Source organism: Varroa destructor, unplaced genomic scaffold (assembly GCF_002443255.2).
Source record: "Varroa destructor unplaced genomic scaffold, Vdes_3.0 BEIS01000005.1, whole genome shotgun sequence".
Lineage (NCBI taxonomy): Eukaryota > Metazoa > Arthropoda > Arachnida > Mesostigmata > Varroidae > Varroa > Varroa destructor.
In genome coordinates this window covers 318,297-390,385 of record NW_019211458.1, presented here as the reverse complement: position 1 = coordinate 390,385, position 72,089 = coordinate 318,297, and the positions used below count along the sequence as shown (strand labels likewise).

General features: G+C 39.1%; 5 protein-coding genes and 1 long non-coding RNA gene across 20 annotated transcripts in view; 5 read left to right on the top strand and 1 right to left on the bottom strand.

Moving 5' to 3' along the window:
• LOC111252078 (heterogeneous nuclear ribonucleoprotein A1-like 3) overlaps positions 1 to 6,181 on the top strand; it is a 7,453-nt gene extending 1,272 nt beyond the window's left edge. For all 5 annotated transcript variants that reach the window (XM_086990780.1, XM_086990782.1, XM_022809474.2 and 2 more), the window contains exons 3-8: positions 3,575 to 3,661; positions 3,941 to 4,122; positions 4,417 to 4,635; positions 4,927 to 5,091; positions 5,237 to 5,364; positions 5,717 to 6,181. In XM_086990780.1, coding sequence (XP_086846906.1) covers positions 3,575 to 3,661; positions 3,941 to 4,122; positions 4,417 to 4,635; positions 4,927 to 5,091; positions 5,237 to 5,364; positions 5,717 to 5,928 — 993 coding nt within the window. In that variant the 3' untranslated portion in view covers positions 5,929 to 6,181. The remainder of the gene's footprint in view (positions 1 to 3,574; positions 3,662 to 3,940; positions 4,123 to 4,416; positions 4,636 to 4,926; positions 5,092 to 5,236; positions 5,365 to 5,716) is intronic.
• Positions 6,182 to 11,793: 5,612 nt separating this feature from the next.
• CalpA (calpain A) lies at positions 11,794 to 41,975 on the top strand. Of its 9 annotated transcripts, none has more exons than XM_022806155.2 (17): positions 11,915 to 11,958; positions 30,114 to 30,213; positions 31,345 to 31,524; positions 31,670 to 31,739; positions 33,611 to 33,712; positions 34,046 to 34,261; positions 35,521 to 35,724; positions 35,875 to 36,022; positions 36,465 to 36,640; positions 37,053 to 37,219; positions 37,344 to 37,550; positions 37,751 to 37,940; positions 39,275 to 39,310; positions 40,288 to 40,415; positions 40,520 to 40,712; positions 41,479 to 41,537; positions 41,816 to 41,975. In XM_022806155.2, exons 1-17 carry the CDS (start codon positions 11,930 to 11,932, stop codon positions 41,840 to 41,842), a joined length of 2,232 nt encoding a protein of 743 aa, XP_022661890.1. In that variant the 5' UTR covers positions 11,915 to 11,929; the 3' UTR covers positions 41,843 to 41,975. The 9 variants fall into 9 exon arrangements, with proteins under 9 accessions (XP_022661893.1, XP_022661890.1, XP_022661887.1 ...); XM_022806152.2 differs by lacking the exon at positions 11,915 to 11,958 and adding an exon at positions 20,424 to 21,402; XM_022806154.2 differs by lacking the exon at positions 11,915 to 11,958 and adding an exon at positions 27,725 to 27,768.
• LOC147755146 (uncharacterized) lies at positions 11,968 to 18,818 on the top strand. Its single transcript, XM_086990786.1, has 2 exons — positions 11,968 to 18,173; positions 18,577 to 18,818. Exon 1 carries the CDS (start codon positions 15,946 to 15,948, stop codon positions 16,315 to 16,317), a length of 372 nt encoding a protein of 123 aa, XP_086846912.1. The 5' UTR covers positions 11,968 to 15,945; the 3' UTR covers positions 16,318 to 18,173; positions 18,577 to 18,818.
• Positions 41,976 to 45,946: 3,971 nt separating the features above from the next.
• LOC111251744 (astakine-like) lies at positions 45,947 to 63,596 on the top strand. Of its 2 annotated transcripts, none has more exons than XM_022808675.2 (4): positions 45,947 to 46,276; positions 57,611 to 57,760; positions 61,970 to 62,125; positions 62,467 to 63,596. In XM_022808675.2, the coding sequence occupies exons 2-4, from the start codon at positions 57,625 to 57,627 to the stop codon at positions 62,610 to 62,612; spliced, it is 438 nt and encodes a 145-aa protein (XP_022664410.1). In that variant the 5' UTR covers positions 45,947 to 46,276; positions 57,611 to 57,624; the 3' UTR covers positions 62,613 to 63,596. The 2 variants fall into 2 exon arrangements, with proteins under 2 accessions (XP_022664410.1, XP_086846911.1); XM_086990785.1 differs by lacking the exon at positions 45,947 to 46,276 and adding an exon at positions 53,318 to 53,436.
• Positions 63,597 to 65,465: 1,869 nt separating this feature from the next.
• Positions 65,466 to 71,513, top strand: LOC147755145 (uncharacterized). The gene is made up of 2 exons (XR_015328908.1): positions 65,466 to 66,055; positions 70,293 to 71,513. It is a non-coding gene; the product is annotated as an uncharacterized LOC147755145 (long non-coding RNA).
• Positions 66,769 to 72,089, bottom strand: part of LOC111252048 (ubiquitin domain-containing protein 2) — an 11,233-nt gene continuing 5,912 nt past the window's right edge. For both annotated transcript variants that reach the window (XM_086990784.1, XM_022809392.2), the window contains 4 exons: positions 70,289 to 70,558; positions 69,290 to 69,423; positions 68,955 to 69,038; positions 66,769 to 68,325 (listed from right to left, as the gene is read on the bottom strand). In XM_086990784.1, the coding sequence (XP_086846910.1) occupies positions 68,173 to 68,325; positions 68,955 to 69,038; positions 69,290 to 69,423; positions 70,289 to 70,558 (641 nt within the window). In that variant the 3' untranslated portion in view covers positions 66,769 to 68,172. The remainder of the gene's footprint in view (positions 68,326 to 68,954; positions 69,039 to 69,289; positions 69,424 to 70,288; positions 70,559 to 72,089) is intronic.

Below are 72,089 nucleotides of genomic sequence, written 5' to 3'. Positions count from 1 at the left end.
GCGCCTCGACATGTGCGTGAAAATGGAACTTCTAAGTAGACATAAGTACAAAGGTAAAAAAATCACAGTACGTAAGTGTTTATTACGTGAGAAGCATGTTATTATTGGATGAAGTCAAAACCTCAAAACAGCACGCATCTCCAAACAAAAATAAGGCGCCCTCTATCTCTTAACATTTTAATATAGCCAGTGCTAAAAGCGCAAACTTACATATCACGTAAGCGTTATTTCAGTCTTCACGCGCAGTGTAGAGGCTGCGACATTTAAAGGCGGGAACAGAATCGCCTTTGACGCAGCAGAGTACTACAAAAGAAATGTAAATTCTCAATACCGCTCAGCGTAGCGGCCTTGTTTTTAGGCCTGTATATAGCGTTGTTATTTTTTTTATTAAGGTTATGAAACGCGGGATGTTGTTGAATGTGCAAAATAGAACAGCATAATAAGTACGTATTAATGGAAAAGGCGCTGAGCGTTGGTAGAAACTGCCACGATCTCTATCTGCAACGGGCAAAGCGTACACAATAATTCTGTCTCTCGCTGAGAGAGAGGGGATGCAAGGTAACTGGGGGACTGATTTTCGATCAGTCACTCAAGGTCCTCCAGCAACAACAGGACTGCAGCAATCGATTCATTGATTTCAACTGTAGCTAGAGATCAAATTCCTGGGAGGGGCAAGCAATGGTACGAAAAAAGCCGTTAATGCTTTACTGGATACCGCACAGCTAAGGTTTTTTATTGAATCTTTGTGCTGAATAATTGTATTTTCCTTTCCTATACTGCCAGCAGCCAACGCAATTAATGCAGGGGTCAGTTAACTCTATCAGTAATTTTTTCTTTGGCGATGAAATTAGTGAAAGTCTTTAGTAAGTTTGAACTTTACGGATCCAAAATATCCTCTGTTGCAAAATACTGTGAAATCATTATGCATAGCCAACAGAAATGAGTGTCTCAATGATACAGACAAATGCATTGAGACACTCATTTCTGTTGGCTATTGGTCTGCTATATATATATATATATATATATATATATATATATATATATATATATATATATATATAACAGACTAGCTTCTATACCTGTTGATTGAATCTTAGAAAGTCTATTACAGAGTTGATTGTGAGTCATTTCTAGAGAAATTAGCAAATTTTTAGTTGCAATTGTAAAGGAACTTTAACCTCTGCCGACATGAAAGGATGCATGCGCCAGCATATCGCGGCACCATATCAGAGATAGCTTTGCTTGATCATTCGAAAATTGAGTATATACACCATATGGCCTTGCATTTGATTCAGCGCTAAAGATTTCGTACTATGAAACTTTTATTAGTTGGTTTGTTGTTTAGGGTAGTCTACGTAGCTTGATTGCGTGAGGATCTTAAGCATTATCGAATCAGTTGACCACTGCAAGGTGTGGGTATAAAAGCTGTTATTAGTTAACAGCCTACGCCTACCAGCCACTCTTTTTCACTGAGTTGAGTGTTTGTGCATATTGAAGGTTATAAATTCGTTTATGGTTGCCGCATCGGCCGCGTAAACAATAAGTTTAGACTATTTGTTTGCTGTGTGCTAAACTGTTCTTAAGCGTTATAATAGCTTTTAATATTGTCCCAAAAGCTGGGGCGTCTCCTTGCAGTTGTTGTTAGTGAACAGGTAGCACTGGTCATGTCGTTACGGTAGCACCAAAAAAAAATTTAGTAACGTGGTAGCGTCTTTCCGGTGTCTATATAGTAGAGGCAGCAGATCCTGAACGGAATAAAGCTAATGGTAGCTGGGAAAATAAATTGCCGTATAATATCCCTGCACGTGTTTTGATTGGCATCGTTGTATAGGCAAAGAGACACAGGTGTCTCTTTTTTAGGAATTCAGGTTTTAGGATTGTCCAAATCCAAGCCGGCACATGCAATAGCTGAGAGATAAAGACACAAAGTCGGGGGTTGACAACCATTCTTAGTATTCGCATGCAATTCTTAGCCTGCGGAAGGAACACGCTCCGTTGTAAAATACAAACGACGGCATACGGTAGTGTTCACTCAATGGTTGTGGCAAAAGAAGCCAACCTGCCTCGCCTGTATACATTGCGTGAGCGTATACCTATAAGTAATACTTTTGATGGACTCTGGCAACAATGGTCAGAGTACTGCCGCCAGCTGTTAGTCTCAGATAAATCCAGCTTTGTGACGAAGGATGAAAACCGAATAGGCTTTGGTCCTCCATAGCCGCCGTCCTCATCTTCTATAGCGCACCGCCATCATCACGATGATCGTTATAGGCATGCTCACGCACTTTTGTGTGACGAGAGCTTCTCCTGTTGCTGCCGCATTGCAATCCATGGGTTCTATCCGACCGACTTTCCGTGTCATTGGTAACTGTGTGATGATTGGGCACCATGACAATAGTAATAGAATTCGCGGCCGCCACCATTGTATTGCTTGAGCGGGCTCAGCCGCAGTAGTGAAAGTGAATGGTTATGTGTTACGTAGCTGGGTCAGTAGCTCACTGAGCTGAGATAAATTGGTCGTAATAACACTGAAATATAGTTATACCGCTAACGAAATTAATCCAGAAGATAATCCTTGAAACTGATATCTGTTAGAAGCCCGTAAAATGATTGTTGTAATCATTGCGATATATACATATATGAGGCGAGTTTTCTGTGTTTTCATTTCATAGCCGGAAAACGGAACAAGATATGCTCTGAAAAGAATTATTACTCTAAAAAGCGAAAAGTGCAACATACCTGGGACAAGAACACCACATATATATTCTATAATACTATCTTATAATGCTATATGCTTAATATATGTGTGAGATACAATGGCAACAACAATAAATACTGTAGTTATTTAGATCGTTTCAGTATCAGAGTACCCTGTTGTGTGCTTATAATATAGCATTATAAAAATTGTTTTAGAGTGGCCTTATTAGTCAAATGCGCATTTAATTGCATTAATCTCCATATCTGCTGCTATATTGATAAATGTATGATGAGGCTTCTTGTCTTGCCTATATATATGTATATATTAGTATAAAACCTTGTATGATTAGTACGTTCCTCTTATTAATCGAAACGAACAAGCTCATTGGTTTCCATGAACTTCTTACAGCAATCCAACATTGATTTGCCGACTAAGTACTTCAAACTACATATTTAAGCAGTACGATAGACATATGGCTGGGTTTTACTAAACACTATGCACCTATGAGGAAAGTTGAGCTGTCTTTGAGTACTGCACGTTGAAAATACCGTTGGTCTTGAGAGTTCTTCTAATTGTTAGGATTTCCGCTATCAATTGCCAACTATTGATGTCCAGCAGTTAACACTCGGCCCTGCATTAATGTTGTATTTGCTATAGCATTATGACCCCTGAGTAGCGGAAACGCCACAGAAGCTACTAATTGTATGACACGACTGGTCCCTATCGCATTGCAAGCTATGGCTAAAGAACGTTGGTAAAAAAATATGCTCTTACTGTTATGTCCTATTTACTAACATGTACTAAAAAGGTTTCATTAAAATTCTATCCAGATATGACCTTACGCGGCATTGCGATTTCTCCCTTCTTTTGTTTCAGAATGGAACCTCCTCCACGGAACCGGAGTATATGCGGAAGTTATTTATCGGCGGCCTAGACTATAAGACCACCGAGAAGACATTAAAGGTAGGGAACATTAACGGAGGGCTCTTGAATTATTATTCGTATTACTTTCATTTTTAAGCATGTCTTCCGGTATTCTAATATGTTGCGCTTTTATTCAAATGAGATTCATCATTCGAGAACGCATGTTGTAACTACTTTTAATAAAGTAGCCACAGCATGCGTTTTTTGTACAGTAATATGCATCTCTAGTGGAACGGATTACATACATTTACAAGTTTCCGCTTCTAGGGTTCATGTAGTTACAGCTAACTCTTCCTTTTTCCTCACTTTTTTTTTCAGGAATACTATGCTCGTTGGGGCGAAATCTTGGACTGTGTCGTGATGACGGACCCATATTCGAAGCGATCGAGAGGTTTTGGGTTCGTAACGTATGCGGACTCACACATGGTGGATGATGCTATGGCAGAGAGGCCTCATAATATCGATGAGCGCACCGTTGAACCAAAGAGGGCCATTCCTAGGTAAAAACAGTCTGCGAAAACTACTCTGCCTTCGATTGTTGCGTTAATAAAGCCAAGACCGATGGATATAAGCTAACGACTACAAAAATTAATTTGTTTCTCAGTGAAACAGAAGATAAGAACTATTGCGGTTTTTGCCATTTTAAACAAATCGATACTTTATCCAGTTGTCAAATGTCTCGTGTTGTCTGACGACAACAAGTTTTATAATACTAGCAGCTGGCGTTGGCACCGTTTAATCGGAATAAGTTACTTTCCGGGATCGTCCCGCTAACAATCTTTTGTTCGTGGCAGGGAACAATCGGCGGGAGATACGAATATGTCTGTGAAAAAACTGTTCGTTGGAGGACTTTCGACAGAAACAGAGACAGATGACCTTCGCGCCTATTTTAGCAAATATGGGGCCATCGAAGAGGTGATCATCGCAACAGAACGTGATACGGGTCGTAAAAGAGGCTTTGGTTTCGTGACGTTCGATGACTACGATGCTGTCGACAAGGTCGTTCTGCAAAGGTAAGAAAATCTATTTATGCATACCAACTTAACATTTCTTACACCGTTTGTACGCATGTGGTAAGTTAGATAACCCTCTGTTCGTTGATGTTTTGCGGCAGATACATGCTATACTCTCTTATTGTAAACTGATGGGCAATGCTATCTTTACAGTAGGGTTCTGAACAAACGTTAATGTACGATTTATGTTTGTTCGTCATTAGTTATTAATCTGCATTATGTGCTTGTTAGTTATATATCTAAAACTGCCTGCTACTATATTTGATGGTTTACGTTGAATCATTCCAATAGGCATCATATGATTAAGGGTAAACGGACGGAGGTGAAGAAGGCTTTGAGTAAAGTTGAAATGGAGAAGGCCAAGAGAAAGGATGCCTTTATGGGACCGCCTTCCCACTCCCATCATGGAGGTCATGGGATGGGGCCTCATCGCGGAGGCCCTGGTGGTCCTCGAGGGTAAGCTTCTTCTTTACAGAGATAAAGTCGCAGTTTGCGCAAACTGAAATATTACATACGCATGCCTGCTTTACTCTACATAGTCTCTACATAACTGTAAAACTAATTGATACCAACGTTGCAACGCATTAACGTTTATTTTTAGAGGTTACGGTTCCCGCGGATACGGTGGAGGTTCCTCGGAGTGGTCTGGCTATGGCGGTTGGCAGCAACCTCAAGGGGGGCATGGAGGTGCCAGTGCGTATCCTGGCTATTCCACTGATGCCTATTCAGGTAAAACTGCCACTAGAAATGCTAACTCACGGCATTCTTTAGTAAAAGTATGTAAAAAAAAAAAACGGGTGAAAGACGTTACCAAAAAAAGTGTGCCCGCTGTAAGATCACGAGTACAGGCATCACATTGACGTTTATGACGTTGACCTTTGTGAACACTTGTGAACCTGTTATGTGAACACTTGGTATAAGTGTTCACATAACAAGTAGCATTGGGCAATCTTTATAGTTACTATAGCAGAAATGGCTAATATCTGAAGTACATATTCGCTTTGTATGAATAATAGATTTTTGTCAATGTACGTATGCACTGGTGGTGACTTCGGCCTTTGATGTGGCTAAATATCTTCAGGTTGGGGCAGCAGCGGAGTCGGCGGCTCATATTCCGGTGGGGGTTACAGTACCGGCTACCATCCAGGCTACGGGTATCCGGACGCTCAGGGTGGTTCCGGTGCTCCGGGACCTTACCGCGGTGGAGGCTATGGTGCCAGTGCCCGTTCAGGTGCCCAGCCCTACGGCGGTGAGTACGCAACGCGCTCCGTTTCAGCTAGAAGTCAGTATTAGATGCCGAACAACGTTGCCGTCAATAGTAACAGCAAAAACAACCGCAGCCGCATTGAAAGCAGCAGCAGCAGGAAGCCACACATCGGCACCAAAATCGACCGATCCACCAGTTAGCACTGTCGACCGATCTATAGTACCATACCTGTCGTGATGCTGACTTTCTATAGATACGACACACAGACCAACAGAAACACACGGGCACACACATATATATGTATACTGATATATATATATATATAAAGCAATTCACGGACATACACGTTACTTTCGTTTCACTACTTTATTGAAGTAGATTTTGTCAAAGATGTTGACGAGTGGTCTGCTCAAGCGGAGGCGATCCGTCTAATATAAAACTTGACATAAAGAAAAAGAAAAACAGCCGACCAAGATCGAACGGCCTGTTTTAGTTTACGGAGTTATTACCGACACGATATATAATACGGAGAAACGTAACCTCTAGCAGGTGGTAGCGCTCTGCGCTGCATAAGAATGAAAATTCCAAACTCAAGAAGATGAAGCAGAAAGATATGAGAAACTTCAGGTATTGGACTCGGTAGACCCTGCAAAGGTGAATGGAACTATGAAACAGGAGCTGGGCGATCGGGTTGGAGGAAGGATTAGGAAGTGGGTCGTGGGAAGACCGTGAACGCCGCCGGGAACTCTCGATATATATATACATATATATACACGCATAGATATGATGAAAAAATATATATAAGCTAAGTCAGTGGCAACACTTAAACTATCAATACCATCATTAGAATGAATATTGTGTGGAAGTAAACTAATATGAAAAATGGCAAAACTGGTAGACATGTTGTCGATGCAGGACTGAGTTTCTAATGAGGGAGTTGCACCTCCATTTATCCGAAAAGGATATCAAGAGGGCTGAACTATGTTCAGGGGAAAAAGGGGGAACGCATACTTGCTCTGCTCAAGAGGCGTTAGCGAAGAGAACTAATTATGAGCAGATTGAAAGGAGGCAGCACATACGGAAACTAGCTATGATCAATGTAACAATAATACAATACGACAATAACATAGGCAACGCAAAAGTAACAACACACGAGAAAGGCAGGAAAAAAGTATATGAAGCTTGTTGCAGATAGAAGAGTTCTATCTGAGTGAGAGGGAGCAAGAGATATTCTATTGTATAATAATAATAAAGAGAGATTATCCCTTAGATTGAGGTAGTTTTAGTTATGGTCGGGGCAAAGGATAGGGTGTGGGAGGTACGGGTGGTCAGAGTAGTATCGAGAGTAGGCTCTCGCTGTGTTTTTTCCTTTGTTCTAATTCTGGCAGGCTATCTATACGATATTTCGTTCTCGACAGCAGCTCTTCGTAGGTGGCGAGGAATAGGAAGGCGAGCAAAATCAGGTAGGAAACTATATTTAAGGCAGCAGCGGCGGCGATTACGGCATAGGAAGGACTTCGTAGACAGGCAACAGACCCGGGACGCAAAAGAACGTTAAAACGAACGAAATGAGACACAAAAACGTGACGAAACAAACGATGTGTATAAGAGTGTGACGTGCACTCGAAGTAGGAGATTCATGAGTATATTGATGAGGAAGACGTGATGATGATGATGATGATGGTAGTGACGATAACACCTGATAATGATAAAAGCAGCTGACCATGTTGGCGTGAAGGACACGACTTGAATGGTGATGATGATGATGATCGAGAGGGCGGCGGCAGTCGAATCCATAATCGCTGATAGGTTCAGTATACGGGAAGAACCCTGGTAGCTTCAAACAGCGACAACTGGCTGTTTTATCTGTTTGGACGCTTTATGCTGCAGCTTATTAAACGTGTACGAGCGTGTAGGAGATAACAGAAACAGGAAACAACACGAAAACACGAATAGCTACGATATTAGGGAAGCAAACGACTTGCGTGTTTAATGGAGTTACGTCTAATAAGGACCTAACAACAAACACCGAACAATATTTTAAACCGCGTGTCGACCTGAAGAAAACACCCGTATCTCTCCACAAAACTTCTACCCGTGTCGAAGAAAGAACAAAATTACACAGAAGGACGATATGCCATCATATATTCATTGGAAGTATCGTTTACACGCGAGTGTCTCTGTGCGTATGGTCTGTGTGGCTGAGCATTTATCTATAACCGTTGTCCTTCTCATTATGACTCTTTATTATTATTATTATTATAGTTTTAGTTTTAAATCTATGAGTGCATGTATCATACGATTGTATAACATGTATATATTCGTTGTAAATAGCCTTGTACATGCCAATGTAAAATAAAGAACTACAATTCAGACCGTTATTTTTAACTAAACATATGACCTTTAGAGAAATAAAATTAGTTCCTCAATAAAATGTATTTTATTGGAGAACTAATTTTACATGATCATATCGAACATTTACGATGCTAAAAAAGGAGTTGTGTATCTATGTATATTACGTAAGTCTTATAGATTCTAACTTCATAGGTATTTGTTTTCACAACGTTAAGTATAATAATGGCCCTATATTATATTTTAGTACAGTAAATGATTGCGACTTATGACAGTTGTTTTGGAATTGTTTTACGCGAAATTTGGCATGATTGCGAGACGAGCCGCTCAAGTTTGCTTTTTGTGCTTTTCTATGCTTTTTATCACGGAGCAACCGAAATGCATGCGGTTAACCTATTTTTAAAGGCTAGCAGGAAAAACCGCGCAGAATGATTTTCAAAAACAACAAAAAGTAAATGACTGCGACCATTCGACTTTAAATTGGAGTTTTTACTTATTAGCGAGGAATATTAATAATGTTAAGCAACAACGGTTCATAAATTTTTGGTAATTTTCGCAATGATGATTTAATAATAATCATGAGGTGAATTTTACGTGTCTCATGAGTATATATTGTGAAACAGGTGCGGCTCATACCTCGAGATTCAGTAAAAAAAAAAAATAGATATGTACCCCGCTAGTCGAACCTAGGACTCGCTAATTGCTCATGTTTAGAGTGCACTCGTAATATATTCGGAATTGAAGCCGACCGAGCCAGAGGTATTGCTGTCTATTGCAGGAAATATTGGCGTTGAGAGGTTTCAGCCCGTAAAACCTTTTTGACCAAAGCTTGTATCTTTAAGAACGTAAGCCTAGGTTTTTCTGTTGTTATTAATGTTCATGCGATCTTCGACTAACGAGGCTAATTTTGGACTCGCATTTTAGCCAAGCTAAACTTATATTGTTTACAAAAATGTAAAAATAGTTCATGATATGTTTCACTAACCAACGATATTGATGAGTGCTACCCTAGTTAACTAAAGCGAGAAGAATTTCACTTGGAAAAGGGTGTGTAACGAGATGTAGCGCTTCGATACAAAAACAGTAAGAATTAACACTGCATGACGAATGCGCTTCGGAAAAGTAGGCTGAAACACCTTCCGCGAGTATTATTAGCAGATTATTTTTAGATTATACATATTTTGGAATACTCCATGTAATACTCCCAAAAAAAGGACTAGAGTGATAGTCCATGACGGGGGAGAAAAGCGGAATGTCTAAGACCTTAAACATTCGACCTAAAGTTTCCGAAGAAACCAAAGCCAATATTTCAAAGCGTTTTCGAAGTCTCAGAATGTGTAAATCTTGTGACTATAGTTCTGGCCGATTTCTCAGCCTCTAAGCCACACGGAACGTAAGCAAAGCAAGCTATGAAGGATTATCTTTGAATCAATGAAATTTATAACTCCAAATATTTCCGCAAGGGTAGTAGTTATTATGGAGCAGAGCTGGTCCAATGTACTCTATCCCTTAAGCTTCTAAGGAACAGCGGTAACTCTGTTAATAATATTTATAATACTCGAACCACTAATTGAAATAAGCGTACCACCGGCATACAAAATCTGTTTCAGGAAATTACAAACATAGCTTATGTCGATTTCTCGTTTTCCGTTTCGTGTCGATTTCACGAAGTAATACTTTTAGTAAAGCCAGTGGAATCGCCGTGGACTACTGATCTCATCAATCCACACTTTGTTAGGTTCCTGTAGATTCATCATTTCCTTACGTCTTAGTATTTACTATAATATATCAAATAGGACCACAGTTTTAAAGTTGGGTTAAAGTAAATAGTTACTCTTTGACCTTAATGAGCGTAAAGGAGATAAGAGTAGCTCATGCGCTTTTGCATGGCACCACCTTTAAAAGCTAGTATTAAGCGGGACTTTTCTAGATCATTAAGAAACACCACGTAACCAGTGTAACAATTTCTTACAATCTCCTATAACAATCGGGGCACCGCAACAAACCAGTGGATGTCGAGTAAATAACAGAGTCGGTTGGCTTTATCTAACAGGTACCTTGCTTAGGCTGGGCCATGTAAGTTTACCCTATGTGATGAACTGCGAGAAAAATATTCAAAGTGGCCTAAGAAAGTTTCTATTTCAGTTTAACTCACTGCATACTATTTGTTTAGATAAAATCTTTGACCCGATTCGTAGATGTGAAGGAGGAGCAAACGGACGGGTATTAGTGAGCGCGAGCCGACTCGATCTGGCACCGACATACAATAGATGTATGCCCATGATGGCTTAGTGGATAGCATATTTGATGTCTAATATTAGTGGTCTAGGTTCGAACCCGAGCATAGACAAACGTCGTAACGTGATGAAATATCTGGCGGCAGTAGGTGTTGTAGAACTCGGAACGCAGAAATAATAAGTTAATACATAACTTATATTTCATTTACGGTTGTTTCACGTCATGCATTTGCGGCCCTAGTGGTTACATGTTAACACAGTAGTTATGTTTCTGTCCCTACCGAAACGAAATAAAACCATGTTACCTAAAATGCCTAGCTTTTTTTCCACGTACAAATATATTTCAAATATTATTTTGTTGGTGGCTTCTTTTAAAGAGGGGGTGTAGACGTTTTTGCATTTACCAGGTACGGTTGCCATTGCCTCATAGCATTATTTATTAGCAAACCATTCATTAGAACACGAAGTTGTATGCCATTTACGACAATTAGAGATATTCAGAGCTCATCGAAGATGTTCAGTGCTTATCTGGGTACAATTGCATAGTAGTAATTCGAGGCGTTGGGGTGTCACCTTTCTTTGTTCTTCCGTAGAACGCCATGTTGGTAATCGAAGACCAGCCGATGTAGTACATCCACCTCAAGTTAGGATTTCTGTAACAGACCTAATTTAAGACATCGTACTGTACAACACGAAGTCTTTGCACAACAAAAGGACCGTACAATAAGTACATCCATTCGGTTGAATTTATTTGACTAAGCTACGCATAATATGAAGCTTTGAAATGCTCTGCCCCAAGCAGCAAATACTTCTGACAACATCGCTGAATGGAATGAACTTCTATTCCAAAAATACGATATTATTAATATAAAATGGTTTTGCGTAGATTGCAAAGAAGTCTGTCATACAGTTTACTAGAGCCTTAATACTATAGTAAATCCATTTATACGCTGCAGCTTCGCAGTTGTGCTTTTTTTTAAACAGTACCTAAAGTTTAGGGGAAGTTTTGCAGACTTATCTTTAGAGTTTAGTTCTCTAAGAACGTTTAGAAATCTCTAAGAACGTGTCCTGGCTTTGTCAGCGGTAATGACCCAATGTAGTTCAGCTTAGGATACGGGGTGACGCTTGCAAATTAGAACAACCGATAGCTGAAGAAGGTCTTTGAACCCAGATATTTCCCAACGATGGTTGCAAGGACTTCTACATCCCACCAGTGAGGGCGCCCTAATCGTTTTTCCTTGTAGCTCTAATCCTAGTCCGGCCACATTCTCCTTGTTTACAAACAGTAGCGCTTTGTACAACTTGAGGGTGTAGATCGTGCAATAGTTCTACTCACTAGTTGTACAGTGTAATGAAATAGGTCAAGGTCGTAGATGATGTATTACATTGACTGCGTATATTCAGGTTCAATAACTATAACTGTGTTATATTACTTCGTATTTTACTTGCGAACGGACCACAGTAGGTTGAGTCAGAATAATGCCGTATGTAATTGAGCATGGAGACCAACCTGTTGAGGTTTTCTGGGTAAGAGTAAAGCACAAACATACATTCTAGTTCTGTTAGTAAAGTACGCTGACATGATTGTTATTTTATACTGAACAAAAAGCTACTGTGTAAATCCAAACTGCCCAGCCGCGGTGGGGCATTGACCTGATTAAAGATCACACGGACCTTCGCCATGTTATTGTTGATAAGAACAACTACAGACGATCAAAAAGTGCTGAGCAAGACCCTAATAGGACGGAGACAAAAAGTTTTACATTTAAAAAAATCCGTGCGCTGTATAAGTAATATTGTCTGGATTCAACACAGAATAATAGCATTTGTTGTTTACTTTGTAAATTTGTACGGTATCAGATTATTGTTTTTGAAAATGAAAGAAAACCTGGAAGATCTATTTTCTTACCCTATTCATGTCCATTTCGTGTCCAAGAACTATATTGACCGCATAAACGAATGCGTCATTGGGTGAGTGAGGCATAGGCTGCATATGACGATTGGAAAGACTGAAAGCTCTGAAATACAGGTCTCCTAATCCAAACAGTGGCTATTATCTCCTCTAAAATAATAATGACAATACTCTAATCTTTAAGGACACTCTGTTCTTTAGTGATTCTTTAATATCAGAAATCGTTTCATATGATATGAGAATCAAAAAGATTGTCTCAAAGTTTACATACATTTATGGCGGGTTACACCGTCTGTAACTAAACAATAAGTTTACTGATTAAGACTTGAAATTATCACCGCGCTAAACAGTTTCCAATGACCACATTTTGAGGCTAACTGGGACAATTTTTTATTGGTAGTATATTGCGCACCAACAGTACGACATGGCACGTAGCTTCATGGCATTGGCCATATAGTTTATATAGCACATGCCAGCTATTCTTGGAATTAATTAGCAACCAAAGCAGAGAGACTAGACTAGCCGCTATATTTGCCTATATATCGTACGAACTTTGATATTTGGCTTTTATTAAGTATAATGAAATGTAGAAGTTCGGCAACGAATAGTTTAAATATGTTTTTAGTGTTTGTCTTATAGCTGCCAGTGATTTAAGATATCTCCACTATTATGTTATTCACGTGACCCTTGTACTCTCAAAGCAAAAACTGTTTATCTAGGTATGATATACAGATACAAGTATGTTTCGAGTAGCCGTGCAGCCCGCTTGTAGATCGACAAGACAGCTTGTCTATTTTGCGAGTATGTCTTTAATTATATATCGACTTTCAGATTAGAATTAGTCAAGCCGCTTTCTTAACGAATAGTTGAGGGATGCCATATATATATGGCATACTTTATTTATTTAAGGTATAGGTAGATCCGACCTCACAGCGTAGTATCAGAACTGGTTCATTATAATGAACGTGAAACATTTACTTTTTTGACGTACTCCAATCGTACATAAAGACTGAGCCACTAATAGACATAATCGTGGTCTCGAAATAGATCTATAGTGTCACTCAGGCCTTTGATTTGTCCTACGGTACTTATGCCTTGCTGCATTTGATCTGAGCTCTGTTTGACATAGGATACAAAGTGACCTGAACAGTTTACAGGTAATAACGATAATTCGCTGTTTTTTCACGAAACAGCGCATTGCACCGGTACTACGCTTTTTATCGATCGGTTATATGAACATTATTCCAAAGAACTGTCGAAACTCTCGACGGCGGAAACTGGCACGTACAAAATCTGTGGTATGTGTCATTTTGTTTATTAAAGCCTAGAGTTCCGCGTAAATAAAAGCAAAAATTAGATTTTATTGAACTCTCTTGGTCTCTGATAGACTTTACAAATACAACTAAAAAGATTTACTGAAAGGAGTGAAATGCTTGAGTACATTATGTGACCATTATGATTTGGTATAAAATTCGACGAGAAGACGGAATCAATCTATCGAGTAATTTTCGCGTATTTCTTTGGAGGGGCCAAAGCTAAGCACGTGTTTCAAAGAAAAACGTGCCAAAACGAATCAAAGGGACTAGAAATAATAATGACGTATTTAGCAGAGCTGCGGAATAATTATTACAATTCATGTTACCCTGCAGAAAGCTGCGTTGATTTAGACGTAACGACGTCTTGCAACGATTCCACACCGAATAAGTCACGTAGTAAAAACAGTAAGGTATATGCCGATAGATGCGTACAATAACTGAATTGTCGATCTGTAGCAGAATAAAGCAAATGCAATTATTTTTGAAAATATAAAAAGATTAAAACGATCCCTTATTAATATGAAATGTTTTCGTATGTTAACCGCTCGTCAAACTCTATACCCGGACATTTTTCGTGACTGATAGTTCATTTTTTCAACAATATTTTGCGATTTTTCGAACATCCTGTGTATCTATGTGACTAATAATTTGTGGCAGAGCAAACGCTAAAACTGATCCACTGATTATTTAGGTGTTGGCTCTTCATCATGAGTGACATAAATATACATAATAAGTCACATATTTGATTGCTATTGGTATTTATAGCACTTCTATATGGGTTAGCTTTAACGCTAATCTCACGATTGCTGTCCCAAAAAGCAGTCATCCAATCAAAAACAATGATCGATTAAAGTGAGTATTTAGAAAGCGAGCAACCTAACCAATAGTCAGCGAAATGAGAGCCAGATCTATACAATTCATATAAACATATGCTAGATCTGGATAAATATTCATTGCGTCACATTTGATGGCGTGCGACAACGAACTTTCTTCGCAAAAACACAATCCTGTAATAGATGCATGATCAAGTCACTCTAGCCAGCTTGCCCATCCGATTATTGCCGATTCGGCCGATGTCCTTGCAGTTAATTCAATTAGCTTGTAATTATAAAAAGAAGAAAAATACTAACTAACAATAGCTAAGATGAAACGCCGAGATCAGAATTATTATCATTGTAAGAATGAGCCTGAATAGCTGTAGTCGCGTGCTGCAGCCAAGAAACATAATGAAAGCCTTCAAGAAGCCTAAGTTCGCAAATCCGAAACGTAAAACTATGATGCGACGAACGTTTCAACGACTGTCAACGATGTTGGTGCTTATACGGGATCTACGGAATTAACAAAGCAAAGCATTAAAGGGGGGTAGGGGGAGGTAAAGGAGGCTCTAGTAAGTCGAGTAGCATCTCGGATGCTGATAGCTGTCTGGCGGCGGGACTATCTTCGATGACGCCTTTTGCTTGGTGCGGCCCAATAGTAAAGCATGAAGTCACCAATGCGGTTCTCCATAGTTTTCCATAGAATCTCAAGTAAAGTTGCACTATCTATAGCTGAATCTCCTTACGGCATCCTTTATCTCCCCTTTCGCATCCCTCTGGTGTTTACTTCGGGTTCCTTGGGCTGCGGCGCCACTGGTAACCGGGGTTCATTGAAGCGTCACGTGATATAAATTCGAACAGGATTCCCACAGTTGCAGTCGGTCACTAACTACCAGGTTTCGTCCTGTTTTCGTCTGCAGTAATCGTGGCACACGCCCGATACGTGGATAAAGCTGGTTTTCTTTTTTCCTTAACCATTATTCTCCCTAAACACGAGCGGTGTGATACAGTGCGTGGGCCGTGGGCCTCTTAGCGTACTCCGAACAAACATTATCCTCTAACCCGGATATCAGTTAACCAATTGACAGGCCGTTCAGAAACGGCATTCTAGAACGGTGGAGCAACGGTCATTATCAGAGAGTGGCGATATCGCGAAGCGACGTCGGACGACTTGGTACGCTCAACGTCGAATAAGGTGGCAGAGAAAAAGCTATATTACAGACACTTCATCAAAGACAGATTCAAAGACAAGAAACGTTCATTGGTTCGTCGTACTCCACTTAGCTTTGTTAACTGCAGGCGGTTATTTTATATTCCCTAGTGACCGATAATATGAACAGTGACTCTAAGTGACACCCCTCTTACCATTTAGCAGAGAGTTTGTACAAACAAATAAAAGTGAACGTACAAAGGAACACTTGTTTCTGTGAATCTGAGGAGATTTTGTGTGTTCCTGAGAGACGAACACAGAATGGCGGTGTCACTCCGTCGTATTGTTGTGCTGCTCTGCTTTCTCGGATACGTATGCCTAGCAGCAGGAGGATTCGAAATGCTCAAGCTGAAAAAGTTGGCTAAATGGGCGATTATCGGAAGAGCGATGCAGCCAAATGTGATTCCTATCCCATTCCCAATGGGTGGCGGCGGGTATCCTCATCCTGGCCATATTCCACATTTAGCCCCATCGATGTTACCCCCTCCGGTTCCAGCAATACCATCACCACCTGTCGCGTACCCCGTCCCTGTACCTGTTCATCACCACCATCATCACGTAGTCTCAGTTGGCCACCATCATCATGGCGATCATCACCACATGCATTCAGCCAGCAGCAAGGCTAAAAAATAGAACATTGTCGTTAATAATGATAATAATATGTAATGTCACAAGTTACCTGGCACATGTCTGCTAAACAGTTGGTTTCCACAACATTTATCTATTGAGTATTAAAATGAACCTTCTGTGGAACTCAAATTTCGTAAGTAGCAGCACATGTTCCCTATACGACAGCCGTTAAGAGGGACGTTAATCTCTTAAACCTTTAAATTAGCCAGTCTTGACAATCAATTGGAGATGTTTACTAGAAAGCAGATGCAGAACTGTTGCGTCAACTCGGCGGTATTGTGCTAAACAGTTAATTTACTGTTAAAGCTAACTTGTTAGTATTCACCGCCGCCATAGTTGCCTCTTATCGTTTATTTTTAAAAAAATAAATCACGTGTAATATTTCAATGATGTAATACCATATTCCATGCGAACTTCATTTCTCGATAATCTATACGCTGTTCTACATAACTCCATAGAATTACACTCATGTGAGAAACGCATCGTCATTTACTCAGTCATACATGGTGATAATGATATGGGCCGTCCATCAAAAAGGCAAGATGACGCTGATCATTTAGAGGTATGTCGTTTTTTAATAGAAGGTAGCTGTTATACCGAACACGCGGGATACTATATTTTCCAGAATCGATTCATATTTTCGTTGTTTCCGAAGGTCGTCCTTACATGCGTCAGGTACGCGACAAATTTGCGGGCTATATACAGACAAGGTTTCCTTGGCCTGAACAGAAAATACATTGAACATGAAGCGGGTTATCTCTTACGAGCTAGCGCCACTAATATCGATTAATACTGCAGGACAAAAAGTAAGCGAAAAAATACTGCATTGTGGACTTCTAGTCTCATCTCAATAGAAAGATCTAAAAATAGCTATGATGCATGGCGTTAAATGAGCCTGCTATCTACGATATATCTAAATTGTCCTTTACATTAGTTGTACCTACTCATCTCCTGATGTTGATAGTAACCCGTAGGGTGGCACCTGCTAGCAGTTATCTAACGTCGGTATAAAGAGTAATAATAATGATTACACAAATTTATACACATTTGTTGTGTGGCATAAGTCATCGGCGGAACTTGAAGCGACGACCCCTAAGCTCTTTCAAACAGAGGCAAGCCACTGCGTCGACCCCACCCCGTAATTATATAATATTATAATGATAGCAGTTTCTATACTTCTGCATAAACTATTTTGTACTTTGAATTGTGTAAGTTCATGAATGCACCAACACACAACGTTATATTATTAATTATGTGAGTATGTAGCCTGATTGCGGTGGACGTTTGTTTCGATTAGTTGGTGATGTAATTGCCTGTAAGCAGAAACGACTGAGCGTTGGAAGTTTGCTTGTAAACCTCGAATGAAGATTTTAACATACTCCACTGCTTAGCTGTGCGTCACATAACCTCGTTTATGGGATCAATAAAAAGGTGTGCATATTGCGTGCTTTACGAATCTGGTGCAGTCTCCTTTTACTACATTCGTTTGGTATTTTAGCTACACGCGGATGTCGTCTGCTTCGTAATTTCGATTGCACACACACAATCAGACAAAACAACCACCATTCCGACGAATGTTGAACGCATCTTTGGCAAAATAACATGGAGTGATTGGGCTGATTGTGTGCGTAACCTGCCAATTCGAAAATCAGTAAATATCAACTGAATGAATACAGAACGAGCAAGAAAACCGGTCATGTTTACCGAACAACAATAGTCATAAGTCACGTGATGGTGATGATGGAAGAAGCCGGTTTTGTCTCATTTTCATAATGAACTGGCGTGAGACAGGGGACTGGTTTCATTGCTTACAGTTAATCTTTAATAGGTTGTTCCATGTAAGCAGCGGCGCGATCCATGTAAATACTACATTCCGAACAAATAATCAGGATATCTAGTAAGAGTGAATTAGTAAGCTATCTCTTAGTAGACTTTTAAGAGTAAGTCATTTTCATAACAAAAAAAAAGCATGTGGACAGAGGGAAACTGTCAGAAGCATTATCGTGATTAAGCTACAATAAAATAAGATGTAAGAATACTTTTACAATTATCCTAAAGTCCGATACGTCGTATGGTGGGCGCCTTAGTTTATAACTTAACACTCGCAAAAATTTTCAGTCTGCCTTCGTGATTATCTTGTTTAATACATCTGTTTTTAATGAATTAAAAGGAAGTAATTATGGCAAGAACAGACCAATAATGCATAACTAATATTTCAAATATCGTCTGCTGTATGTTACGTATTTGGTACTTTCGAAATAGATCTTGCCTTAGCCCGATGGCAGCGATTCGAAAAACAATGTCCACAAAGTCCTTTGTTTTCTACGATTCTGGGCAGAGCTCAGAGCCTGGGTGTGCAGTGGACCCGCAGGGACCTTCTGAGTTGGCCGCGACGAGTTCGGATCTGACTGTGGCGGGTACTATGCTATTGATTAATCAACTGAAATAAAGATCGAGAAATTGTTGGCATACAAATTGCACAGGAGGCGATTTTCCATATTAAATGCTGTTTTTGACTGCATAATGAAAGTTGATCTATCAAATATTTTCTTACTGAGCATATATTTCGTGCAACCCTAATTATCCAGATAGTTAATTAAGGAAGCACTTTAATGGGAAATCAGAAAACGATGCAATATGATTTCAGACGATTTTCTTACGCTTTTAAACGACTTTCAGTATATTATTCGATGTCTTTTACTGAAAAAGAGAGTTGACCATGAGGAGTATAACGAGCTTCTTTATGATTCACCTTTTAATAGTACTGCAGCATGTTTTTAAGTTTTATAAACAAGTGCCATATTTAAGGCAGCATTTAAAATTATGTGGCGTATTCGGTTCCAATTGGGAATAGCAACCATGCTGGCGCTTAGAACGTACCACTTAGCATAAGATAACTGATCGAGCTATTCAAAGTGAGGTACAGCTAGCCATGTTTATCCTTTATTTTGAGTATAAAAAACAACAGCGGGATAATTGATATTCTCAAGACAACCAGAATGATCACTACTTTGCCGTAGGTGAACTTGTGACGTAGCAGAATTGCGGACGATCACGAAAGTTCGATTAAATATTTTTCGGAATGTTAGTTGAGGAAGCTACGAGGGTAAGGTGTATCCAACTTATACATACATATTAGTTCCGTTGAAAAAGAATGTTTTTTGAGGTTCCAGCTTCGCATGCACCATGCACTTAGTATGTGACTTAGAGCAGCTCAGCGTAACCAGACACTTGGGAATACGTGCTTCAAATTTTATGTGCTGTATAACTTAACGTAAATTAATACAAAATCAAACATATTATAACATGAATGCACTTTCATTATAACCAATGCGGTGCTTATATACAATGTCTTCAGTAGCATTTCTACAACAGACCAGGGCTTTACAGAGTAAGCCATGGCGGATTACTAAATACATGGATTTCGTCTAATTCAGCAGTGGGTGGCCAGATCAGGCGTTCACAACATTTAGTTGTTGTTAAGTATGTTTACTCTTATTCAACTAAATTTTATAAAAGACCGTTTCGGTTGTGGTTGACAGTACGTCTATATCTGGCCATAATTGTAATGTTTTAGCCAAAGTTAGATTGACTAAATTCGAGTATTAATAAATAAAGACACTTCTGGGAAACGGCAAAACATTACTTTCCTGTTCTGACGCGCAACCCTTGCTCTTAATCGGGGCAAAGTGATGATTTAGCAGATCTGATTAGATCGCTGCTACACGCAGTTGTTTGTTGTATGGTTAGTCTACGCTGTCGTTAGCACATAGCGTGTCTGAGGAAAGGCGACTAATTCAGAGGCATAATTGCTGTTATTGATGGTGTCGTTCCCGTGAAGCACAGTTACATCATCAAACTGCGAAGCTTTTTTGCTCCCCCCCAAAAAACAAGATTGTTATGAGTATTTTTATGCTGTCACCGCGGCCAATTGTCGCTGTAATCTCAGTAAATTAATACGGAAAACTACGGATCGATCCAGTCAGCAATCGTAGTTATGTCGTGACACAGGTGGCGCCCTCCTCGGTATCTTTTAGAAGAAGTACAAAAAGCCCGCGCTCATTCAAATATTCTGACCGCTGTCCTACCGGTCCTTTGTTTCTCGCTCATAAGCTATGGCACATGGCCATCGCTGTCGTAAAAAGGTGAAAGCAACTAGACATATGCCACATACGATTTTACAAACCGGCCTGGATTCACTGGCTTTGCCCTGCAATCACCCTCCAGGTACAAGTCGTTGCCATTATAAACTATACCCTTTACAAGCTTTACTGACTACTCCCTTGCTAGTACTGGTTGTCGAGAAAGAGTAAAGCATTCACGACGCTCACACTCAATGCTGCGTCGACAGCTGCGATCGCTCGGCGTCCGACCCACAAATCCGGGAAAAGCGGACAACAAACCATCAAAAACAGCCGTATGAGGCAATACGGAAAAAGTCACGGAACTACATCGGTGATAGCAGCGGTACGTCCACAAAGACGCTTACAACAAACGTTGTCGAACTACTGATCGGCGACTACTGAATTATTGAGCATGACATCGCTATAGCGTTCTGTGGACGGACAAACAGACTCGCAGACCAGAAGCGTTTCGGGCAGTTGTGGAAACGGCAAACGCAGCAGCATTCGTTCTGGCTGTGGTTGTTTTTGGTAATGTCAGCCGGTGAAGTTAAGTTTTGTGTTTAGAACCAGCAAAACACGATAATGCGCGCAATATCTATAGAATTACATTATACGACTTAAGAGTAAAGCACCTACACGAAAACACCGAGTGGTCAAAATAGCGGTAGCTTTGAACAGCGGTACCATGTGTGTCGCACTACAGATATAATTCGTGGCTGTGTGCATACGCTCGTAGACTTCACGTACTTTCGGTGACTGAAACGCCATAACAGATAGTCGCTACAGTGCGCTTAGTGGCAGGAAAAAGCTATAAAGTGAAGTTCCTATAACACCACGGAAAAAAATATCACGCCAAGATGGAATTTCTTTTCAATAATCTCAGAGATCACTTAGCCAAACAAGGTTTTCCTTCCGAACTTCTGCAGGGCGGAGTGGGCGGTGGCTTCGGAGGAGGCGGTTACAGGTTTGAAACAAACTCACATTCGTTCAGCACACAACTGCTGATCTGAATTTTACGGATATCACAAACTATCTAATACAAAACTATGGTTAATGCATTTTATAGTGTATGATGGCTATATGAATGTGTTTGTGTGTACATAACCGTTTATGCCTTGATTAGTATTTTTTTATTGATATTTATTGTGTTCCTTCCGAGTTATTTTCGAACACGACGGCGATATGCAGAAGAGCCTTTATAGTGAAAGCACTGCAATGCGTGCAATGTTTCATGAGAATCTTTTGTGGAACATTCGAGTATCCAAGGTTCTAGGAAGGCGATTGCATTGATTTTTAGTGCATAGGTAGGGAAGCAATGCTGATAGAAATCAAGCGGTTTTTCAGGTCATCACTTCTGCCAACAGCTGCTCTACGACGGAATACGTGGGTTAACTGATATCATCCAAAAATTGTATCTACTAGTTGCAAACGATCATCTACAGATTACTAAGCAGTATTCATTGCTATTGTGCAGGGGCTTCGGTAAATTAGCCAGCGGCTGCGTTGCGAATTTACATATACGAAGTATACAAGTCGGACTCATTACGACATTAGGACATACGACATAGCAGGAATAAATAGGTATTCATCGTGCTGTTCTACTGATGCAGTGCCGAAACGTCCTGTTATTATTAATTCGATGGAAATCGGTCAAGTTTTTTTCGCATACGAAGGCTAAACCAATTGCTGAGTATTGAAAAACTGCTTTACCTCACTCAGTCTCTTTATACATATATATATATATATATATATATATATATATATATATATATATAGTCAAATTTACTTCGTAAGCAGAGCAATAGGACTATTTCGGAATCTTTAAATGTTCTTAGCACCCAACGCTAAACGAATGACATAACTAGAAAATCCATTTTGTATGTCGGTACAATTGTCGTAAACGTGTTTTAAAAACTACTTTTGAAGTACCTATAGTTTGCGGGTGCGAGTACGTGGGTGTGCCACGCTTATTTGAATATTTGATTTTTATGCGGCACTGATTTGGTGCAAAATGGCGGTCTAATGTTTTTATATAATTCTTTGTGCAGTCGCTACGCAAAATCTAGTCAACGATGACTAGGCTTATTGTCAGGAGTCTGATTTACATTCCGATCAGATACTTAATATGCAACTAACTACTTTGGAGACATTTTTGACATCAGTTTCTGCCTTTCCGAACACCCTTTGATCCGGTGCAACACTTTACTACCTTACGTGAATTAGTCTTGCAAGCCAACTGTTACACGCTGCCCTCTGGATATCGACTGCAGCGACCGTGCCCATCTAAAACCATTCGCTGATATTCAGTGCCACTGAAATACGCAGTAGGATTCGATTAGCTAGAAAATCAAATAATTTTCTAATCTATGGTGACCTGTCTCAAGCTCAAAATGAAGATCCAAAAAAGTCAGTGTGTGGCGTTTGCTCTTTCGATTACAGATTTATAGATTGATCGACTGCCCAACGTACCGTCGTTATCTATTGGGCAGCGACAACACGTTTTTACAAGAACTATTTGAATCGTATTCGTGTAGACATATATAAATAGATGCAGACAATACAGCTATCTGTTTTCCTGTGATATTCAATGCTTAAATTTACGTGTCATCCGTTAGAGGCGGAACGCGTACCTCGTTTAATCACACTATTCTATTGACATAAACTTATAGCATATTGGCATTGCGCTAATCCAAGAACTATATATAGTCTGAAAGGGAAGAGACACTAGCGAATTTTGTATAAGGTTAGATCCATCCAATGAGACCTCAGTCGGCTCCAAGACGATAATTGCCCATAAACCAGCAACAACTTGAAAGTTGACCACGATAGTGGAGAAGCAAAGATGTTGCGAATTTTTACGTAGGACTACACCAATCTGAAGTACGCTTTTCACTCGGCTTTCCGAGCAGGTTTTTATCGGCCGGCGGATACTGGCGTTGGTATCGGCTAATAGAAGTAAACAAAAAATGGCAGAAATGCAAATGAGAATCACGAAGGCAAAAAAGAACCTAACCCTCCAAATTTGCTGTAGTCGCTCATACGTACTTATATCAATTAGAATAATTATAGTATACGTCTGTTTGGAGCGATTTTGTTATGTTGTAACTTATCAGCAACGCTGATTAACGTCGTTATTGGCTTTTGGATGACTCACAGATCTATTGTTTGATTATATCGGGCTGGGGCGCTCATCAAACATGGCTTGTCCAGTAGGAATAGAAAACCCGTTTCTACCTATACGATAAATGTTCTAGTTAATCTAAAGACCACTGTAGATGATTTAACGAGTATAAAATAATTCATATACAAGAAGAAGCAACTGAAAACTATCAGCGTTGATTTAGCACGTTGACCCATTCTTTCCCGGGTGAATTTATACCACAAAAAAAGTTCAAAGAAAATAAGCCTCATTTTCTGAGGAGTCTGATCTGACGATAACACTTCCCTATTTTAACTACAGTTGTTATTTATTGGCGTTACCATAAAACTGTTTGACGTCTGCGCGTGAATCACAGATATATATATCTATATATATGCCTTTACTTTACCAATCTATACGACTCTAGTATATTAAACCTGCGCGTTATTAACTCGCTTGTAAATTAAGTTCCTTAAAGGAGCTCGGCGTTGGGTTTATGGTTAGTTCGTTGAAATGGGTGGAGTTGTTTTAAACTAAATGAATTTATTATAAGTACGCATCATCGAGCAAAGCAGGACAAAGAAAAGGTTATTTTTCTAAGTAAAATTTAACAATAGATCCGGAAGGATTTGGGATGAGCTCACAGCGCAACTGCCGGCGCCGCAACATGTAACCGTGGACCTAATAGCTTGTCGAATATGCCGGACATGCGACGGCAAGGCCATCGTTTATTTTTTAATATGATGTTTTGAAGCTTAGTACCTTTTCGTTGTTTTGCTTTTCAATGTACTCGATCTAGTGAGCTTCAGCTGAATGGCCTGCAATGAATGCCTATACTTCTTACTAAGAGGAACGCGACAGATCGCGACATTTTTTTTGAGGTTTCTCTCAAATTCACCTATTTCAATCGGAATTAATATATATATATATATATATATATATATGGCCCTGAATTTAGAGCGTAATTTCTGACTGATGCCATGTACCCGATTTTCTACAATAAACGAAACGTGCCCTGATTTGTATTGAAATGTTTTACTACATTTTTGCTGAGCGACATTTCATATGTTATCCACTTCAGATTTCTGAAGTCAATATTAATCCATGTGATAAGAAATGTCTTACCTTGCCTTGTTAGATCACGGTCGTGAATTAACCCAGTAAATTCAAATTTTTACCGCGAGCTTATTCGGCATAATGACGTGTATAACTCGGTAGAACTAAACGAGCTATTAATGGCGACGTAATATCGCCATACGGGCATATTAGAGTTGGAGTATTATGTTTGGGAGAATCATTATTTCTATGAGGCTCACATGTTTAATATTTCCGCGGTTATTACAGTCAAATCTACCTACTACCCGTGGCTTCAGTGAACTTTCAATTTAGCTTATTTTCAATAAACAAGCTTAAGATTTATATTTTAGAATAACATAATGAAAAAAAGTGTAGCAATATTCCTATTTTAAATTACAGGAGAATGTCTCTGTCTACAACTGAAACTCGGGTCATTAGGTCTTGTACGTTGAGATCGCTTTACACACTATTTCGCAGATTCAACTATTATATGTGTATGTACATATATATATATATATATATGTGTGTGTGTGTGTAAACACAAGACAGCAAAGAGATACAAAACAAAAGCTTCAACTCATTTTACGATTCGATTATTAAAAATCATCGAAAAAAAAACCTATCTGGCATTAAATTATTCTTTTCTCAAATTATTAAATAAAATCAGTTTGATCAAAGAAAATCAGCCTGACAAATTAAAAAGCTAGTGATTAATAGTCCTGATAGTAGTCTTTTCGGCATCAGAATTAATGGGTTATATATATAAAGCATCGGGTTGACGTTCACCGGTGCAGTCCGTCACCAAATCGGCAGCACGTTTTCGAAGGGTGACGGGAACTTCGTTATACGACTACAGAAAGGGTACGCCACTGCACACTTTACTTCCATCTGCGGTGCTCGTTAGACTCTATAATAAGAGATGCCACGTGGAACTTCCCAGTTTTAAACTAATGTGGATGTATGGTTCGCCATTGCAGTTAATGAGTGATCTTAGCTAATGTTATTGCTTGGCGCAATTATTATATAGAAAATTCGCTTAATAGCAAATGTCTCTTAGAGTAAGTGAACGGTTGACGTCTAGTTGATTGTGAGCTGTTCGCTCGGCCTACTCATCGGAGGAAATGGGCGTGGGATACGTTTATACATCATAAAGTACTATATAGCTCCCCAGTGTAGGTTAGCTTCAGAGTTAGAGTCTTTATCGTCTTGGCCAGCCCTTTCCTTTAACAAATAGATCCACTTGGGAAGGGGACATGAGCATGCTTATTCAAGGGGCGCACCCACGCTGTCTTGTGCCAGACTCATTTAGCGTGGAGTAGATCGTGTAACAAAGGCAAAGTAACTAGTGGTTAAGTTCTACAACTGCTAGGCAATGGGTAGCGTGACTTCGTTGAGAACTCGTGTGCTCGTTGCAAAACAGCACGATCACTCCTACTACTGACGAACGCAACTTCGCTTGCACATAACTTTGTGTATCATAATTTACAATTGTTCTCTGGTGGTGTTCTTCAAATGACCAGCAGCTCTTCACCAAAGTGCAATTAAATGTTTGTTCTCACAGGATTGCTTTCATTACAATAAGGAAACATTTTGAGTATTGAATAGGCGTCTGATAATCAATACTAAGAGTTTCATTCATACGAAGGTCAAATAAGCATACAAGAAACATACAATAACAGCAAGAAGTGTCCGAAGTCCTGTTATCAGGCAGAGCAGCAGTGCGGTCGTCAATATGGATGGAGACCACGTACACTACGCAGATCTGATTCGAGCTCATTTTGCCGAGAATAAGAAAAAGTGGTGGTTCTACGTAAGTAGATAGAGCAAAATGGAAAATGCCTAACGGATATTGTCGTTGCTGAGGGCGCATATGCACGACCATCGTAAAAATGAGCAGCTAGCTTTTACAGCAATGATAGTGATTGCTATTTCAACAAGTGATGAGCACATAATACGACTTATCTCACTCTTAGGAGACTGAGAGGGATCCGTACCGATAGCACCTATTTATAGTGGGTGTGGGCAGTTGTGTTTGCTACGACGTTTTACGTGTGGGCATCCTTGAGCTAAATTCGATTTTCTAGCTTTTTTAGTTCTAGTAACCACCTAATAGAGGTCGCTACATTACTAACACAAATCGCTTTGACATCAAACCCTGTTACTGGCTCAATTGCTATTGTAGTATAGTTTTCAATGAGGGGAAATCTAGATTCGGTTTGCGGCGACACTTGTCGAGCCTTTCATAGTCGTTTCAGGATGGAATAAACGCTATAGCTAAATCAATGGACGAAATTATCCACTAGAACGACGCTTCGTTTTTGCGGTCAGCTTCTACGAGTGATAGAGTCCGATTTTAGTCCGAACTAAACTGACTTAAACCGGTGAAGTAGGCTGTGTTGCATAGAGAAATTAATTTTAGTTAAGGTACCTGTGTCATTTCAAATGTATGTGGCGGCCATCTTTGCAAGATATGTGTAAATAGGGCCAGCTTGTGTACTTTGTGCAGAATATTACCGTTATGCCAAAAGCTGTGTCCTATGTTTGTTTACTCACCATTGATATCAAGCTCGGTCTGACAGATGTAGATAAGAGGCACAGTGAATCAAGTCAACCGAAAAGCAAAGCATCACTACAATTTGAATCAGTGTCACAAAAATGCGGAGTGCTTTTAATTGTTCTCAATAGCATCTTTGGTCGCTGAGCCCATTTCTAGAACTAGAACCCAACAGCCAGAAATACAGCTGTCCTGAAGCATTCTTCAATAAAGTACACTTCACTGAAGCGTCATTCGACATTGAAGCTTGTCTAAAAAGATCATCGAGTAAAAACATTTTTTGCCATACATGTTACGGAAGTAGTGCGAGGTCGATCTGATGAAACCGATAACGTTCATTTGAGAATACCTGAAAAATCGACAGTGATCGATTAATTTTGGAAAGCTTGTTAGTTTGACTTCTGATTAAGTAAGTAATCGTATTATACAGATGGATCGGATTCGAAGTTATTTACAAAAACGTTGTTCATTGCATCCGTACGAACGCGTTGACTGATAAATTGTGATCACTGGTTCAACAACGTCACGGTGATGGGGCACACACACGGCAAACAAAAAAGGTTCTTAACAATAACAAACGGTGAGATTAGTACTATACTAATGGGGTAATTAGATACCTACGTCTAAGTACAACTGTGTCTGACATCTAGGGAGCGCTGAGCGTATTTTCGCATCTAGAAATTCTCTTGAATAGGGAGCAAAAAACTATGTGTCATACGTAACTCCATTTGCCCCCAGATTTCCGTCTATCGAGCAACGCAGCATTACGTAGCATTAACGTTTAATAAACATGATAGTCTCATTTCTTTCCATGCTACCAAAATAGTAAATTCTGTCGGTCTCCGCTGGCGCTTTTAACTTCTCAACAAAATATGAAATTAACAGTGAGCTCCGCCGCGTGAGTCGCTTATTGATGACTTAACGGGGGATTATATTGGGAACAATACAGACAGGCGACTGCGAGTACTAAACCGAAAACGCCTATTATTGAGTCCGGAGAATCTTGGACATTATAAGACGAAATTTGTCGATCGCCAGTGGCAGAATTCAAATTGGTATTTCTAATGCTTTACAAAGAAAAATCTGATGCCGCCTTACGAATCTAGACATTGTAACATCGGCCTACTGGCTTTAGCGAGGTTTATTCGAGGAGTTCCCTTTTACGTGGCGCGCGGTAATATGTTCCAGGCAGACTCCTTATTTCTAAAACGCTTGCGAGACAAACAGTGAGTTTTTTTTTTTAACATATGAAAAAAAACACTTTTGTAGTATTGAACCATTTTAGATAAATGCTATCTATGAAGTCATCTGTCACTGTAATTTTTTTCGCAGTCATCTGTGGGCAGCCTTTATGGAACACTGACGCCTTTCGATCCAAACAGTATCTGCTCTTTTCTATCCTGCATCCTTGAGACTACCATATGAGGTTAGAGCAAAGGGGTTTTTGATTTTTTTTAAAAGAATATTCCCTCCCACGTATTGTTGACGCAATTTTGAAAAATATTTGACATTACTTTACACATGCTAGCCACGATCACAATATGCTTTGGTAAGAAGTGGTTCGTATCAGATTAGAATGTTGCTTACACAAGCAGCTGAAGTCGAGAGTCGTTGCGCTTTATTGATGAAGTGTAATGTTATGTTTAGATAGAATATAGATAGGACAAATAGGAAAATAAATTTCTACAAATATAGGCCGAAATTACGCATGTCTTAGAAATCAATCTTGAAATTGCTATAGCTTCTGTTGGTTAACCAAAGTCAGGCATACGGCTAATGACAACCGGCTGCATGGATGAATAAGTGAACCTTGAAGTACATAAGCAGTTTCCAACCGGCTTTTTTATAAAACGTATGTGTTATTTTATAGGTAAAAACCTAAAAAAAAAACATAAAAAAAGACGTTTATCATGAATGTGAATGAACGATTAGGAAGCAAGTTACATTGCACTTAATACGACAAATCAGTCGTAAAGATAAATCAATCTTTTGTTCAGCGTAAAAAAGGCTGTAATGATATGTGGAACTAAGCATGGAATCGTTTACAGTGTAGCAGGTATCCCTCCACAGTTAATCAACGTTTGTGTACGTGCAAATATCGTATCGCGTGCCCCTGGTTGGTATGAATATCGGCCGTCGATCAGGGGGGTAAAAGTATATAGAAAAAAAACTTCCGATTCGATGTGTATGATTAAATACGGGAAATGTTTCACGAATTAGTAATATTACATTGTAACAACGTTACAAATATATACATACACGACTAGTTTTTATTTATAATCACTGTGAGCGTGTATACGAAAATAAAAAAACAGCAAAAATTTTGATTCCTAGTGCAATCGCAGATAGCTTAGAGCAGGCCATCACAAACGCAATGGAAAATATCATAAAACATTATTGTAAACATCAAATAATAGCCTGGTATGGGATTGTGTTGCAACTCTAAATAGACCTAACTTGGTTTCTGCGTTAATTTGTAATTTAATTAAGCGTTAATTATGAACTTTTTCATCATTTGAGACCATTACATACATTTCCCGCGCTTGACATAAATGAATATACGTGTATCTAAATAATTTCTAAAAAATTCACTAAGCTATTGGGTTGTGTTCGTATTTCACTAAACTTAAATTACGTGGAACTACGTTGCATACTTATCTTTTATATACGCAGAAGATCAGTTGTTGCTGCATTATGTGACGTGAATATAATACTCTGCTCCCTCGTACTAAAATCTAAATACCTAAATAAAAAGTGTAGAAATTTGAAAAAAAAAGCAATTTCCTTAACTAGAAGTAGTTTCCTAACTAGAAGAAGGAGCTCTGAAGTACCCAAATGAAGGTTATCGCCTATTAATGATTGTTGCTCATAATCGTGTGTCATGCCCACTTTTTGCCTTCCCCAGGCGCGGGCCTTCGATAGATCCTCGTAAGCGAGGAGGTGCGTACACAATCGACAAGAGGGAAGATTGGGCCGGTTACTATGAGAAGGGACCCATTTTTAAGGTAAAAAACCCGGGAAGCTATAGAGCTTCTTTTGCCTCACTCTGCATAGTAGCGCGCTTGTGTACTTCGTAGTAACCAGTACTTCTGCTATTAAGTTTTTGATGATTACTCAAAGGTTCAGTCATCTGTTCATGTTGTTTTTTTTATTTTTGGGTATATTCGCCTTTTTTTGTTAGCGTTAGCTCGCCTCAGATACTAATTTCAATATCAGCTGACGCACGGGACCGAAACGATGACAGCTCACGTGATTTAACGGTTACTAACACTTGCAGTATTCAAAATGCACGATTTTTATTGCTTCAACCATACAGTTGGATCGGTTTAAAAGTATCGTTTAACCAGTGACCTAACGTCTAGTATATTGCCTTTGCGTCTCTTTTAAAAATTCTGGGCTTCTGAGAAATAGTGTGCAGTGTCAGGCTAGATTCGTCGTCTATCAAAATGAGACCAATCTCATTATTAGAAACTAATCTCTGCGTACATAATGTGTTGAGCCGTTATATTCTGTCTGCTAGCTTCGACAAAGGGCTACAGTTAGGCGCGCATCCATTTCTGCTTGTGCATTGTCTTTCGTTCCCGTTGGAAACGAGCTAACAAAAACGAAAAGAATTTCCTCGATAGAATTCGTTCCGCTTTCACTTAAATGTCCATAGTTACACTAATAAACGTAGGAATAAACCGTAGATAAGTGTGTGTGTTTTCTTTTTTTTTTTTTATAAAGCAGTTTATTGATTTAGAAAACTATCAGTATTCGTCAAGGATGAGAAAAGCTAAGTCACGTGCAATTAACTAAATCATCATAAAAGTTTTCAAAAAAAGGCGCAAAATAAACATTTTGAATTTACATACTTTTATTAACGTTGATCGTTTACAGAGGAAGTGGATTGACTAGCAAAATCTAGTAAGAACTCGAGATTTTAGTATTTTCTAATCGTTTAAAGATAGTTTCAATAGAAACCGAACGTTTCAGATGCCATGTTTAGGCATGATAAATTGTGGCGTGTGAACCAGTCTAATAACTAACCTTCTTACGAATAACGCAACCTGGTTTCTTTCAGTAGGCTTAGGTACGTTTTAAGCGAACGCCTTTCATACAATATTTTGATGTGTTTATGCGCGAACTGTTTACAGCTTGGCGAGCGCGGCTCCGGCCTACGGACTCGATCGGGTAAAATACAAACTTTTAGCGAAATCCAGCAACAATGTAAGGAGTCCGGTGAACTATTTGACGATCCGGAGTTTCCTTGTACAAATGAGTCCGTGTTCGGCTGCTCCGAACCGAAGCACCGCGTCCGATGGCTACGTCCCTCGGTAAAGACCAGAAATGCTCTCTCTGAAGTAAACTGTATTCGTTAAATGTAAAACATCATAGAAAATGTTCCTTAGATAACCATCTGGCGAGCATTTGCAGACAGGTTCGCTCACAACAAGTTACTGCTTGTCCGTCAACTTTTAGGAGATCGCCAGCAGTCCGTGTCTATTTGTTGACGGAGCGTCACGCTTTGACGTCGTCCAAGGCAGTGTCGGTATGTTAGTTCTACCTCTATATCCAAACAAACATTTTTAGCAATGCTAAATTTAACTAGTCAAAACAATTTAGAAATTTCCCTCCGGGTTTATAGCAAACAGTCTGAAAAATACTATACATCAAACGAAATTTTACGACAAAAATGTCGCCGTATGAGATGTATACATGTGTAGGTGTATAGTCGTATCGTTTTGGTCTTTAAGTTAACTCTAAGCCACGAGAGATTAGCGAGAAGAATCAAAACTCGGCCGACCCGATTGCTCTAATTATTAGGTTGGCCCACCATTCGTACTGGTGAAAGGCCGTCATTCAACTGTTGAATTCCATATATTGTGCAACGGGGAATTCGCGTTACTGGAGCTACGCAGCACTTACTACTAAAAATATTCCTATTATGAAAGACTCATGACCCCCGAAAATCATATAAAAGCTGGCGCTGCTTGCCTTTGTGTGTAGAATTAATTAGGCTGTGGTCGTAATGCGGCCGGTTGTCTATACGGCGTTACCGCAAAAGCAGTACTCGGCTTGTATTTCTTGTAAGAAATAGCTTGAGTCATCTCCTTGGAGTCTGCCGAAGTATATTTAGAGCCTCAAATACTGTACGGCATTATGCTTAGCATCGATGATCCATTTAAAAGCGTACCCGACCTGGGTTGCGTTGATAAATATTAAAAAATATTATCTTGATATAATTCAGGCAGTGAATTGGTTCCACAATTTAGGATGAGTCATCCCCGGCCAGACAGCGATGGAAAGCTCTTTGAGGGCTACAAAAAGGATTGGCCGTTTTTCATGCCGATGTGCCGACGGGCGTGGTGACAGTACATCCACAACGGAAACACCAATTCTCTTTTCATAAGTTTCTTCTTTTGGGCCTTTTTTTTGTTGCACACGTTCCTATAGCGAAACTACCTTTTGATTTACCTGACGTGACAAAAAACCTGCGTGGTTAGACTAATATATTTTGTAAGATGCCTTAGGTGAAAGTGGCTCAGTACTTACCATATATTGTTAAAGCGCCAGTTAAGTTGGCGCAAAGTGGAACTATATTGTAACATGTACCTAGCTCATCTTTCAGTTTTCCTTTTCTTCTCTCCAATAGAAATTTGATATAATTCTGGACTCAGACATATTTCCAGGAGCCGTACATCCTTTCTCGGGGTCCCGTCGATCCGAGGACCTAGTTTTTGTGTAACAACCTATTATTGTGGCTGTGTGTTGAATGATGTCGAGCTACGAGATACCCAGAAGTTGCGTTTTGTTATGACGTTTTCTGAGTTTACGGGGTACCCAAGCTTCCAGTTTTTAGTAAATCCTGGAGATTGAAAATACCTGCTGATATTCATAAAGCTGCAGTAGACCGATCCATTTACTTTGCAATTGTGTTTAGACAGCCGATATTGAGCATGGATGGCCGACTAAGACAGGATGTGCCCTTTAATTCCATGATGACATTGATGAGCTTTGAAAGCCACTTTGAGCAAACTTGGACCCCATTTCGTGTGTGGCATGAATGTCCTGGGAGGCCTCGACAGTTTTTTTGGCCTACACAAAAGACGAAATGATACACTTGTCCTAGTGAAATCCTAACCGGCTGGTAGAAGCGCAAGAGCTCCTTTAAACGATATACAGAAGTGAAGAAGATCAGAGAAAAAGAAGGCATTTAGTAGATTATTAACTATGTTCCACTTTACTAGTAGTATAAAGTGGTAAACAAAATTACACTGCCAACTTTTAGGCGTTTGCATTCTGCAGTAAACTCATTAAAATTAAAGGATTTCCTCGATCTGATCTTAAAAAAATCCGCTAATCTAGCATGCCTTGTGCTGAATCAAATAATAAAATGGTTTTATACTTCCTTTTCAACAGGAAACTGCTGGATGGTGGCCGCTCTGGCCAATTTAACCTTGAACGATGAGCTTTTTAATCGAGTTGTTCCACAGGACCAGAACTTCGACAATGAATACACTGGTCAGTGTCAAACTTAACCTTAAAGTGTGTGAACTCAATGACTGGCTTATTTTTACACCTTCGTATGTGTCTATTGAGCGCTTATATGTAATTTGTTTATTCGAAGTATATTTTGCTTACTATTTAGTCATCTTTTAGAACTTTTGGGCTAAAAGTTACGTGGGTCAATGGCAAAAACGTTCAAATGACAACTACTATATCTTAATTTAAAAGTTCTCAGAAATCAAATAAATTACATAGCTTTTATCGATGAAAATATGATGTATGTTTGAAGAGGCGTTGTTGTTTAGTTCTATTGGACGAATTGTGACACAATATATGTTTTGGATTTAGGCGCGTTCCATTTTCGGGTCTGGAAAGCCAATCGTTGGATCGATGTTTGTGTCGACGACAGACTTCCTACCCGTAACGGGGAACTTCTTTACATGAAGAGCCGCAGCGGTAACGAGTTCTGGAGTGCACTGCTAGAGAAGGCATATGCCAAAATACATGGAAGCTACGAAGCACTTTCGGGGGGATCGGCGTGCGAGGCCATGGAGGATTTCACTGGTAAGTGTTTTTTTGTATATTGAATATTGTAATATGTATTTAACCTGTATTTATTTTTCTGCGTATGGAGAACAAATGAGTTGCAGTGGTAGCTCATATTCATGGTCTCACAGCCTTTAGATTTCTAATTATAAGCAATTACATATTCAAATTTGTGCTCTTATACAGTACAATGCTCTTTATATGGCTGCGGACAACTAGACTAATCCTAATAACAGCTAAGTTGTTGTTATGGAATGGAGCAGCATGTGTGGGTAATAGTTGCAAGATGGCGATAACTTACTTGGCTCAAGCGTCAAGGCAGAAAGGCCGATATCTATAAGTGGCGTTCGTTAAACGATAGTGTGCTCTAATGGTAAAACATTAAATATTGTTGAATACTGTCTTTTTTCTGTCACGCGTGGGGTAATTTTCAAATTGCGAATGTTAGTTTGTGTAGGATGATTCACCGGTCAACGCCGTACATACGCCTGCATTTTAGATTTGAAGACGATGTTCTTCATGAGCTTTTGTGATGATCGAAGTAATTTATCACTTCATACTGAATTCTTACTTCCAGCCATTTTTTTTTACATATAATTATGGTTTGCTAATGAGATAGGTGATGTGCTACTCAGCTTCATCTGATCAAGGAACCTTATGTCTTCAAAAGGTTTAAGTGCAACTAGATAGCAAAACAGGCTTATGTATAACTTTATCTAGACGGGGAAGTTTTGAACTCAAATTTAGTTTCGCATATTATTGTTACTTGTAGCAGAATCTACCTTACACAATCACGTCAGTTAACTTTAATAATGGGTAAAGGGTGAAACTTACTTTAATTGAATGGGTCGAAATTGATGTTTTTACTTATTTCGGTGTCTATTAACTGTAATAGTTACACGATCCACACTGGGATTTTTGGCTGAATAGCTTTGTTTCTATATCAAGTCGGTCAAATTCAACGACGCATAACGATTGTGCTACCGGAAAAACTGATCTCAAAGTTAATAATTATATGTGGTTATTTTTTAGAGACCTTCTTTGCCAAAGTCGATAGAATGTACACGACTAGATAGATCTCATCACAAAAAGCCCAACTACAGCTATGCAAACTCCCAGTAAACCCAATTCATTGGTGTGCAACGCATGGCGTACAATGTTCCCGCTAGTGAAAAAAGGATTTTTTAGTATTTTGTTAGAACGTTAGATATGGTAGATTGTTGAAATTGAAAACAAATATGGACGAGGAAACCAGTGTTTTTCCCTTTATGTTATAGGTGGCATTACGGAACAGTACGATGTTCGCCAAGCACCTCACAATCTGTATATGATTATGCTGAAGGCTTACGAACGAAATGCTTTGATGTCGTGTTCCATCACGCCTGGAGAAAGACTTGAGGAGCGTTTAAGTAACGGGCTTGTCGCGGGACACGCGTATTCGATCACTTCCGTGAAACTCGTCTTCATCGAACGTCTTAAGGGTAATTATTTGGTACTTTGTTTCTCGGTATTTTGTGAACATTCCTCCTCCTGGAGATCTTAAAAGAGTTTCCCCTTCGATCTCATACTATTCTCTGGCTCGACTTGTGCTTTAGTCATCGATTTAACACGATATATACCTTTATTTCTAGGTAAAATGCCTTTAATTCGAATTCGCAATCCCTGGGGCGAGCACGAATGGAGGGGAGCATGGGCCGACGGCTCAAAGGAGTGGTCGCTTGTTGACGAAGAGGAACGAGAGCGTGTTGGCCTCAAATTCGACGCCGATGGGGAATTCTGGCGAGTTTAATATAACAACATTATATTCACTAACAGTGATATATGAGTTTTAATAAAATTATCTTCCTGATTCTTATATTACAGTTTAATTGTTAATTTCTCTTGTGATTTCCAACCGTATTTTAGGCTTTCATAGTCTCTAAAAAATTACTTCCATAGCAGTTCTAAACGGGACGACGAAATTCCTAGGCTATGCAACATTCCATGTTAGTACCTGCCATTGTATCACGATAGGTGTGTTCGACACCTAGATCGACGAGACACGAGAGATCCAGCGGCGAAGATCAGATATTTACAAAAATAAGTAACATATTTATATAATAAGCTAGTGTTCACGTGTAGCCTTTGTTTTCTCCATATATGCCAAAACTGGTGTAAAATTGCGATTCCAGTTTAGAATGGAATTATTAATTTTAGAAAAATTATTGCCATTTTATTATAGGATGTCCATGAAAGATTTCGAGCGTAACTTCCACTATTTGGAGTTATGCAATTTAGGCCCCGATGCTCTCACTGAAGAAATGCTGACGGACTCCTCTACCAAAAAATGGGAGGTAGCTGTCTATGAAGGGTCCTGGGTTGCAGGAGCCACTGCGGGAGGATGCCGCAATTACCTTGGTAAGGCTTCACATTCCATTTCCTTGTACGTTTAATTCCGAATTAAAATGTGTGGATGAAGCGTGGCCTCTAGATTCTCCAGGAATGAAGTTGTCCTTATCATATCCCATATAAATTGACTGGGTTTGTTTCACATTTGTTTTTTGTACACCGTATTTACCAAAAAAAAAAGAAACTAGTTTCCGTGCCTACTTTTTCAATGATTTCAATGATTACCTGCATGTACGGTTAGAGTTAATGTCATGCATCAATGAAACAACCGATGGCTATCTATCAATTATCAAAAGCCAAAAAATACCCATACATGCTCCCCCCTCTGCTTCCTTCATTGAATTGCCACTATGAGCAATGAACTGCGTACACAGCAAATTTATAGGCGCACAACTAACAGAAATATTTGATCGCTTTTCAGAGACCCATTGGGTAAATCCCCAATATTTTATTACATTAATGGATCCTGATGAAGACGATGACGATGAAAAGTGTACAATGATCGTAGCTCTGATGCAGAAAAATCGGCGTGCAATGAGGACACTAGGAGGAGGTCTTTTTCTGACTATAGGATTCGCCATATATAGGGTAACACAATTATCCTTAGAAAATCCAGATGTGAAAAAATAATTAGCAGATTAATGCATTAATCTGGACTGTACTATAAAATATGATGTATATCCTATTGCAATTTATATGTTACTGTTGTTAGGTGAGCGATCCGGAAAACGTTGACAAGCCCCTCAGTTTGAATTTTTTCAAGATGACGCCATCAGCAGCGCGATCGCACACATTTATTAACTCGCGTGAGGTTACAACACGATTCAAGCTGTCGGTCGGAACTTACTGTATTGTGCCTTCAACTTTTGAACCTAATCAGACTGGAGATTTTCTGCTAAGAGTGTTCACTGAGAAGAAGGTAGGATCGGCAATGTTTTCTTTTTTAACTTCCTAGCCTAGACGACTCAACTGAAAATATAATCCGTAGAATATTTTCCTATTTTATTGGGCAGATCTTCTCCTTTTTCTACTCGCTTCTAAATCGCCGTACGATTTGTTCGGTTGTTCTGTAAAAAACAAAAACAATACGGACATGTTGTTCTTTTCTGTCGGTTGTAGAACACATTGACGGAGCACGATAGCAAGCCTGCGATTAGCGCTCCTGAACCGGAAGTAGCAGCACCAGAAGAAGATCCGGACTCGGAAAAGGCGCGCCACTTGCAGGCACTGTTTGCCAAGATAGCAGGAGACGACCTCGAGGTTAACTGCTACGAACTGCAGAAGATCCTCACCGTCGTCTTTCAAAAAGGTCTGCCAACAACAATGAGTCATTCTCCGTATAGGATAGCATTTTCCTTATAGCTTAATTCGTATTGTCACGGTACTTAGTGGTTCTTCTACTCGATTTATCATACCCCTAGAATGCGACATTTATCTTATTTATGTGGCGTTCGAGTAAATTTCAGATTGAGGCGCTTCTCAAAAGATTATCGTTAATGCCACAACCTACATTGAGTTTTTTTCGCTATAAACTCTTATCGTCCAATAGGAAAAGTATATAGAGTACTCGCCAGTAGGGGTTAAACGCAAGGACATAACTTTTTTTTTTGCAATCGCTTTCATATGATTATTGGTTCTTGCGTTGGCCTATTTTGTTATTATCATACATACATAATATTAATGTAGATTGAGCTTAGCATTAACGTAAAATTAATTGAATTTCTTGATTCTTACAAGTGCGCGCGTCCGTCTACTCTTTTTAGCCAAGTGAGAGTGAAGGTCTCCGTAACAGTATCTCACCCAACATATACATTGTTTGTAGACAGAATCAAATATATGTTTAGCAGATTCGAAGTCGAGTTATGCTGGCGACAATGCTGGTTTGTATGAAGCGGACATGGCCTAGGGCTTCATTGATGTCATCTGTGTTATGAACTGTTGAATAAGTTCAAATTGGAGGATCTGGAAAACTCACAAAATATGTGCTTATATGCGTGTTGTATTGAAAATAGCTTTTGGAGGCAAAACGACGACTGAGATAAAAAATATAATTTTTCTGTTTAAGAGGTTATAATAAGCAGCTTATAGTGGTCACGATTATAAATCAAATTACTCATGTTAGTCGCATATAAGAAAAATATTAGGTTAAATACTATATTATTATGCTAGTAGTTATCAAAAATTTAATCGTCTACAACTTACTTACTTGAAGGTACATGTTACACAGATCGAGCATCCTTATACTGCAGTTTGATGCGCCTGTTTTTAGGCGAAACGTGAAGGGCTAACTAATGTCTGAAGCCTGTAATTGTAGAACGTTGAAAAAAGACCCTGCTGGATCATTTCAGTATTATAGCCTTAACATGGAGCTATCGCCTAATCTCTAAGTTCAGAGTATAATTAGAGTGTATAACATATGGCAATGCCTATCGAAAAAGAACGACGGAACGTACGTTGAGAACGCGTACACACACGTACCTTGCGCGTTTGAATATTATTTACTATGAATAAACAGCATTACTATCTAAAGAACAGTCTAAAAACGACATAAAATGTAATGAAAGGGAATCTGTTTGTTCAATTTCATCGTTTCTTTTCCGCATGATACCTACCTTCAAACCTGATGATGCTTGGCTATTTCAGATTTCCCCAATCGAGACGAGGCCGGACCATTCAGCGGTAATAAGAACATCATTACATGAGAACTAGTGATACTGAGAGTTAGCTTATTTCAATGAATCTTTATAGCCGCCAGAGACGCTTGTTTATAGTAATAACTTCAGCAATTAACTATACTTATTCACGCTGAGCTCACGAACGACCCGTAGATTAGCACCGACTAGTCATTGTTTCTACCATTACACGCACTAAGGCTGTTTCCGGCTCTGTTTAATAAGAAACTACTGTAGTTGGCTGCATTGATTACCATAGCATAATCTAAGGATTGGCGCGCCCTGTATCAAGTAATATCTGAGCATGTCATTTCTTTAGTGTCGAAGCTTTGAGTGTTGAAACGGTCCTGGAAAACGTACCCTGGAATGGGCCTTAGCTTCTATTTCAGCCACTGAAAGATCTGCCTTTAACGCCAGTCTTATCTTTGTGTGCGAACATCGATACTCTTTTTCAAAACGAGAAATACTCCCAAATTCTTATGTTAAACTACGAATGAAGCCTATAGTTACTCGTTTGACCATTATCGATGCCACTAATATGCTGCTGCTCTTTTGAGACATTACACTTTCCGCCATCTTTAAAGGGCAAAGTCACTGCAGCTTGCAAGAACCTGTAAGTCGCATACTCTACCACTGTTTTTAGCGTCATTTTGCCCCTGCCAACCTAGCTGACCAAATTATATTTAAAACATCCTGTGATATAAGATAAAGCCGACCTTCTTCTTTCTCCCCTCCAATATCCAAGTATGGTTTGAATTGAGATCGTCATTACTTCGTAGCTGATTGTTTATTGAACAGTTACTGCATGTGATGTATTTACTAACTGCTGCTGGAACAAATCATAGACCATATAAGGTTATAGCGGTAGATTATGTCCTGAAATGACACACTGCCACCAAGCTACTCGTGTAAGTTGCATGTTGTTGTATGTACTGGAATAGCGTTGACATGTAAGAAGTATTTATCCTTAATGACGATTTGCAGAGCTTCAAGGCAATAAGTTCTCGCTGGATGTGTGCCGCAGTATGATATCGCTGATGGATTCTAACCATTCAGGGAAACTCGGACTTGAAGATTTTCGCGCCCTATGGATCATGATCCGCACATGGAGGGTGAGTTATCGTTGTTTTTTTTGTCTAGTTGATAGGACTAAACTGCTATCCGAAAGACGGATTAATTTGTCTACATTAACGATCGGTTTTTCGATTACTATTAGAATACATTTAAGCTGTATGATACGGACGAGGATGGTGCTCTCGACACCATGGAGCTCCGACAAGCACTTCATTCAGCCGGCTATACGATCAACAACCATATTCTCTCGTTCCTTGTACTACGTTATGGACACGATGGCTTTATCAACTTCGACGATTTCATCGGATGCGCCGTCAAGTTACGCTGCATGATCGGTATACACACTAGGAGCCTTCAAAAATATTAATTAAGAATATTATGTAACATTATGCTACTACAACACTGCTGTACTATTTAATTTTAGCTTGTCACACATCGTAAAAATCTTTACATCACCGTGAGCTTTGTACGCGCTACTGAATCTAGTAAATTTAAAACAAGTTCATCTACCACGATAATTCTTGCTGCGCTTGAAAATAGCTCCCGAACGTAAAAGTCTCTGTCTCAAGGATTAAAAAAAAAAAATGATTCGAGAGGCAACTTCTTTTGGTTATTTAGCTTGTTAAGTGTTTAAGTTAGAATTTGGCCAAGTTGTGATACGACTATAGGATAGTACATGGCTAGAGCACGGAGTTGCGTATCACTATAAAGCAAATTTTCGGCGATCATGGCAGAATGGCTCCCAAGCTTTTAGGAGGAACCAAGGTTCGAGCGGTACGTGCCCTAAGAAATAGAGCTTTTCGTTAACGGAGATTGTATCCGAAGTTACAGAATCCTCTTACACGGGTGAAGATCGGTTAACAGTACTTTTGAAAAAAAACGTCTATCCGTCGTTTCTGCTTATTGCTAATAGTACGAAGAGCTTCTAATGCGATATTCTAATTCTTCGTCTGGATCACTTCCATAGTGTTCTGGTGTGTGAAGGGCTAGTACCGTAAGCCTGCTATGGATTTATTCTAATACTGTTTTATTACAGTGTAGTTTTTGCACTATGAAACATAATCGTTACGGTTTATTTCTCTCTTTTATTTTCTGCTACAGAAATCTTCAGAGAGAAAGACGTTCGCCGAATGGGTTCGGCGGTATTCACCATTGACGATGTAAGCTCTTTCCGTACCAGTCTACAACAGCTCTTTTTTTGTTTTTTTTAATACTAAATTAAGAGAATTTAGTTGTTTTTGAGCATGTGATAATTGGTAAAAAGCTTAGCGAGATGGAACATCTGAGCAGTGTGTGTCGTTGATGAGACTCTGAGAAATAGGTGCATCAGTTGTAGCGGAGCCTTCAAACGATCTCGTCCGCATTAGCAGCATACGTTATCGATTAAATAATAAATTAAATAGTAGTTTGACAATTACCCATCATATACTAATTTCAGTGGCTGCAAAGAACGATGTATTGCTGAATCGTGAGCTCCGGGCCGTGGATCTTTTTCATTCTTCATCGAAACAAATCTACAGAGGATATTATAAGAGAACATATAAATATCGCCAATAAATCGGATTTACTAGATTTCTTCAGCTCGAATCCAATATTTACCACTGCGCTTTTATTAAATCTGCTCGTGAAGACTACTATTTCCTATAGACAAGTGTACGCGCTGTTTCTAGAGGGAGAGAAACTAGGCAACATTGTTCGAACGACATTGGTTGTGAGCCTCTGGTATTCCCAATCCAATTTAATATTGGAACATGGAAGCATTTGAATGCAGTGTACTGACTATGGTGCCCGTAGCGTCAGATTTATACTTTACCAAGGGTCTGATTGGCCACCTGGTAACAAAACAGCCCGGCACCATTGCCGCTAACATTGGTTTTCAAACGTTTTTTTTTTTTTAGCAGCGACTTAATTGAAAGTAGAATCTTCTTTTCGATACGACCGACGATTCTTTTTTCCTAAAACCTTAGTATATTAAATATTAATGAATTGTATTCCTTTTCACCTATTTATTCCTACGAGCGCCATTTTTCTTTATACGAAAAGCCAGTATTCCGAGAAGTTTCAAGCTAGACAGCCTTCAACCAAATGTGTCGAAAAGCGCGACCTTAGTTGTCATTGGACACGCGAGTCCACTGGATTTATAAAAAATTCTGATAGGGCTTAATTCAGATAACCGCAGCAGCTGATTATTAGCTTAAAACTACTACTGAGAAGATAATGAAAACAGCCTGAGCGATATTTTGCAAGCAAATCACGAGGTGCTTCTTAAACGCGTCTTATATACTGACTATCTTCCATTCCCATAAATATCATTTTCTTTTTGGCCTGTGAAAACGACTACTTGTCTTGAGCAACACGGTAAACGCTTGGTGTGAGAGATCGACAATGCTAAACTATGTGCCTAAAGTATGCCGATTTAAATATGTAGCAACTAACGCTGCTATCGAGATAATCATTATCAGCGTAACGTATAATATATCTGCTGTATTGCCAATACATATATATATATATATATATATATAAAAGCTAAAGGCAAGCGTTCAGCTAGAACAAATCTATTTGTTGTCAGCATATATTTGCAGAAAAATAACAATAAAAAAAAAGAACAAACAACATCGATGTGTTTATCAGTACGTATGTTTATTTATAGGGTTCGTCAACAAGGAACGCTAACAAAGCCCCTTAGGGCTCGTTTTTGTAGGGTGACCACCACTCAACTAAGCTCTAACTATCAAACATTCAGATTGCTTGCATGGTCAAAGAAAGGCCTCTATACGTGTGTCACTTTGCTGAAATTGTAGCCAAATTGGGGCTGGTTGTTTCACGAAGGGTCTGGCGGTCTGAACTTCGTGTTTCTATGTTTAATGAGTGAACTTCGAAGACTCTATCACTTATCCATAGTATTGGTTTTTGTGTGAGGTTCATTATAATTATAATGAGCGAAACATCTCGAAATGGTTTAGCTGGCTATGAATGAAAATAATATATCAAAATAATCTCTTCCTTTACTTTGCCGATGCAATCGGATCTACTCTGTAGAAGATTGAGTTCAATAGTTCTATGTATCGGAATTGTAATTAGCTGAACTTCGCTTTGTGTCCCATAATTGACGTCACTAGTCCGATGACTCGCCCCTCTAGGATTTTGTTCTTTGAGCCAGTTTGCCCCTTTTCATGTTGGAATGTGTTCATAATTCTGACATACTACTACTACACCTATGTTATTATCGTGTTTAAATACTAACGAATGTGTGTTGCATTCTGTTTCGTCTCAGATTTGTTATATTAATTAAGTTAATCTATTTGCTTAATGTGTTACGCTATTATCATGGTGAAGTAACTTTATCGATCTGTTTCAGTTGCTAGTTACGTAAATTTAAATTCGAGCTCGACCTCGCATCGCTAATGCCGTAATCGATAAAATTGTCATCATGCTATTGTTTGTTTATCTCGCAAAGCTCGCTTTGAAACGATCCTATAATAGTTCCGATACGGTCTCGTTTTCCTGTTCGTTTTTAGTGTCTCAGGGAATATTTTGTCTCGGACGCTCAATAGCTCTGGTGTTAGATGTGTCAATGTTCGTTGATCTTAAACATCCATAGATTTGACGCTTTTTCAATTTATTTCGTCTGCCATTTCAAACTGCCTGACCCGATATCTAAATATTAAAATAAGTCAAATATAGCCAGTCGAGCTGCTGAGCAGCCTAACTAAAGCAAGTTACAATGATGTTTTGTAAGATAAATGTGGATGCCGAGATCCTGTGTCCGACGCCACCATTGTGTCTGTGCACAAATATCGCATATTACCGGTTCACTGTAGATAGAAGATGCATGCAGGTGGGTAGATAGTCGCTGGCATTACTAGACCACATTCTACTATATCTCTATCTGTCGTTTAACCACTCCTTCCTGGTGGTGTTCAGAGGCAGCTGTTCTGATTTCCCATGTCGTCACAACATTGTCTTTAGCGTTCGACAAAAACGCGACAGCAGACATCACGTTTGCCATCGCTTAGCCATCAGTCGGTAGACACAAGAGATTTCTTTCAAACATTGTCGACTTCATTGATTACTGTTCCATACGAGTGCTTTTAGCGATTTGAAGAAGACGATTACGGTGTTTGCGACAAAATAGCGAACGGCCTTTCCATTTAACCGGTTTTAAAGAGTGTGGTACGTTCAAAATTCAGGTAAAGATAATGCCCGCGTCTAATCGGTAAGCAACTCAATGTCAACGTTTTATAATTGATCATCAATTGTATTAAAACCAATGAATCAGCGGTTGCATCATGGCAATTGTCGATATTATTTCGACATCGATATGAAGTAAACTATCATGAAGTTAGGCTAAAAATTTCCCCCAGCCATCAGTCCATCATTAAGGTTTGGCCTCCCGCTAATCTGCCGTCGATTCTAAACAATGCAAGATACCTGAGAAGATACACACATCTTCATTGGTCACCTGCAGTTCGTTTAGAATAGAAAATAGACAGTTTTTTCGGCAGTTTCAAATTATTTCAAGGAAGCAAGCTGAAACCATGGATTCTGAAGGCAAAAGAGATGAAATTAGGTCATCGCACGTCCTGTATTTAGGATGAAATTCCATGGATGACAACGAAGCGTATATTAGAGCGGCCTCTTAGTAGATCAATAAGCTCGTACGGCGGTTGGAGAGGTCTCAGTGTAATTTGATTTAACACACATTTCAAGGAACTGCAAGAAAGTCTACAGAGCTAAGCACAGGCACAAGCGCTGGTCATTCACAACATTGTTGGCTATTGTGTCATAGCTAATATATTTAAAAGATCAGTGATTAACAAATTGTGCAGAGTTTCGAAGTTAACAGTCGGAATCGGTTATACTTCTACCTATACAACAGTTATCGGTTCATATGATTTAATAGATGTTTTCTGCCAGAGAAAGTACCACTATAAAAAAAAATAGTAATTTAGTTCTGCTAGTATCTTGAGTAACAATCCAAGTAAATTTTACTTTCGTTGGCTATGTTTCCACGAAACGAAGCGTGCGCCCGACAACGGGCTAGCGAATAAAACAAAAAAGCGGAAAAAATAAAGAACACTAAACTTCTATGCGTTAATATAATGTAGTCATCGCAGAAAAATGCATCTGCTACACGAAAGTAAAACCCATGTTTATGTTCTGCCCAATCCGAAGGCGCTACAGGCGGATCGACGCTCTTCGCAACTCGGATGGGCCAAGTAAATTTTATCTTATCCTTGTCGGTACTGAATAATGCTAGCCGTAGGGCTATTCACCGCCCGCTTATCAAGACCTATCTCCGGTGCAAATTTCTTTTCAGCTTCTTTAACTTATTCCAGACGACGCAACCAACGAATGAGTAGAAAGGGTCCAATCCGTTAAAGTCCTTTCCCCACTCACCCGCTTTCTTGTCGTTGTCGTCGCCGTCATCGTCATCGTCATCATGATCATCGGCGGCGGCGGCGGCGGCGGCAGCAGCAGCAGCAGCAGCAGCATCATTGCCACTATCACCATTTACTCTTAAGTTGTTGAGAACTTCCCTCGCCCATTGTGGTCAACGCAAATGGTCGCGTGAGGCCTTCTGTTATTTGTCCGATAGTTGCTGAAGTGTGGTGTTGATACGTCAATGAAGCCGACGAAGAGCGCCGCTCGGACAAAAGAGAAGAGCGCGCTAAAATCGATCGATCGATGAGAAAAATTAACCAGTTGTCAGGCGTTGCACAACCACGTAAATGATTTGAATAGAGGCTTGCGTGAAAAAAAAAAGTCAGTGATCTGTTTCTACGACAATATCAGCGTAAAAAGTGCATATTTATGCCTTAGATATATGAGGATAACGTTTATGAACGTCTAAAGTACAACTGGAAGTGCAACGCGTAGTTTTTGTTTTTCTCAAAAGGTAAGTGGAATGAAGGACTGATAAACAACAAGCTATAAATAAGCGTCACGTTAAGTACCAATTTGTAGAAATCAGTAGATAGATCATGCTAACAGTCAAGTGTCGGAGTGATCGGGTCAGCTCTGATCAAAGGCCTTCAGCTATTTCGAGCTCATGAGAAGTAGCTCGGGTTTGGATATTCCAGTTTTGACAGGTATGCTCGGACGGCGTAAATTTTCCTTTGGAAACAGCGTAAGATAACGGACACTCCATCGCTATCAATGCGATGATCAATTTTATTCGAAAAGCAAGCTATAACTCAAGCGTGTAGCGTAAGGTGCAAAATTAGAAAGTTAGCCCACTTACCGCGCTAGCCAACGCTAAAGTTATGCTCCACTAAGAAAAACAGCGTCTTGCTTCGGTGATGCTCTTACAAAAACTATATATAATTCGAGTGAAAGTAAAAAAGAGGAAACTAATAACATATAAAACACAAAAACTAAATATAATTCGAGTGAAAGTAAAAAAGAGGAAACTAATAACATATAAAACACAAAAACTAAATTTGTACACATTTTTTTAGTCGGTATGTCCGGCCTAATAGAATGTCACATCGACGCAGTTACTCCAGTAAGTTAGCATTTAACCTTGACACGGCTCCATTCTTGATCGTGAGGCGCAAATGATTTCAATTTCAGTTCAGATATCTATTTCGGCCCCGTTTCCTATGCTATCAAATAGCTAACTTCTCTAATTAAAGGAATTTATATGGCTTTCTGAGCTTGTCCAGGCGTTTTGTCGAATTCGCTGAACCCATCAGCGACGAGGTTGAAACGATGGGCCGTGGGGTCGATGGGGAAATTAGGATACGATATGGATACTTCAAGATATCGTATCTAGAATAAGAAAGTGGATAACATTTACCATCGTGTGCGCATTTACCACAAGATGTCTTCTTTCAGTCAACTAGAGAGCGGCCGAAATTGTTATATCTCTCTCTCTCTCTCTCTCTCTCTCTCCCTGACTAGCATATTATATACTATAATATCCGAGAAAAAAGGGTAATATATAATTTCTTAATGCTTGCATACTAACATGCACATTTGATGTCATACAATTCTCCAACAGGCGATGAGTCAATGGTCACAATTAGGGTTTCATAGTAGTCGCAGCAGCTAATACGACGATCATCTCGTATGAGTATAAACACGTTTTTCCGATTCTTTTGTTTATCGTTATTTGTCTCTCCGCACCTACAGACTGCCACAAAAGATCCGCCGATCGTTTACATGCATACACCACATTTTGCTACACAAATTTACCTAATACATAAAAGCAAATAAAGCATGGCTTATGACCCAAGCCAGATCCGATGTTGGGACAACAAATATAAAGCATTAGAGACACATGAAATGGCCAAAAGCAAGCTAGATTTTCTTTTTAGCCACCTACTTTATACCTTCTTGTTCAGCTCTTGCTGTTTGAGGTTTGTCCATCCAATTCTGCAAGGTATAAGTATTATACTATTGTTTTGTTTTAACCCCCTATAGAATGTAACGACAGTACCAAGCAAACCTTTCGAAAAACTATGCTTTCGCGGGTCCTACCAATTTACATATAGCACGCTACACGTAGAATGTACATGAAGGCACCTTGTATAGATTGTATGGATAGAAGACCATTAATGCCAATTAGTTATTCTTGGGCATTTGTATTGATCTGGGTGTACTCTTATTTACCGGGGCGACAAATAGCTCTCTAGACTAAACCCTGCACACTCAATATGAGAAAATCTTTTTTTGGTTTTGCGTACCTTTAAATTCTTATGAGAAGATATATGAATATGGGTGGTAAATTCTTAAGGACTCTAGCCTCTATGTTCCTTTCCACTAGAGATCGATTCGGAATCCAGTTTTACGTAGCCAACGTCCTACGCTGAGTTTATCTGTCTGTATAGAAAAATTCGGACATGAAATAACGCCGTCTGTTATCCTAGTGAGCACCGTTCTCGCTAGTTACGTTCAATCCAAGTTTCTTCCAAGTCCAATCGTCCAAGTTTCCATGTAAGCACCACCCTGCGTCCCGTCCGGCATCTTGCTGTTTTCTCATATCCGAATGCGCAGTGTGACCTATTCGCAAAGACCGAACGTGGCAACAAACCAGCTATGCTATGACGACTAAAAAATCGCTCCATAATCACTAACGGATCCTTTAAGGAAAACAAGTTTTAAGCGGCTTCCTCGTTGCGCGGCGTCTGTGGCTTGAGTATTCAACTTTCTTTCGAGACAAACTCAAACTGTGCGTGCCTTATTATTAAACTTGCATTTTTGACATAGTAAGTTTTGCCCCAGTTCACACTGGCTTTCTCGAATTTCCCTATTCTCTTCTTCTGGATCAATATCTAATTTAAAAAAACATCATGTATTATACGTAGCAATGTCCTTGCTATCTATCTCATAAGTGACGGAACTTTTCTGGCTATTCACTCGCAATGGCCCTGCGTCCAAGTGATTCCAAAAGTTATGGTTCAAGTTCCACAACATTCCCAGTACCAGAGCAGCCGGAAATAAAACTAAAACCCGCAAAAACGTTTTATAGTACCCTCGAAATCAATTGTGTTTTTCGTGTGACTACAACAAATTTATTGGGTTCAAATGAGCGCCACGATAGATAAAGAAGCGCAGTAACGTATTGTTAAATACTTACAATATATTTATTGACGCTGTCACCTGAAGAGACAATACTAATATCTGGTTCCTCGTTTGCCCGTACCGAGTCACCCCATACGGGGTAATTAAGGTAGAACGTGGCGTTAATCAACTTGAAAAATGAGTCACACATCACTTAGCTTTCACTCACTTCAAGCTGCTCGTTCGTTATAGGATACTCATCCTTATCGTATCGCTAGGCGTACCGTTTTCTAAATTTCATTATAGGCAAATTTGACCTATTGCGTTGCTGGATATAGCGACCTTGAGCATAAACAGGGAAGAGCTGTTTGCGAGATTTAAAGAATGAAATCCATCCAACAGAATGAAAGCTGACTAAGAGCGGGCGGCAATTCTTTGCTGTAACACTCCTTATATATTTTTTTAAAAACGTTATGAAGCAATTCTTAAATAGGTGCCTCGACATGTTGCCGCTGGTTCTGTCTAAAACCTGTAACCGTTCCATGTAACGATCGACCGACAGCAATAGATGGACCGAAAACGCCTCTTTCAATAATATTTAACCCTTAGCGCCATTTTTCGTTTGAAACTAAATACCCTATTTGAATACATAAATCCCCTGTGTATGTCAAGGGTTTACAAAGCAACTGATTGGCTTTGTTATATATAACTTTAAGAAAAGCCACAGGACTAAACCTGTGGACCACCGGACAAATACTGAATGAAAAGGAACCTTACTCAGCAAAGAGCTTATCACAATCGTGTTGTGACACTACATAGTGTAGTTGGGACACTATACCTTTCCGTACAAAAACGGATCTCGTCCCTCGCATCAGCAGTAGCGATTTACTGGAAAAAATGATTCAGGCAGTAACTAGCAATGGGATATTTTGTCTGTTTGTTTATAAATTTCATTTCATATTCGATAGAAGACTGGATTGTTTTGATGTTTGTGTTACCTAACCGGCACTATGAACGGTCGTCAGTTAAGTTACCAGACATTCGAAAAACTGAAATTACCTTCGAATTAGCTAAGCAAGCTCATGCTCTTAATACGTGTGGGATTAGCGTAAGCAGGCATAAATCATTTCATCATTCCCGTTCTTCGTAAACATTTAGCGTTAGTTCTAACTGTTCTCGTAAAACAGCAACTAATCGCTTAGCAATAATTATCTTGCAACCGGCAAAAGATTGTAAAACTGATTTTGACATAACAGGAAACGCTTAGTAGCCTTGTCGTCGCATTGTCTTATACTGAAGAAACCTAAGAGCGATAATTGTCTGTCAATTAAAGGGCCGAACTACTAAATACATGGATGATTCAATTAAATATATGATCTAAATAGAGATGATCCGTGAGATGTGTACGGCCAGCCGCATAAAGACCGGCTTTTGCTGTGGTCATCAGTTATATATGTGGCACTTGTTCGAGTGTCGCAGAAGCAGAACTTAAACGTATTAAGCCACTCCGAAAAGCAGCCCTTCAATAGTTCACGTTGTGTTAAACCTTTCCTGATCGTCGTGTGCATGTTTTGCTGCTAATAATAATAATAATAATAATAATAATGTCTCTAACCCATTCAGGTTGCGGAGGAAAGTATGTCGGATCAAGGGCACTTGTTCGACTTTCGCGTCCAGCGGAAATAAACACGCTATAAGTTCATATAGACAATCCTGTTGGACTCACTCGAGACGATCAAATCTGAGAAGACATTATATATGTACAAAAATAATATTCACTAGTTTGCGAAAGCATCGTGTCTCAGTCATTTTTTTCGTACACCTTAATCGGTATACCCAGGTGGAAGATAATTTTTATAATCTGCATGCATCTTCGTTACATGCGTCACATGTGTTTAAACAGCCTAATGATAATGCAGATATCTTTTTCATCTAAAAGGAAGATATTCCTTGTACATTAAATGTGTGAATAGTGTGAAATAGAAACGGAATGATGACAGTTACGCTTTCTGTGCTGGACTACGAACGATACGACGTGGCCAAGAAAACAAAACAAAAAACACGTTGAGGGAACGGTCAGGTCAGAGCAGGGGTCGACCATTCGGTACATAAATAAGCCATAAAATATCATGCCTTAAGTACTTAGTGGACTTGTCTGTTTCGAAGCATACGTATATGGTATAACCACCATCATCTACGATCTACGTATAACGGAAAACATAATCATCAAACTTAGACCTAATTGTCCAGGTTGCTGTGTGTGTTTAAGCATATATTTATTGTAACTTTCCTTCACACAGGTAAGGGTTGGCTACGGGCTGTATTTGTAGATAGGCGACTATGGGAGAATAAAGTAAGGACAGATTTGCGGAACTGAAGTAGGACAGATTTAACTACTTAATATGTCGTTATGGAACTGACCGAAAACAGGATATCTAAAGCAACTGAGTTCTCTGATACGTTTTCGAGCTTGTGTGCAGTTCCTTGGTAAACAATGCTACATGTTTGCCTAGATTTATTTGCACAAAGCAGAGTATAGTTTACCTTAAAACATATTATAAAGCAACGTTGAGTCAAATGAATGATTTTCTTTGAAAAATAGAAACATAGAACAGTTGTGAAGCTTGCAATATATACCATGGTAGTATTCATCACACGAGAGACATGTTTGTGAAATTTTTACGCCTAAAGTATTTATATATTGCTCTATTTAAAATTACCGTCACAAAAGTGAAAGCTGAGATTAAAAAGGAATTTAAAACAACAATTTGTATGCTTTTCTTTCATTGATAAAAGCATAAAAATATGATAAAAGCGGAGTGGACATGATCGATTTGTAGTGAATCGGATCACAAGCTCACTGAGTGCTTGCAAGTCATTGGGTCACAACAACTCGAAATTTTATCAGTATTCTATACGATTCGCGTATGAAAGACTGTTACTAAGGGATCGCATTTTCGATCAGAAACAACATAATAACGTCAGAGCAAAAATCAGAAGAACGCTTCAGAATTATGAGTAAGCGAGGAGCCGTTCTACGGAACCGCATCAATGTATATAACGGTGTTTCAGAGCTAATAAAAACTTGCATTATGGACGCGTGCACAGTAATTGTACTTAAAATCACGAAACAGCACCTGCTCTTAAAGTACGTATTTGAAATTTTTCGTTATTTTTCGTGGGCCTTTTTTAAGGAAATCACAAATGCATAGCCTGCCACCCTGAATGCTATATGGGAGGCGCTTCAAATCTGCTTAGCGCAGGCGCTTCCCCTCACGTTCCAAACTGAATTAGTTGAAGTTTTAAATTAGTTAACCCTTTGAATTTAGAACTAGAGATATGGGAATTGTTTTCGGTGTTACCTGCCATTTTATTTAAAAGCCAATAAACTTATTTAGGTTTTTTGCGCAATAACACGAAATAGTTAAATAAGTATATATTTCATAGGAAATAAAAAGAATCTCGGCTTGAAAGATGCTCCTTTTTCTAGCAAACTTTGTGGCGTTCGCAGGTTAATGTGATCGTATAGTCGGTAAAGCGGGCGGCGGGGCCTTAGTGACGCCTGCGGGAATATTCAATAAGAATACTAGTTATTTATATACTGATTGTTGCGTAAGTAGCTTATCTTAATAGATACATCCTCGAAGCGGGCGGACGAACGAAACGAGACATGTTGTCATAAGAGAGAAGCACAGGCATTGTGCGTGTGCGTGTCCACATTTATTCCGCGAAAGGTGTAGGGCCTTGCCGCATCTTTCCTTCTTTAAATAAACGTTTTTCCCGCCATCCCTCACGTGCTTCAAAAGAAGCGTAAACTCAGGATCGTATTTGCGTCCATTTCGATCGTTCTCATGCGCTTACTTCGGGTGATAGCGTGCATAAAGGACACTATTTGCTATCTCCATACATCTATCATTTGAAGGCAACTTGAGGAATATGTGTATCTATACCATTACAAACAACCGATTCCCTCCTATGCGTATCAGGCCGGCATACGTGAAGACACCGTTCGCAGTAGACCATCGACCAACCATACGATTGGTAAAGCAGTATTAATAGCCAAATAACACGGGTACATTTTCGAGTTGCGGTCTGGATTGTTGTTATTTGGCGGTCGTCAATAGAGAATTAGTGGCACACACTCGGCCGAGAATTTTGATGGGCGGAACAGCCGAGCCGAAGTAAACGTAGGAGGACCTCAGACGGGCGGGTAGAAGCTGACTTTACCGAAAACGCATTAGTCACCAACGACTACTGTGCTGATGTATCTCTCAGCTCCTACGCGACGTTTCTAAACAGACGTAGCTTTAAGTGACTTAATATACATACATAAGTAAGCTCCTCGAATCGTCAAATCGCCAACAATGATAGTTCGGTGGTAATGGTAGTTACAGCAGCGATGACGGCGACGGTCACAGCCTTGATGACAATGTCTGAAGTGTAGTACACGAGTAAAAATCAGACAGCTCAACGTTGGTGGGATTGAACGTTAACAGTCACAGCGGTCTGGCCAAAACCACGGTCACACACATTTCGATAATGGCGGCAAAGGTGCGTTTAAGACCGATAAAACAAACATCACTGTGAATAATGGTGGGAAATGTTTTGAGTTTGCCTCATTAACAGCCGACTACTCAGAGCATTAAAATCACTCGGAGCTCTAAAAATAAAAACACGTAATTATCGCTTAAATAACATAATGCTTGGTAGTGCTCGCTAATGCCCTCATCAAGGTCAACTGAATAGCGTCAGCATGTAATCCAGGAGTTCGGCCTCCTGGAGTATTGAGTTGGTATCTTATAAAGATGCACACGAAGCGATTTTATCACTTTTATTGGTGTTTAATAACACGCCTTATTTCATGTTTATGCCATAACACATGCGATAAAAAACTCAGATAGATATGGAATGAGTACACACATCTTCTATAGTCCCCATGAGAGATAGTGTCAAACGAGACGAGTGAGAAACCAAATGTGAATTCCTTTGCGGTAATTTCTAGTCTATATTTGCATTCCATCGCCCCTAATGAAAGTGGTAAACCTCACGCTATGATTGGACGAGTTTCGCCTTTCTTAAACCTCGAAAAAATGTAGCCTATGCTACTACACGTTCCTACAGCTGAGAGGAATTTCGAGTCTGTATGTGAAAAGATTGGAGGATGCGAGACACGCTTAACTAGTCTAATGCTGGTTTGTGTTAATTATCAATATACATAGAGGTCGTTATGCTGGGTAAGCTTAACTACCACTGGGCATGACAAAATAAGGAACGCTAACCACATATATGCTGAACGCCTAAGAGGTCATCTTTACTATCCAAGGTGACGGGATATCTTGTCATTTTTAAACGATGGCTGACATGTATTTCAGTAAAGTGATCACCGTTTTAAGTAACAAAGATATTAATAAACGTTCAGTAGATTTTGATTATTTTCGACCGGTTGTATGCTGCCATCCAAAGTCAAGCTTCCTGAGATTATTCGCAGCAATGCTTCGTGAATTTTTGCGTTTTACAAAATTCAATATGTGTAAAAAAAAATTCAAAATATTATAGCTTTTGCTTAACCATTATGTTCTACATGTTAAACAAATGTACGCAACAGCAGCAGCAGCCTTAGAAAGCCGCTTCAATGGCCCTTCCTTGGAGATACCAGCTACTGCAGATGTTCTGAGAGTTCAGTGGAAAACAAGTTTAGTAAGTTAATGGCTTCGAGTTTGGTGTTTAGTGCGACGGCGAATTATTGCTTCAGATGACTTAAATGGCATTTGTAGCAGAAGCGTTCCCTCATAAGGCCTTCCGTTCAGGCGAAGGAGTGCGTTGAAAGAGGCTTGATGTCAACGTAACAAATAGTAAAAAGCAAGGTTACAAAAAAGCTACTCGATGTTTTTCTTAAACGACGATGTGTATATTTAAAGCTATGTCCACGTATGGTTCCATATGTGCATCATAGTGTGTGTACAAAACTTTAAAAAAAAACGCTCGGTAACTGATGCAGTAGATATAATGTTTTCGTTGTATCCCTGTGACATTACCATTCGTTGCAAAAGGAAATACGTTTTCGGCTGAAACTAACTTCCCATTAAAAGTCTGAACTTCTTATCTAGGGAAGGCGTACTTCATCTTTGATAAAAAGGATTTTTCTGTTTTCCGAATCGAAAATAAAAAGCGTTTCTGAATAATTTTTCTGCGTTTGTACTGTATGGCCTATCTTGTTAATCAGCACTAATGTGGATGTGCTATTCTATTGAAGCCGATTACTAGTAGTTGCTATCCCCTTTGCTTGCAATATAAAGCTAGAAAAAGGGTCTATTATCCTCTTGTAAGGCGCGAGTAGAAATAATATAATTATAGCTTACATACAGGCTACTGTTGGAGCGGAAACTGAATGAACTTATTGAAAGCATTTTAATTATCTAATTATTTTCTATTTACACACTAAAGTTTATAAGTCTAACCCGGTAATCCCCTTATACCTGACAATTTGCTGCCCGTATGAAAACCATTTATCGACGTCACTTTTCCAGTTTGTCTACCAGACGTACACAAACTGGTCATGTTGGATTAAATAAATCGTTGCATTTATTTAGTTATTTTTGATGATACGGCTGCGTTTCTTTATAGAGAATATGATCTCATTTGAGAGAATAGAGTATTTTTATGTTTCGTTAAAAGTCGAGGGGGCCCTTTGAGAGTTTTGCGTCGATCGATCATGACTGCACGTTGTTTAAGCGCTGGAAAAAGATCACTGCTGAGTCCGACGTTTCTGGCGACGTACGGCATTGCTTACGTAGAGTGTCGAGACGCATACGTTCGAAACACTAGTTAAATATAGAGGTTATAATTTCCGTCATATGTTTTAGAGATGTCAATAGCTCTAATACAGTTTGTTTCACCTCACAGGATTCGGCGAAAATACTCTAAAACATATTTCTCGACAGCGTTTGTTACATCTCAATAATTTCGTCGTTTCACTCATATATCAATTTGTTTTTCTTGATATATCTAAAATACGGCACTCTTTTAATTACCCTTAAATGCATCATCATATAGTAGATTTAACGCTGTTACATTATAACTTCCGCGTTACATCGAAATTAAGTATTTACCTTCACAGGTGGTTGAGCTGGTAGTAATTGGCGAATTGAGTTTAAAATCGTAGTGAAATATCTCTTCGGGGTGAAATATCTGAATCCGCCTCCGTGAGCCCATTTTCACATTGGGTCAGTTTTTTAGATTGCGTCCCTATTTTGTTATCAACACCGCAATTGAAGAGCGTGTCGTGACCAGTTTCACAAACTCATTGCCCACATGTCGTACCTATAGCATCGATCTGTCTTTAATAATACTCTACTTAATGCCAAGTTCGTTATAGCTCAGTTCCCTATAACGCGACTTCCGCTCCGGATTTTCGCCCTAGGAAACCGACTGCAAAATGGTGTCCGGAGGCTAGGTGTTCGAAATTTGAAACTTATTTTTTATATTATTACCTTCTGTTAAGTTGGGGGCAAGCGCGATTGTTGATGAATTAAAGATACAGTGTACGCTCCGGGAGTAGGATATGGTAGTAGGTATGACCGTTTCACCGATCACTGATTCCCCGTATTTGCTCTAATGAAAGCCGTGCTAGTTACAACACGCACGCCGCCATACAATTTGGCTTTTTTTTTTTTTTTTTTTTTTTTTTTTTTTTATAGTTCGATATCTGTGGCTGGCTACTGGAAGTCGTTTCCTGCTTTTTTCAGTGGTGACGTACAAAAACGTTGATAATAATAATAATAATAATAATTGGCTGTAATAATTAATCGATACGATGATAGGAAGCAGCATCTTCGTCTAGTACCAGTAGAACACTGCGAAATACTGTGGTGAAAAGGTTAAAGTTTGTTGATAATGATGCCGGTCGTATGTTACCGCTGCGCAGATCGACATGCTAGATAGTAACGCTGTTCATTATATGATAATGTTAGTATGAGCTCGTCCCGTTGCTTAACCTTTGCCACGGCAACAGGTGTTTGTAATTGTATATAGACATTGCTCTATCGACTTTTCTATATTGTTGCCTTACAGTCGACACATTTTGTAATACTGGATGTATCACGTATTCATGTGGGATTCATTTTGAGTTGGGCGCCAACAGATGGCCAGAATTCTCGATGGCTGTCGTACGGTGAGATAGTCATTTCCAGCAGGACAAGGACGAGGCAAACGCCGTCTTTAACAGCTTCAGCTCGCACTGACGTCACATAAATAAATGATCGTAGCGAATCTCGCCTCTACCTCAACGTTGCGGCTAAACGATATCAGAGCTTGTACAGTTTACCAATAGCTATATATATATATATTTTTTTTTTTGATTATTCAGAATGCTGGCCCTAAAATGCGAATATGTGAAGTTACAAAAGCATGTTCTTCTGCTGATGCCTGCGGCATGACATGTTGGACGACCTGGGAGCCTGATGGCGTAAATTGTCGCAATCAACTTGGACAGGAACGCAATACTAAGTAGCATGCAAACAATGTAGCTGTTCAGAATTGCGCTCAAGTAGCACGGACTTAAAGAAAACATATAAAATGTCATCTCTCCTAAAACGAAGTCTGCCATAAGGATCCCATGCTTCTGGTCACTTATCGAACAGTTTGATTTAGCTAAATTAGTAATCGATCATTTGGATCTAGACTAACGATGAAAATACCTGTTTGATGTCATTTGTATTTAATGCAGGTGATCCTTGAAAGATGTTCCGCTGCCCTCTGAACTCGGTATTTGTGGCTACCTCAATCCTGACAGCTGCCATGGCCGGATCCGACCATTGGCTGGGGAATTTCTGCTCAAAGCCTGGTGATTGTAGTACAAACGAGTGCTGCCTAGTAGGTTAGTATGCGGGCTCAGGTGATACATTCCCTAGTTGTTTATTTCTTGTTCTGTTTGATTTTATATACGGGTAACCCCTATGGTTTAACCGAATCTGAAAAGCTATTTTTCCTAACTAGAACCTCGGAACGTGCGTTTAGGCAAATTTGTACTGTTAAATCAGTCTTAAGCACCATTCAGCATAATAAAAAAAAAATTAAAAAGAAAGTTTAAAAGAACTTTTATTTTATCTGTGTAATATATGTATATATATATATATATATATATATATATATATATATATATATATAACAAATATTCTGGGCTTCAATAGAACGCAATTTGGATAGCACATCATTAGCTTTTTATGGTTATTGTCAAATAACTTTGTCTTGTATTAAAACCATATTTAGATCCTCGTGCTAGCAATCTTCAGTGGGAGACGATTATGATATCTTAAGCAACAAGTGAGTAAGAATAACAGTGGAGATGGCAGGAGATGATGTCAGAAGTAACCTAGTAATTGAACTTCTGCAGTTCTGAGCAATTCCGTGGCTAGAGAAGCTTCACAAACTGGCGCCAGTTAAGCCATGAACCTAAAGATTTTTCAAATATTTCCATAACATTTGATGACCCGATATTTTCCTTAGCAACGTACTTCGAAGCGGCGTCTTCATAAATCAATAAGCACCAGAACATATTCACGTTCGACCACTCAGACACAATGGCGATTTACAATCCCCCGTAATTGGGCTGCTGTAACAGGTGGTGTCAAGCAATAAATCCTGTCCTAATAGATATAGACAGAGATGCATCCGGAGTAGTTTTCCCTAAACGGAGTGTTAAATCAAAGCATCGTACAATTAGACACTATTACAGTTAGATACATTATCCAACGTAGTGCTTAACTAGCACGACTGATGATCCGCCCTTTCTCTGACTAAAGGATATCTATGGAGGCAGCTATGGGGGGTTGCAGCCAATCATGTTACACATCCCATTTGAATACAATGCTCCAAAGTAGTAAATGAAGCGAGCAGAGTTTAAAGCGTAAAAAAAAATAGAAGTAGCTTAGACACCGCGTGTCTAGACATCGAAGAGTACTCAATTATATATTTTAATAATTCCGAATCAAAATGATTTTCTTCTGTAATTGTCACCGACCCCAAGTTTCGATATCATGTAGTTTGCAATGGATCGTTTAGCCTACAGCAATGCTGATTTCATATAGTCGCGGACTTTGTAGCAGTCTTTTGTAAGGATCCCCTGAAAAATCGTATACGCTCTAAAACGCAACGCTCGGCTTGAGAGAAAAGTTTGCCAAGTGTCGCCTTTGTTTATTATTAGAATAATCAAAAGTGCAAGTTGCATTTTATCAAAACTTTTAGTATCTTAAAACTAACAGTTTGCAGAGGGCCACAGGGTCACGTCGATTACAAAGAAAAAAAAATACTCGCTAGCGTATTCTATGGCTGATTAAACAGACGGCTTGTGTTTGCTTACGTCGTTTATTTGTTATGAGGAAACTAGGCCAGTTTTATGGGACCCTTGGATTGAACTGGATCAAAATCGTTCCATATCCTAAACTTGCCTATACCAAAGCTACGGTATTACGGCGTAGTATAATACGTCCTATAGAAGCTAACTCCAATTTAGGATCGTTCATTTCCTTTAATTAATTCATAATCGGATTCTGTTGGCTAAATGGCTATTGCACTGTGAAATGCTGCGTCCCTGTTCAACATTGAGAGGAACCGTCGATGCGGACGGATAGCCCCCTGTAAGTCGCATTAATAACCTAATAAGCAATCGCAACCTGTTGAAATAACCGGTAGTTTTAACAATAACCCCAAAGATGCTCCAAACAGCAAGCGTACCTCCGAGTAAATTTAGGTCCAAGAAAACTCGGCTCTATGGATAACGGAGAACGACGCTTTACGATACTACTGCGGTTTAGTGTGTGATACATTATACGTTTACGTCCTACTACTTCATTGCACTGAAATAGACACAAGTTGGCTTAATCGCGATTCATGCCAAAATACATAAAACTTACATTCATTATTGTATAAAACTACCGTTTCGGATCTGCAACAGAAGTATACCCTACGGTATTTAAAAGAACTTCCTGCCCGTAGTCCCGAACCAGGTTTATTCTTATTGGCCTAGGCTACTATTGCAAATTTTCATATGCGTTGATACAAAGCCATTTGTTTTGGCAGTTCGAAACGTATCGATATTTTTTTCATAGATATCATACATTTAGAAATCATCAATGAATATACCATACACAGCAACACACGACAGCAGGACAGAACCGTGCTGCGTGCAGCATGTATTTTGAACGTGCAGTATTAGCCAGATCGTTGCGTGATCACGATTCTACTATTTATCGTTCAATTGTTAAATTTTTCAAGCTGCGTTGACTAAAGTTAGATAAATGTTGACTACTTTTCTACGAGAAGACTTTTGTTTTATTTAATGGGACTAGTGTTTCACCTCGACAGTGTCAGTATCATGCGGTGTTTAGTTCTCAATAGGGCGCCTTCTCAGAAGCCAAGTCTTCAGCTTAGCTCACGCTTTTCTGTCGATTGCTGCCGTCAATAAAAGTCTACCTGAAGTGAACCGTGACCGGACGTATTGAGCCAGAGATTTTTTTCTAACCATCGCACTGAAATAGGTGCACAACGGAGCAACGCGACGATCAAATACACTGAAATTGTCTAAGCCACTTCTATAAAGTGTGTCCCAAAGTAACATCCTATTGCTTGCTAAGTGAAACTAATACGAACTGTATAGTAATGTAATAGAAAACGTAGAGCAACAGATCTGGGTAGAGAAACGCCGGGGTAATAGCGGCAACTCGAACACCATCAAACAATGCTGTTACACAAACGTTAGTAAAACTAGCGGAAGAGTAAATTCATTGTCTCCATTATTATGTAGCGGATAGCAGCTTCAGCGCTTAGTAACTCTTAACGCTACCGTTTGCCCTAGAGACAAATGAGCAAAGAAAAACTTACATACAAATACAATAATCATTTACAAATATGTTACATACATGAGTGCTGTTTGTCTAGTACTTCTGTATCATAGAACGGCTAACAATTTGTTGTAGCTTGCGATAAAAATAACCGAGAGAAAAGACTTGCTAGTTTTTGCCCAATTGCTTCTTGTTACAGATGCGGGTAATTGTGCCGAGGAGCACGACGTCAGTCGTAATTAGCTGGCTCCAGACGGTAGCGATAGTAAGACAAAAGGTGGACTAAAGTACATGTTTGCATCACGATCCAGATGGCTGCGAGAAACGTGCATGTGAAGAATATTTTCCTGTTGCTCAAATGAAAAAATGACTTCAAGCCATTAGCGGATGCTCATACAATGGGAGACACTTCATGCTTACTCTAGGCGTTTCCGGCGCATTTGTTTGTTGTTTGTAGGTAGATAGTATATGCGCAGTAAAGCTTTAGTAAAATCATTCTCAACCTTGACATGTGTTAAGTTGTGAAGACTGAAGCTACAAAGTTGCCTAAATTTCTCATTCCGCAACCGATTTATTTTATAATTGCCGCAAGCAGGAAGCTAGACGGACAAACGTGAGGCTCACCGCTAAGGCTTTGTTTACTATTGCTTCTTTTTTATTACTGTTATATTGCAAGATTTCCTACAGGCAGCCAGTTGTACGTTTCCGCCTGATCGAAGAGAATATGATTACCGGGAGGTTGTAACTCTTCACATAAGTGAAGATATATTTTTTGCTCATATCAGTCGAGCTCATTTCAAATAATTAAATCGTCTGTGTGTATGCTTAAAGGTCTAGAAATTGGCTGACCGAAGTTGTAGGCGACCAGCTTATCGCAGCACTATTTCTGGGGTAACTTGCTTTGTCCCCTTCTCTTCTTCCGTGAAATCGATGCGATTAATTATTTTATTGTTGAAATCGCTTCGTTTCATATTGAAAGCCGCTTTATGACGACGCAAAGTTAAATTGTATTGGTTTGCTGTATGCAAAAGGAGCCATATCATGTATACTCACTCGTTCCTCCCCATGACCGAGCAGCGAATAAGCGTCTCTGTTTTTATGTTCTGGCCAACGTGAATGTTATATTCATTGAAATAGTTACGCACAGTTATATCGTACGGTTAAGTTATCGAACTTAGTCGAGGTAGTACCCCTGTTAGAGTCAGAGGGTCTCAGGAAATAATGTCGTTTGTTTTTTAACGACGCAGGAATGTCCCGATATTCACGTCCCACCTGCGTTCGCCAAGCGACTGTGGGTGAGAATTGTTTGATGGGTGCTCGTCCTGAAAACAAAACGCTACTCTATCCTGGTGGACGACTCATCGAAGTTCATGGAGTTTATCGGCTTTTCTGCCCGTGTGAAGGTGAAGACATTTTCTAATAGGCGTCATATACACTAATAGTCTTGCATGATTGGTGGATTATTTTCATTCACATATATCTTAAGCGTCTTGTATTTTAATTTGCATATTCTAAATAACACCTATACGTTACATAATACACTGTACTTAAGTACATATATAATAAGTTTCTCTATCAACACAAGTTGTGTAGTATTTATGTGACGTTGCAGGGACTTGAGGAATTAGAACACCTACAGCTATGGCCCTAAGACTCGCTTCCTAACAGACGGCCCCTGCCGAACAAATGTTGTTATCGCCTGTTGCTTTATCGGAATTAAATGAGCCTCACTGATGCGTTACAGATGGTTTAGACTGTTTTGAAGCAGTATGTCAGCCCATGTCTTCAAAGGAGGTGTCTCGTAATGCGCTGTATGATATCGATAGCTTCGATTACTCTACACTCAGCGACAGCACTAAAGACGATAGGTATGTAGAATTCGCATCATGAGACTCCTAGATACGCCGAATGGCAGCGTGCACTAAGGACTACGTGCAGTCCAGCTGTGACACGGCAGCTAGTTAAACAGCTGCAGAGACTATTGCTGTGAAATTTTCTCTAACGTTCATTCCTTCGAAGCTTGGAACAAGTACTAGTTTGAAAACAGAAATTAAATTTATCACTTACTGCAAGACAAATTGGTATGTACATTTCTAAGTCCGCAGCATCGGGGTTGGCCTCTGGTAAAACAAATTGTATCGGACAACAAACACTTTAGCCTTTGCGACTAAGTTGCGTCCGTACCATACAATGATGAACACTAAGAAATAACCTTATGTGATTTAGTATGTATTTACAGTTCTTTAACGCGGTTCGTTTCGAGGTACCGCTATTCTGAAACCATATTTCTATAATATACATATTTTTGTTGATATAGAAATGCTTTGTTCAGCTTCTTTAAGGCATTAAACCATGATACTTCGAAGTTCAGAAGAAGCAAAAGCTCGTCGAAGAATGACAAGAAGAGACTTTTTTAGCAATACGCCATCTGTATCAAATTATTTATATTGTTCATGCATGTCTCGGGTATCCTCATTAACAGAATTAGAATCGTGGGCCTATATGCGGTATCTGTTGTGCCAGAAACTTAAAAAACATTCAAGGAGTTAATACTAAAATGATCCGATCAATGAGAATGACCCGACTGTGTGATAAGTGTAATTTAATTATACATAATGCAACGATGATGTGTCAAAATCTAAGAAATGTGATGATAAGCCTGATCGAGCCTGAGGTTAAGAGTCTCAATTTCTTGTCAAGCAAACAATGGAAACTAGTCGACCTGGTGTTTTTGTGAAACGCTGAAGTATTTTTTGGTGTGGTAAAGTCTAAGCATACATTAGAAAGCTGACTGTTTAACGCAATACTTTATATTTATTGTCCGATGAGATGTCTATTGAATAAAGAAAGAAATTTAAAAAAAATACTAAAAAACTTATATTTTGTATAGTTCTAAAACAACCCAGTTAGTTCATATTTTATAACGCGAGATGATCTTTAATTATTCTACGATCTTCGATCTTTTCAGAGCCTGAAGGGAGCCTCTAAAAGTAATCGGAATGAATTTAAAAATTTTTCATTACATAACTTTATAATTAGTGAGCATTATTGATTACGTTTCAGTACATAAAAATCAGTCATATACCCGATTTCAGGCACAGATTGCTTTAAGTCATTTGATGTTTTTCAGTAGAAATATATGATTCCAGCTACCGAGTCATATGAGCGAGTGGCGACTTTTCCACTATCTCGTTAAACACCGGCAAAGAGTCTGCGGAACATTTGAAGGGCCCGATTTGTGCCCAGAAAATACGAAATTCCCCTCCAGCGTACAGGGTGTTTTCGTTCAGCACCCTAGTATTATTAATATAAGTAAATTTATCTACCGCTATAATTAAATATTCAGTACATCAAGTATATGACGTAAGCTTGTACGGCGGCACGTCCAGATGCATATTTGCCAGATAATAAAAGAGATATCTATATATAATATATTTTACAATAGGACAAAAAGTGTGAGGAAATCTAGACGCATGGTTTACTCTCAGATTGACGCTAGATGACCTATACGCGTAAAAATATTTAAGATTTAAAAAAAAATTAAAAAATATTTTAAAATGATCCCAAAAATAGGAAAAATGATAGCGGCATAGCAAACGATAGCAGAACGGCAACAAACACACTTTACGAATTTTCTTATTTAATTTACAAACAGATCATTAAACGGCAGGGGTGGGTATAGGTTCATTAGCGTCAAGCGCCAAAACCGTAACGAGGCGCATTAACACATTTGTACGTCTAACTAGTCGCCTACGCAACATTTTATAAAAAAATATATATATTTCGTTCTGACTGTAGTTCCTAAAAAATCATAAATGAAAACATAAAAGATGTCAGTCCAGAGAAGCGATCAACTGTTAATCTTAGAAACCTACGAATATACCGCGCTGTTGTTTCCTAACACAAAGATATTTTCAATTTCGACGCATTTCAAGATCGCATCAGCTCCAAGCGTCTGAGATGTAACATACTTTGAGTGATATTTCGACCAATTAATGTAACTCTAACGGGATTCTTTGTGCTTTCTCATTTCGTAGACAGATAGATAGTGTGTTGTAAAGAGCTTCAAATATGTCTCTGTTGCATTACATAGTTCCTCTTAGCTGATCAACTTGGCAGCGTCTTGTGGTTATTTCTAAGAAAACATTTAGCGGTAGCAAAAACCAGACCTAGCGTACATTAAATACATTGAGTAAGCACCAAACAACAAACTCGAGACGTATGGAGCTGCGAAGTGTGCGAAACAATAGAACATTCATGTTCATTTGAGTTGATCCTTAAAGGGAACTTCCTAATCTAAAGATAGTCACATTAGATCGCCAATGCCATATTTAAATGCCTTGCTCCAGGTTATAATCATCGGTCTAAAAAAGCGGGTCCAGTATAGTAAAGACCTCGACTAGTCGTTTCGAACAAACAGCACACATCACATACTTTCCTTTGAAAATGTGTCACAGGGTTACTCCTGAAGCGCGCCTTCTGAGCTTTTTCATTCACTTCAGATATGTAGCTTTAAAAAATGAAAACTGCTAGAATAAAAGGAGGTATTTTGAATTGTGAATACAAGTCTCATTTTGTTACTGAACGATGTTCATAATCCTATGCGATGCTTAAGGGTGGTCTTTGTAACCGGCACAAGGAAGTGGTCTCACAATAATATTGAAAGAACGACTCGATTCCCGCACATATCTCATGATGGACGTCGAAAAATATTCGAACACTCGTCGTTTTTTGATATTTCTCCTTTCTTTACATCTTATGCTTAATTTACATTTCTGCATCTCTCAGAATAGTAAACGTTCCAATTTATTTTTTAACATTTATTATGTGTATTTTCTAGCAAAAATGTAGATGAATCAAAGTAGATACACATATACATCGGAAGTACCTCTATATATTCGTATGAACCTTCTATGCAGTTTCAGTGTCGTACTTTTTCAGTTCGACCCGCAATAAATACGGTTGAAAGTCCATAAAGATCATTTCTGCATGCATTTAATTTACTTCATTGAGCAACAATTCGCAAATAGTGCTGTTGGGTTGTGATAGCAAGCTGAATTTTTGTTTGCAGAAATTGTCGCAGATATTCGCGTAGTAGAAAAAAACTTGAGTGGTCGAAATCCATGATGTACAAATGTCAGTTTCTATTCAACTTTTGAAAAATTAGAAAGATCTAATATAAAGTTAAACGGATAGGAGAAGACTTGACAAATTAAAAAGGAACTAGTTACTAGTACTCACCACGATAGGAGCTACAGGTTTTATACACTCGCTTATCGCTACTCGCCAGTCGGTCGTGTAGAAGTTTGGTCCTTTCTATCATGACCTCCATGGTAAGTCTGTTGTCTCTTTTCTAACATTTCCCAAAGATGAATTGCACAAAACCCTTAGGACTGAGTGAACGCCGTTTTATTGCGCGCAACCATGAATCTTTCCCTGCTATTTCTTAGTGCTGTGCATTAAGTCAAACTGGAAGAAATTGGACGCGCTATGACATTTCCAGAGCAGCTGCAAACAATTTTTTTGTGTTTAGATTTTACATTACATTAGTTAACAGCTGGTGATTGTCACCTCAAGCCGCCGCCGTCTCTAGGGAAAGCTAAACATTTACAACATAAGTTTGGTATAAAAATTGAGCTGAAACTGTGGCCGTTCAATTTATGCAAGTTGAACTTAGACAAGGTTTCGGGAACGAATCAATGAAAGCAAAGAGGCAACTGGCAGTCATATTGGAAAACAAATAAGATAGTGTCACACGAATGCCCTTGTCAAAATCCTAAAGAAATTTCGCAATGACCATTTTTGAGTAAACTACATCGCTTAAAGGTGTCGTCAAAATGACTTAAAAAAAAGGTCGTCGATTGAGCTGGATTTAGCTGTTGCACCGTCTACGTTAAGTTTCCACCTATGGGCCTTTTGCTTACCTTTGTGCAGTTTGCCGTAGCTCTCTTCCTATTTGTCTGTTCGATCTTTAGATGAGGCACGCAACGTGTGAGCTATGGTAACAATACTAAGAGATACGGTAACTACAATCAATGCACCTGCATTACGAATATATCGTTATTTATTTCACACAGTTCTCTTCATGGAATACGTGTACTTGTCAGCCACCCCTCTCTATTTATTATTATCTTCACTACCATATATATATATATATATATATATATATATATATATATATATATGAGAGAGAGAATTTGTTAATTTTTCAATTTGTGTCTTAAATACAATGTACAATGTGTCGTTCTTCAACCATCTATTTACTTTGTTGTGGACTCTGAACGACCAACTTACTGTGAGATTCTTTTCATGGCACATACACACTGACGCTTACCAGCTTTGCAGCCAACAAATTAAGGAACGGCTTGTAGAAAATCCCATTCTTAAACGTATCTAGCGTGCAATTAAATTATCATTGTGTCACTCTCGTTATCATTATTTTGCTATTATTAATGCAACTTCGTTAAACATAATTAAGATGTTTCAGCAGATGGCATCTATCTCGCAACGTCAAGCTGGGCAATTGCAGAACAAAGTATATTTTACGCCATATGAACTGCTCGATCTTAGCAATTTGTCTCTCTTAACGTAGCGACTGCGGAATGGCGATGAGATTTCCTCTGAACCCTCGCGCTCGTTTGCTTTTGTCGGCCATGAGTCACTGATATCTATCTTTAAGATGAAGTCGTTATGCAAAATCATATATTGTCGGCTCAAGAAGCTCGATAATCATCTAGAATTCATAGCAAAACAATCATTTGTGTATCATCTCACTTCACTGGCTCGATGGTAGATTTATCGAACGGATAAAGTGAAATCCTAATCAAAAAGCTTGGCTGCTAATTCAAGTATTCCTAGTAGAATCAGTTAGTAGAGAAGTCCTCGCCTGTACTTATCGACGAGCCTAAACCTAGAACCTGTTTAGCTCGCAAGGCAATGGTCCCGGCTTGAAACAATATGGCCATTATTGCACACTGCTATATTCTCATCTTCAATCGATGATCCATCATACATTTACGCAGGCATCTCCGCAAATGCTCATTTGAGCTGGCAGCCATGTACATTTTATCCTTTTAAACTAAATAATTCAGAGCCCTGTTGATCCACATGATTGGGCTGAGGTTTGCCTCAACCAACCAAGTTGTCGTTCGGCCGACATAAATATACACACACAATTCGACCGACAACTGTTTCACTAGCCTGCTTCGCCTTAGACCTTTATGTTTTATCCCTATACTTTACGTAGATAAAACGCTCAGTACACCGCTATCAAGATGGCTCCTAACGTTTCTTGTATGACGACTTATTCAAAGCCGTCACTAGCGTTAGACATTTACCAAAGGAAGCTTATACTTCTGAAACGGTATGCTGAACAGATTAAAGCCTATGCCATCTTTGTTGTGGCGTGTTGTCGCTAAATCACTCGGCATAACTGTAGGAGAATGCAACCTCACGTCATCTGGTCATTGGACGGAGGTGGTGGCAGCGCCACTTGAACTACATGACCGAACTGAAGCTTGGTCTCACTAATTTTTTGCTTATCCTGTAACAATTTTCCGCCGAAAAACCATCGTTGGTTAGCAGCGTCCACTTCAATGGCTCCCTGGAAAGGAACAACATAGTAAGATACGTTAGATGGTACAGCTCCTCTTGCAGACACAGATCTCTACAGAGATCGGTGATATATGTAACAGTTTCAATGAGCGACACTATCATTGAACAAATATAAACCTGAAAAGTCGTCCAGATTTACAATAAATAGAATAGCCATAGCAGAACACAGCTTGAGTGCAAAAATATATTCTGACTCTTGGGTTGTAAAACGTCTTCCATTTTTATATACTCCAAGTTAACAATTAGTAGAAACAAGAGGTAATAGTTTACAATTTGTTATAATACAGTTTGTTAATTATATGCGCCGAAAACAGTCACTAGATTAAAAAAGGCTTGTGGCCGATTTTCCAATTTAGTAGCAATGATTGGCTGAACATTATTTATGCTGATGTACGTTTTCATCAGTTTTTTTCTTTTTGATATACATACATACATTGATCCATTTAAGAGAACAGCCTGAGAGCTTGCCTCAGAAACCAATAGGAACTTCCGAAGCTGCAAGAGCAGCGTTTAGACACCCGATTTTTTTCATTAAGACGACCTATGAATCGAGGTCAACGAACTTTATCTACCCTTATAGACCTTAAAATAGGATAAAAACAATGGTGAACATCTAACCTGTAGCCTGCGTTTAGCATGTAAAATTGTCTCTCCTGTGCGGAGCGTTAGTTTCATATCGGGTCCCTGTGTTGAGGTGCGAACCTGCGTAGACAAAAGGTAAACAAAACCACTCGAAAATACCTAGCTATAATAGTTATTGATTATACACATATATGTTTCGTATTATCAGAACGTACGGCTCAAGGTTGAACTTCGAAGACCAGTGAGCGATTATGAGTCGTTATTGGAATTAGTGTTCAGAGTTACCTTTCTGAATAACCCTTATTCATTTTATGGCTACAATAATGAATCGAATAAACAAGTTTAATTAGGCTCCTGCCAAAACACATTACCTTCACAATGAGTTCCTCGCCACTGACGTACGGCTCGCTTTCCGGCGATGGGCTGTCGCTCAAAGAACTCGATGAATCCTCAACAAGATTGATTGGAGAACAAAGACAATAAATTGGAAGCTGATAACGATTGCCTGTGTTAAACGATTAAATGAATTAAACGAGGCCTAATAATTATATTGTTTGAGCCGAAGGAACTGCACAATAGTAAAAAAGTGTCTGTGTAATAATTTTTTTCCACAATACATCATCCAATCTATTTTAGAACACAGATGTGTCCGGTTAAGGTAAATCTAATCAAATTTAATTTTAAGATTCGGCCGATTATGATTAAATGAGGCCGCTTAACCTTACGATTTCCTCTAGTATACTATGCTTGGGCACGTACATGCCTGACTACGCATTAAGCTTGTTTCGCGTTAACGTAAAAATCGCGTACGCGATCTGCCAAAAAAAGTCCGTGAGCCACTTATATGGCTAAATCTTAATTCATTACTGGTTCTTTGTATATAAGCTATCATTAGCTGTTTCTCTTTTAGGAATTCAATGGTACAACCGAAATGTGAAGCTTCTTTTATTGTTGACACTGATTAAAATTTTAACGCTAACACTACAGGCCTGAGACTTCTATACCAGTACAGATGGCTTGAAAATTTTATGCCTCGAAATAAGAGTGAAAGCGCTTGTAAATTACAAGTTTCCAGAATAACTTGTCGAACATTGTTGAAACAAAGCGTCAGCGATAACGAAGAGCAATCTTAACAAACGTCTTCAAAACATCTGGGTTTGAATAAACACATTTAAGGTCGATAAAGCCAACATAAACTGTTTTTTCTCGGTGCGTGAAGGGTCAAACAATCTATCCGTTAGTCAGATCATAAATCTCAATAGAAATGGTGCACACGCAAAATTCATCATGTGCCAATATATGTTTGCGTGTTTTACACGTATGTAGATTTCGCGTGATAGTGCGTTTTTTCTCATTTTTCAATCTCTTACCAAGTTCATCGTAGCATTCAAGCAAGGTCCCACCAGGCAAGGATATGCTCGCCCCGTCAACGATGGCCTGCGCCAGGGCGTAGTCACCACCTTCAGCGGCCACTGCAGCCGCTCTTAGAGCGTCCCAGATCTCACGACGACCCTCGAAGGCTGGCGCTGTATCCCAGAACTCAGCTCTCTTCGAGCGCAACTGGCCCTCCGTTATTGGCGTTTCACTTCTCCACTTAAGTGGCTCGTTTCGTAAAGCCTGGTTCTTACCCATTGTGATTGCTAGAAGTTATAGAACGGTCGGTCAGTCACGCCACGTCAACAACCGGCAGGAAAAATATCAGCCGGAAAGAGCATTAATATCAGACCAGAACACAAAATAAAATAAAACAAAAATGAGTCCCTATTAGAATGAATCCTACTACTAATACGAGAAGTGAGCGACCTGATGGTGATGATGGTTATTGTTACTATTATTCATAATCTGTTCCTAATAAAGTGATTAAAGAAACTACCTGCTAACAATTCATGGAGCTAGAATCGTAAGCCTTTTTTAAGATCTTATGACTTTAAATGACATATCACGTTTTAAAGTCCCCTGGATGCTTAGAACTTCTCCTTGAAGCAAACTTTTGATTCAACTGTTTTCTGCTGGGAAACTTAACTTGCTTCTTCAAATTTATTAGAAAACTACATTATTTGTCACGATTCATATTCGACACGCGGGTTAAGTACCTTTTATATTTGATTACTAATAAAGTGATAAAATAATCCATGTAAAAACATCGAAGCCTACCCTGCTTCGCAAAAGCCACATTATGAGCCTATAAGCAATGAAATACAATTAGGGAGGTAGGCAGTTTTTTTCGTTTTGAGCAAACGTCCCCGTGACATCTTAGCCGGTAACACATTTTGGGTAATGGCTAATTAATAAATAACGTAGAACTCGCGCATAAGCACTTCATTTCGTGCATCCAGTCAACCCTCTGATGGAATGTCTAACGGCGATACCAGATATAAGACTCGAAACATAGAGAGCTTGGAGCAAACGAAACTGCAGGCAACCAACTGTAATACATAGTAAAATATAGTCTTTGAATGTGACAAATTTCTAAAAGAAATTAATTTCTCCATGAAAAACAAGAAATCTGAAATACGTTTTGCAAGCAGTTAACACGTGACCAATATATTAGTTCACCTCTAATTTTTTGATAAAATAAAGAAGTATTCATGCAAATTGTTTCGACTCCTCTGTCAAAACACACACTCTGTACAAATTTGCCAGTTAACAATTATACTCTCCTACGCATTTGAAATTCAAATAATTGATCATCGGGTCTTTCTTAAAACAGAAATGAGCGAAAAACATCCGAAATGGTGACTATTTTTGTGAACTGTTCCTAATTTTTTTTTTCAAACTTCAAATAGACGAATTTCAACTACCGAGAGATAAACTGTATATACGTTAATCTTATTACTTAATTATATTTAATATACTAAACTTTTAAGTTTATGTTGCCTGCTTAACACACAGAGCAGAGCTCGCACGATCTAAATTGAACGCAGACGTTTACGTCAGCTTCCGATACAGCCAGCCTTAAAGCCTTCCGAGCCACACGAGTGGCGATCAATCAATGCCGCCGTACCAATGAGTGTACCTTCTCAAATCAGCTACCCTATCAAAGTCGCAATTCCTCGAAGACATAGTTTTATTCGATATGGCTGAAGTACCAATAATACTTATACGAATTTAGCTACATTCGATTTAGTTTGGATAGACAACCATTTCGCTAATAGTAACATAAAAGTAGAC

Coding starts and splice junctions, on each gene's coding strand:
- LOC147755146 (XM_086990786.1), top strand. CDS start 15,946: ATGGCGGTGTCACTCCGTCGTATTGTTGTGCTGCTCTGCTTTCTCGGA.
- CalpA (XM_086990777.1), top strand. CDS start 28,295: ATGCCGCCTTACGAATCTAGACATTGTAACATCGGCCTACTGGCTTTA. Junction 28,435..30,113: donor AAACGCTTGCGAGACAAACA/GTGAGTTTTTTT, acceptor TGCCTTCCCCAG/GCGCGGGCCTTCGATAGATC. Junction 36,023..36,464: donor GACGCCGATGGGGAATTCTG/GCGAGTTTAATA, acceptor ATTTTATTATAG/GATGTCCATGAAAGATTTCG.
- LOC111251744 (XM_022808675.2), top strand. CDS start 57,625: ATGTTCCGCTGCCCTCTGAACTCGGTATTTGTGGCTACCTCAATCCTG. Junction 57,761..61,969: donor AAACGAGTGCTGCCTAGTAG/GTTAGTATGCGG, acceptor TTAACGACGCAG/GAATGTCCCGATATTCACGT. Junction 62,126..62,466: donor GCTTTTCTGCCCGTGTGAAG/GTGAAGACATTT, acceptor GATGCGTTACAG/ATGGTTTAGACTGTTTTGAA.